Genomic DNA, 55,963 nt, shown 5'->3' on the forward strand with positions numbered 1-55,963 from the left:
TCTGCTTCCAGATCGTCATGCCCTGAGCTGCTTGACTTCACCACACTCTTTCACCATGGTTCTGTCTGACCTTGAGCTGCGAGGAATGGAGTCAGCCATCTATGAACCAAGACCCCTGAAACGGTGAGCCCCCAAATAAATGTGTCTTCTTAAAATTGTTCTTGTAGATATTGTGTGTGTGTGTTTTGTCACTGCAGCAAAAAGCTAAAACAGACTGTCCTCCAACTTGTGATCCTCCTGCCTCAGCCTCCCAAGTAGCCGAGATTACCAGTGTGCACCAGAGCACCTGGCCACAAGGGTTTTGAGTCAAGGACAATAGTGTTCTTTCGTACGTTCTAAAACACAGCCGTTTTGGTGGAGTTGAATTTGAAATGCTGTGACTCATGGAGGTGTTCTCTACTGAAGTTCATCCATCTTTTAGAGTTGAGAATGAGGTCAAGACCAGGGCTGCTGTCACCCACCTTCAGACCTAAGTCACTCTTACCCTCTTCTCTCCGCATCAGCACCTTGGACAGCGGTAGCGGCAGTGGGCAGAGGTGCTGTCCGTGGTACTGAGGTTTTATTTGATTCTTGGCCTGAGGGGAAGTTCAGGGGGAAGCACGGATTTCAAGTGTGTGAGGGGTAAACAGAGCCGTGGTGGGCCAAGCAGGTTGGTCGATGCTGTCTGTCCTCCACCTTCAGCTCACTAGTTCTCCCACTTTATTCCCTGTGGCCAACGACCCATTTCACCATCTCCCCAACCTCTTCTTCCTCTATTTCCAACTCTCCCGCTCCACTCCAGCCCTACAGACCTCTTTGCTGTTCCCCGAACACATCAGGCATGGTCTCCAGCTCAGGAACTTTGCACTTGCTATTTCCGTCACTGGATATTTACATGGTTCCTTTCCTTTCCTCCTTCACATCCCCCTGGCCATGCTCTTTAAATTGTAAGCCAAGTCCCATCCACAGTTCTCACATTTTCCCTAGCTTGGGTTTTCTCCTTGTCCCATATCACTCTCTAATGTATCAGCAGTCCCAATCCCTTACCTAAGTCTTTGATCTCAAGAGTTTGGAATTCAGAACTTTTCCAATTTTTTAAAGGTAATGTGGTGTAAATTCTGTCTTGCATAATACCCCTAGTGGGGCCTAGAGTTATATATAATATACCAAGACCAAACACCTTATCTACAGTAAAACAAGAATATTTGCATCAAGTGAAATAATTAAAAGCTATACTTAACCTCACATCAGTTCAGATCAGGTTTGACACAAGGTAGTTAAGAAAGGATTTTGGGGGCTGGGGATGTGGCTCAAGCGGTAGCGCGCTCGCCTGGCATGCGTGCGGCCTGGGTTTGATCCTCAGCACCACATACCAACAAAGATGTTGTGTCCGCCGAGAACTAAAAAAAATAAATATTAAAAAAAATTCTCTCTCTCACTCTCTCTCCTCTCTCACTCTCTCTTTAAAAAAAAAAGAAAGGATTTTGGTTTTCAAAATGGGCTTGGTACAATCAAAAGAATGAGAAGTTATACTCCATTTATGTATGATGTGTCAAAATGCATTCTATTATCATGTGTAACTAATTAGAACAAATAAAAAGAAAATGGGGCATGCCTTTAATACCAGCTACTCAGGAGGCTGAGGTAGGAGGACCACAACTTTGAAGCCAGCCTGGGCAACTTGGTGAGACCCTCTCTTAAAATAAAATTTTTTTAAAGGCTGGGAAGGTAGCTCAGTGGTAGACCACTTCTTGTCCAGCATGCCTGAAACCCTGAGTAAAATTCCCCTCAAAAATGAAAAAAAATTTTTGTTTTCAATCTTTTATAAAAATTGGGAGTGTGAATCTATCTGTATATAGGTTATTTTCTTTATTGCTTATCAGGTATTAGCTTATGAGTTCCATGAGGGCAGGGATTTGTATCTGTTCTGTTTACTGCTATGGTCCTTGTGCCTGCCCCCCCCCCTCAAATTCCTGTTGAGATTCTAACCTTTAACCTAATGATATTGGGAGGTGGGACTTCTCACAGGTGATTAGGTGCTGAGATTTGTGACCTAATTAAAGAGGCCCCAGAGAGCTCTTTCTTCCTTCTGCCATGTCATAGTAGAATAAGACAGCCATCCAAGAGGGACAGGCCCTCAACAGACACCAAATTTGTTGCTGCCTTGATCTTGGACTTCCCAGACTCCAGATTTTTTTTTTTTTTTTTTTTTTTTTTTTTTTGGTGCTGGGGATTGAACCCAGGGGCACTAACCACTGAGCAACATCCCTGGCCCTTTTTTGTATTTTATTTAGACACAGGGTCTTGCTGAGTCACTCAGCACCTTGCTAAGTTGCTGAGGCTGGTTTTGTACTTCCAGTCCTCCTGCTTCAACCTCCTGAGCTGCTGGGTTTACAGGTGTGTGCCACCACACCTTGCAGCCTCCAGATCTTTGAGAAGTAAATTTCTGTTGTTTATCAGCCATGTAGCCTATGGTATTTTGTTACAGCAGCTTAACACAACCTGACACTTGGTAGGTGTCCCATAGTGTTTGTTGAATGAATGAATGAATGTGGCAAGAAGGGAAGCAGATTCCCCTTTCCTGGTTCCTAAGTATCTCTGGGATCCAAAGGTCCCACAGAGCCACAGTGTCTGGAGCTCCATGTCCTTCTGCCCTCCCTAGTCTCTTCTAAGTTCTTGCGGGTTTGGCACTTGGCACAAGCTCCCAATCAGTCCCTTGCTGCCAGATACTTGGCTTGGAGGTTCCTAGTGTCTCCTAGCATCCTCCTTCCCTCTCACACCCTTGCCCTGTCTCGCGTGCACTCTGCTCCTCTGGCTATTGTCAGAAACAGGCCAGCTATCCGAGGAACACCTTCATGTGAGGCCCCAGTCATGTATTTGTTTGCCCTAGTGGCTTGTGAGGCTTATCTGCATTGGACGGTTGAAGAAACAAGAGCACAGAGAGATTAATTAACTTTCCTGAGGCCACACAACAAAGAAACGCCAAGCCATATTTTGACCCAAATTGCTGGCTCCATGGCCACACAACTGCATCTCCACAGTTATCCTCAGATACACTGTGACAGTACACCCACACCCAGATTCACAGCCATCCAGACCCACAGTCACAGTCCTTCACACCCTACTGCCCGGGGGAGGCAGGCAAGTGGCCAAACTTCTGTTATAAACAGGTTTTTATTAAAGATGAGAAGCCAGATCTTTATTAAAGATGAGAAGGGTGCAGGAAAGGGGGACAGTGTCTCCTCTGCCCACTGCATGTGGCTGCTCAGGGTAGGGGAGCCAGCCCCCTCTGCTCCACCCATGCCCCCCAAGATGGCACATCTGCATGAGGCTGAGGCATGGGGGGCAGTGTGAAGAACAGGGGTGGGTTCCAAGAAAAAAAAGTTCTTTCCCACAGCCCTAATAAATAACAGAAGGGTTGGGTGGTGCGCTGGGCACAGGCAAGGGGAGACACAGCACCCTGAACCCCAAAACATCTGAACTGGGGTAAGCCCTGCTTAAGTAGGGAGTCAGGTGGGACTGGGTGAGAGGGTGCATGTGGGGGAGGGGCTGAGGGAGAAGAGGTACCCCAAGGACCCTGCCATGGGGGAGCCTGCCCCCCACCCTCCAGCTGGTCCCTGTGATTCTGAGGAGAAAGGATCTGGTAGCAAAGGATGAACCCTTCTCCCGCCTCTCCTCTGCGCATACTTAAACCCAGGCGGTCCCCCATTGACTGGAATCATACCCACCCACTCTAAAATTCTGAAAGCCCAGGGCTCCTATTGGCCGTTCCGACACTGAATGCAGGCTGGAGTTGCCCTCCTGCCTGAGGATTCTAAGAAGTGAGAGGGAGGCTCCCACTGGCTAGAGTAAACCCCTTTTGGGTAGAATTCTGAGAACTGGGGGTTCTCATTGGCTGGGCAATGGCCAATTGAGTCAAACTTTAGCCCTTAAAAGAACAATCCTAGGTACAAGGGCCCAACCAGCAGATGTGCCCACTGGAGTGTCCCAGAGGGCAAAAGAGGCAGGGGTTCCCCTCCCCCATATCCTTCCAGCCATCTTCTAATGTCAGGTCCGGCTGGTTTGTGGACAGGAGGCTTTGGCACTCACACGGCACACGCACATACACGTGTGGCAGGGGAGAAAGAGGGACATGGGCAGGTTCTGGGTGGATAGGTGGGCCTCACAGCAGGTGGTCGCGACTGGCAAACAGGTAAGGGCTGAAGTTGTCCCGGTGGAAGGGGGAGGGGTAGAGTCCACTGAGGGTATACAGGTCCCGCAGCAGGGGAGTGGGCAGCAGCAGCTTCCGGCCACGTCCACCACCCCCGCCTGGCCCCCCAGGTCCAGGAGAGGAAGGTAAGGGGCCCTGGCTGGGAGTTGGCGCTGGAAGGGGCAAGGGCAGTGGTAGGGGCGTTGGCTCAGACCTCAGTCGAGGGCGGGGCACACGAGGTGACGAACACATGGCTGGGGCCCTAGAGGACACACAGCTGGGGATCAGGTGGCCACGGCGGGCGCAGTTCTGCGGCTCTAGAGGGCAGGCATCAGAGAGCAGGGCATTAGAGATCTTGGCAGGGGGCCATGAAAGTCTAGGTGAGAGCGCAGTGGCTGCCCACCGGAAGTCCCCCCTTGTTTGTCCCCCCACTGTCCCCACACTCACTGGATGGGGTGAGCCGTGCCGGTGTCGAATGCGGCCTGCAGGTCTCGGATTCCTGAGACAAAGAGGCAGAGGGAAGGGGCTAGAGGACCCCTGGAACCCACCGTCCACAACCAAGAAAGGCTCTTTAGGCAAAGAACCCAGTGGAAAAGACAACCAGAGTCCTCTGGATTAATGGAGTCCCCTCAGGGGGCAGAAGGTGTACACTCCCAGTCTTCAGGGCTGTTCCCTCCCTGAGACCTAGTCCGCAAGTGTGGCCGACCTCTCCACCTCCCCAGGGCCCTGCCATCCCACTTCCTGCCTGTCTTCCTGCTTCCTTGGGCCTTCTCCACCCACCACCCTTCTCCAGCCGGGTACAGCCCCCGGCCCCCCTTACCTGGGCCACACTTAACTTTTCGAGGGGGCTGTCCATGGTGGGGGCCTGGCCCAGGTCCTCCCAGGGGGAGAGCCTTCGGCCAGAGGGAGGCCGGCTCTGGAAATTGTGCACAACACAGGTGACCTGTGACAGAGGGAAAAGGGCCTATTGAGGCCTGAGGCCAATGGCATAGGAGTTACGTTATCCCCATTTTTCAGATCAAGAAACTAAGGCTCAGGTTTCCACAAATAGCTAACATTTTGATGGTATTTACTATGTGCTAAGCACTGCTCTTGCACTTCACTAAGAGTTAGGTACCCACAGGGCTGGGACTAGGGAGAAGCAAGCAAGGCTGACTGTCAAGGGCAGGATTCACCCTGTTTTCATTATAACTCTTGTGGTTTTGGTTGTTTGGTTTGTGGTTTTTGCTTTTTGTTTCTGCGCCGGTGCTGGGTATGGAAGCCAGGGCCTCACCCATGCTAAGCAAGCGCTCTACCACTGAGCTGACCCCCAGCCCCATTTAAAATTTTAATGTTTTGTATGTTGTGATTACTTGGCATGAATTTTGATTTTTAAAAAGATTTCATTAAGCCAGCGCAGTAATCCCAGCGGCTTGGGAGGCTGAGATAGGAGGATCTCAAGTTTAAAGCCAACCAAGGGGCTAAGCAACTCACTGAAAACCTGTCTCCAAATAAATACAAAATAGGGCTGGGGATATGGCTCAGTGGTTGAGTGCCCGAGTTCAATCTAATGAAATCTTTTTTTCTTTTTTCTTTTTTTTTCAATTATTTATCTTGATTGCTGAATGTCTGTCTTCAATTTTGCATCCAAGACAGGGCCTTGCCCTGATTCTGGTCCTGTTACTCCATTTCACAGATGAGAACATACAGGCCTGGGTCAGGTTAAAGGACCTGCCCAAAGTAATGTGGAGCCCAAGGCCAAGGGGCTGATGGGAGGTCTCCCATGGAGATGGGTGGGTTTGGGGCTCACCAGAAAGGTAGCGATGGCTGCTCCAGTCAGGAAGCCCGCCAGCACGTCCGACCAGTGATTGCGGTACTCGGCCACGCGGACCACGCCCACCAGGAAAGCGGGGCACAGCAGGGCCAGGCAGAGGGAGGGTTTAACCAGGCGGGAACCCTTCACGCGGAACACGAGGGTAACATACATCTGTGGGAACCAGACCGATCAGAGGACACACTGAAGTGAAGTCGACCAACCCTCGGGGACACTGTCTTTCAGGCTGAGAAATACGATCAAACTTTGGGGCTGGAGGGCGCCATGCAGGGGTACAGGCACAGAGTAAGGGACTCCAGGGTTCAAGGAGCTCTTGCAGAATAGGGGTGTGACTGAAATGGCAACTAGAGGGATCAGGAGTTGGGTCCTGGAGTCCCACGCACACAGTCTGCTGGGCTAGGGGAATGTGACCAGGGCTCCAAAGAGCAGAGGTCGGGACCTGGGGCCCTTGTACTACCTGGACAAAGTCCCAGACGCTCACTGGGTGCGCATGGGATTAGGACGTGGCCACAGAACAAGAGAGGAGTCAGGGCCAAAGGGGCAGCTCTAAGAGCTTCAGCGGGTAGCATGCCCAGCCCCACAAGGCCACTGCCAGGTTAGAACATCATCCCAGAGACCAGAAAAAGGAACCAAGCAACAGAGGTTGCGACTAGGGAAAAACAGGACAGAGTTAGAGATCCAGGGCAACAAGGGGCGGGCCAAGGCCCAGGGGAAGGGCTGACGCCCACCGTCTAGCCCCCACCTACTCTTCAGGGCCTGTTGCCTTGTGGGAACCTGAGGAGCAGAGTTCCACACTCCCAGGACAGCCTCCTGATCCCACAGTATGGCGGCAAGAGCCTTCTTTGGGCATGGCGTTACCAGGGCAGGAGCCATGGTTAGACACCAAGGGCAGGTCCTGTGGCCAGGACCCAGGGGAGGAGTCAGGGACCCTAAGCATAGACCCCGCCCTAGGACGGGATCCTAGCACCTGGGCGTGGCCTCATGGAGCAGAAGGTGGTGAGAAATCTAAGGCTCCAGGCCTGAAAGCCTCCTGACGGCAGCCCACCTCATGCGCTGTGTTCCCGACCCCTCTGCTCCTCCAGCTGCTCACCGCCGTGTAGGTGACCGCGTAGGCGCAGAGGGCTGCATCCTTGCAGGGAAAGGCGCGGCGCGCAGCAGCCACGAGGCTGGGGCTACCTGCACAGGCACCCTGGTCAGTGACAAAGCGGTCAGGCCCTGGACGGTCAGGTGAGGGTGGTGAGCAGCCCAGGGCAGTGTAGTTGGGGCGGCACACTGACAGGAAGTGTGGCGTGGGGTTGCCAGTCACCACCTGCCCCGCATTGGCGAAGATGGTCGTGGTAAAGAGGCCGAAGGAGTACACGCCTGGTGGGGGAAGGAAAGGGGTTCATGTCCCCAGTCCTGATGCCCAATGGCCCTCCCCCTGAAAGCCCCCAGTCTCCACCAGCTGCTTGTCTCCCCGTTCCTAGGAGCACCTTTAAAGCACACCTGGGACCATATTATACCTGGGCCAAGGTCCCCCTTCTTTGGGGACCACCATGAAGGACCTCAGGGCCTCCTACCCCTGGAACTTTCACTGTAAGAACATGTAGCCTCTGTCCCTCTCAGATTATCCTATGTCAAGAGTGGCCTTGCCTTGGAATCCCATTACAGCAGAGGCTGGACCCTGTAACCAGCATCCCATCAGACTAGGCCCAGGCCTGGGACCGCCTGAGAAAACCCTAAGGATGGCTGGGCCTCCTTATGCCTGCCCCACTTTTGCTGAGTTGATCCCTCTTCCCCTGGGGCCCTAATCAGCCAGAGCTGCATCTCCAGCCCTCTGCCACTGGAGCCATGCTCGGATATACGCTCTACTCCCAGCCCCATGACCAACTGTAACTGGGGCCCCAGGTAATGTGACTGGGAGTCTCATCTGCCTGCTCCGAGGCCCCCACTGTGTTTGGCCACAGGCATGGTGCCTTCTGTGCCCAAGACTCCCCGTGTTCCATTTTTGGGCCCTCTTCCTCCAGGTGCCATTCTAGTTGGGTTAGGCCCCTCCAAGTCCCCCAGAACCTCCATTTTATTTCTAACTGAACCCAAGTCCCTCCTTGCCCCCTGTAGTCTCCATCACGCAAACTGGAAGACTTTTTCCTTCATACCCTGAATTCTCTGATGGCAGAACCAGTCCTTCTCCCTTTGCCTCTGCAACTGCCTGCCTCCCCCTTTCCTATTACTACAGGGCTGACCATGGGCTGAGGCTCTCACCCAGGAAGCGAACCAGCCTCCGCAGCGGGGGGCTGAAGCGGCAGCAGGCCCCTGACACGATGGTGCTCTCCCCGATGACGGGGCTGGCGGAGGGTGGTGCGGGGAAAAAGGCACGTGCCAGCTCCCCCAGCAGGATCTGTGGACAAGACCAAGGTGGGGTCTCCCTGGCCTTCAGGCCCATATTTCCACCAGCCCATGTGGCCTTTCGGCCTCCTGGGAGGTCCTCTCCAGGGTCTGACCAAGGCAACCCACACCATCTCACCGTAAGGGTGGGCCCAGCAGTGACCAAGGCATAGATGAGGGCGGGGGGTGCTCGGCTGGCAGCCTCAGGCCCCGGATAGGGCTTGGCGTAGGTGCTGTCATAGCAGAAGAACCCCTGGGTGTGCACGGGGAAGGTGTCTGTGAACTCCAGGCGGTAAGCAAGCAGAACCACAATGCCCAGCAGCACTGACTGCACCAGCCAGGGCAGGAGAGAGCAGAGAGAGAAGAGAAGGTCAGAGGCTCTGCAGCCAAGGAGTCAGAGAAAGAGAAAGGAGGGAAACAGACATGGAAGATGAAGAGGGACCACGACAAGGAGGGAGGGAAAGAACAGAGGGGAAGGAGGGAAGAGAGAGAGGGACTTGGGAAGAACAGAGAGATGAGGACAGAAGAGAGAGAAGATAGGAGAAGGGGAAAGAAGAGGAAAGAGAAGGGGGGTGGGAGAGAAAAGGGAAGAAGAGGGAATGAGAGAGAGGAGGGAGGGTAGTGATTATGAAGGAAGAGTGAGAACAGGGCCCAGGCTCAAAACAGAAAGGCAGACACACCCAATGGGATTACACCTGAAATTATACTGTGGAGAAGCTTCCCACTAAGCCTTTTTCTGTGAATTGATATATTTTACATTCCTAAGAGCCCTTGGAGAGAGGGACTCTAGTAACTCATTCAAGGATGAGGAAACTGAGGCTCAGGTGCCAACACACTTAAGAGTCCTGAAGTATGGAGGGGCAAGGCAGAGTGGGATTAGAACTCAGAGAAGGACACTTTCTGAGCCCAAGCTTGTAATCACTTCTCAAGAGAAGGGGGTCAGCAATGGAGATCCTGGGGTAACAGGAAGAGATTAGGAAGAGATGGAATAATGGATCCAGGTGGGGACCTGGCAAAAGAAGGGAGACTGAGGTCGGGCAGAGATAGAAGAGACAGGAAGATGGGGTGCCACCTCTGGGAGAGGTTCTGGGGTCCTCACCTCGACAAAGACAAAGCAGGGAATGATGGAGAAACTCCTCTTCGGGTGAGGTCTCCCTCCCGCCATAGTGAAGGCTGGGCCTGCAGAGCGGGGGCAGGGAGTGGGACCGCCAGAGCAACCACTGGGACCCTGGCTTCAGCCCTGTGGCCACAGGGACCACTGGTTCTGCCCCTTGAGCCTTCTGGACAGCTTTGTACAATCCAGGTCCTACTTCATTGGCCCCTGGGATACTCCACTCCAACACCACCTTTAGCCTGTCAGGGACCCCAAAGATTCTACAGTGGTCCCCTTCTACAGCCTTCGGAGCTAGTAACCAGAGGCCTTTTAGGAGGACCCTCCCCACTTGGCCTTTAGAAGGGCTCCTCCATGACACCCACCCCCACCAGGTTTTAGGGGATTCCTCGCTCTTTCCCTGGGGAACTCCATGCTCCATGCCCCCAAAGCCTGCTAGGTCCCTCCGTGAGGCCCTCTTCCCATGGCCTCCTTGGGGGTCCCCTCCTCAGTCCCCATGGGCTGTGGTATCTGGTGTGGGCTGATAGCCAGGCTCGCCTCCTCTCCCAGCTGCTTTCCCTCCTCCCCCACCTCCCAGCCAGCTGCCTCTCCCCTTCCCTCCGCCAACCCTCTAACCTCGGTCCCCAGACTTCAGGGGCCAACAGTCACACCAGCTCACACCCATTCTCCCACCTGAACTCACCTGTGAAAATGCCCTAGGGCTTCTGACAGGCTGCTGCCACAACCACGGACTCACAGCCACTCCTGGTAGCCAGCAGGGCAGGGACAGTCACCCCCATTGTGAAGATGTGGAAACTAAGGCCCAGGTAGGCAAGGGTAGGCACTCTGGGTCCAAAGCTCCATCCACGAGGCTCGTTCTGCCATGTGACATGAAGGATGAGGGTCACCAGAAGCCCCAGATGCCCCCAGAGTCACCCACATTAGCACCCTCAGTGTACAACCCAATCACAGCTTCCAATCACAAATACTGCATCCCCAAGACATTCATTCATCCATCCCAATGAGGACCAGAGCACAATGCTGGGCGCCTGCCTCATGGTGAACAAGACAGGGCGCTCATTCACACAGGTACCCAACACCCACAACCTTCTAACAGCATTCACACACACACACCAGGCACAGCATGCACACGGCCCATCATGGACACCCACACAGATCAAACACGTCCCCCCACACAGTCACATAGTCAGGGAGACCAGGAGACCCTATACATGTCACAGCTACAAGAACAGCCCCACACAAGTCCTCATCCTGTCACAGTCATGGAAGTAGACTCAGGCTGCCAACACACTTAAGAGTCTCAGTATAGAGAACCACCGTACACAATGGGAGTCACAGACCAGGTCACAGAGTTACACCCCCAGTTACAAGGCTTTCAGTGACAGCCACACACATTAACAGTCTCTCACCCATTCTGACAGTCACTGGAGAGACAACGAGTCATCCACAACCACAGCCACATGGTCACACAAGGGCATATCCATGGACCATGACAAAGACTCACATATGGCCACATAAGGCATACAATCAAGACCCAAGCCAGTAAACAGGCACACACTCACATCATCAGAAAGAACACACAACAGCAGCCACACAATAACACACACACAACCATACTGACACCAAGACAGCCACACACAGTAAAAGCAATCACAGTGCCACCAAATAGAAGCCACAACATCAGACACACACACACACACACACACACAATCTGAGTGACACTGACAGCAGCAGCCACATGATAGAGCAGACACACACACACGGACACACCCGAAGTCACACAATCACTGCCATACAACCACACAACGACAATTACACAACCGCACACTGACACACAATGACAACCACACAATCAGTCACCCTCAGCCACCCTCACCACCGTCGCTTGGCTCCTGACGTAGAGTCCTCTACCCATGCTCCCTTCCCCCAGCCCGGTCTGAAGCCCAGCTCGCCGCCTCCCTTCCCCCTCCCGGTGCTGGACCCGATGGGACCCAACCTCGGAAACCGGAGTCCGGGCCTCGACCAGCAGTTGGAAGATGGGAAGCCCCCGGAGGGGATGAGGGGGGAGAGGACGCCCCAGGCCCCCCTCACCCGGTGCAGCCGCCGCCGCCGCCTGAGCCCCCGCTCCGCACAGACGGCCCGGGTGCGGCGGGGCAGACAGACGGACGTCTGGCCGCGGTGACGGACGCGGAGACCGAGACACTGTCGGGCCGGCGGGGCGGGGCGGCGCAGGCTCCGCGGCCGCGGGAGGGGCGGGGCCTCCGGAGCCTCATTTGCATCGCCCAAGGGGCGGGGCCTTGCGGCGCCTCCGGAGCGTGCCGGGGAGGGGCCTCGGTTGCTCCTTGGAGCGGGGCAACTTAACACAGATGAGGGTGGGAACGGAAGGACGGGGGCGGAGGAGGAGGACCCTGGGGTGGGAGGCCTCGAGAACGGGAGGGCGGGGCTTCCCAGAGTGACGCTGAACCCCTCACGCCCTCTCTGAGCCTCAGTTTCCCCATTTGGGCATTTGTAGCAATTTGTAGCAGAGGGCCAGATCCTTAGGACTCCCCAGAAAGAAAAGGCCCTCTGGCCAGTGTGGAAGAGATTGTCTGGTCACTCGTGTCTGGACATACTGACCCCTGACCTTGTCATATACTAAATCTGGTCTCACATTGTCCCCTGACTCTAGCCCGCACATTTCGAACAGTCCCTGGGGTCTCTACACCTTTCCTGACACTGCGAAGTGAATGGTGGAAGTAAATGGAGGGAGGGCACAGGAAGGACAGGAGCAAGCCCTCAGGGGTGGAGGAGGATCTCGGCTAGTTTATTCTCTGTCTGGAGGGGTCTTCAGGAAGAGCAGTCCCGGCTGCTCAATCTGCGGAGAAAGAGGGCGGGGTCAGGGCCTGGCCTGGCCCAGGGCACTCCAGGGCTTCAGGTCAGGGGCAAGATGCCCAAGGAGGGAGCTGGGTTGGTCTTGAGGGTCTATGCTGTCAGAATCAAGGGCAGGCCAGAAGGGAAATGGGTGGGGTGGGGGTCAGGGAGGATCCTCACCGTGTGGAAAGGATCGGCTCTTGCCGAATTGTGGCTTATCAGAGTCTGAATCTGAGTCCCAGGAGGGGAGTGGAGGGCTCAGGCACCGGTGCCCATTGTGGCCTGTGGAAGAGACATTGTGGCCCTTCACACATGAGCTCTGAATGTGACCCTGAATGACCCCTGGATGAAACCTCCCATAACTCCTTAATGTGACTTCAGAACATTACTTAATGTAACCCTAACCGTAACCCTAACTCTAACTATAAAATAAGACCCAACACCTGGGCTTGATGGCACATCCCTATAATCTCAATGACTTAGGAGGCTGAGGCTGGAGGATCACAAGTTTAAGGTTAGCTTCAGCAACTTAGGGAACCCCTGTCTTAAAATGGACCTCTAACTGCTGGGATGTGGCTCAGTGGTTAAGCACCCCTGGGTTCAATGCCCAGTACTAGGGGAAAAAAAAGATCTAAATCTCGAAAGATGTGACTCTCTAATAGAACCTCTGAACATGACCCCATTAAGCAAAGCTGGCTAATGACTCCACCCCCCACTTGTGAGTGATGCTCAGTCTCCTCACCCCTGAGGCTTGAAGCCCGGGGATGGACCCCCGAAGACATAGTAAGGCCATCAATGGAGTTCTGCAGCCCATGAACAGCAGACCTATGGGAGATGGAGAGATGTGGATCCCCCAAGACACTGGACTGCTCCGGGTGGGGACTACAGCAGGGGGAACCCTAGGGGAGGTGAGTCCTGTGGGGAGAGGGAGGTCTGAACTCAGATGGGTTCCAGGTTCCAGTGGTCACTGCCAGATGGAACTGGAGGGAGCTGGTCAGATGAGGCTCAGCAGTTAGAGGTCAGACCGAGGGCTGGGCATCACCATATGTCACTCAGTTCCTTCTGGAGGTCATCCTTCCAGCAGCCATTGCCCCCCAGTGGCACCTCCTCAGTCTCTGGCCAGGCAGATGGATCAAACCCCTGCTGCTTCATCTTGGTCAGGACCTGGGATCCGCAGGGATGAGAGATCAGACACAATGACAATAATGACGATGGTGAAAGGGGACCATTATGAGACTTATTATATGCCAGGATGCATTCAAAGCACTTAACCTTCAGTGAACCCAGCTACAGGATCAGGGAGAGCTATGTCATTATTATACCCATGACACAGAGGAACAAATTGAGGCCCAGAAACACAAAATGACTTACCTGTGCTTGCACAGTGATAAGTGGCAGAGCTGGGATTTGAACCCAGCCTCCAGTCTGATGGCAGAGGCTGGTAGAGACCCCACACTCCCACCTTGCCCAGGGTCCCCCATCTGCTCCACTCACCTTGCGGCATTTCACCTGTGTCTTCTGCATTTTCTGGATGTTCACCAGGTTCTGCGCGATCTCCTCCTCCTGTGCCTCTGTGGGGGGAGGGGGCTCAGGGGGACAATCACAGCAACAGGTCCCCCCTCTTGGCTGTAGGCTCCAGGTACTCACGAAGCTTCTGATAGATGAAGGTCACCTCCTCCCGTACCAGCTCCAGCTCCTCCCACAGGAACTTCTTGCTGAGGGGACAGGGCAGACTAGACCCATACTTGCTACCTTCTCCCAGGTCTCCCTTGCCTCTCAGGTCCCCATCTGTTCCCCCACACACACCTGCCTACCTTCCTCTTACTACTGTCCCTCTACCTCCCACTCCTCTCCTCCTGACCACTCTTCTCAGCCTCTCCACTCTGTTGGCCTCCATCTTCCTGCCTCCTTCCCCCCTCAGCCTCCCATACCACCCCAGCCTCCTCAGTCCCTAGCCTCTTTCCTCATCCCACCTCCAGCTTCCGGTCTCCCCTGCCTTCTGGTCTCCCAGCCTCCCCAGCACCCTCTCCCCAGCCACCAATCTCCCCTGAGCCACTCATCCCTTCCTCTTATCCCCAAGCCTTTCACTAAGCCCTCATCCCCTTACCCAGGCCTCTCCCTGTCCCTCTTCCTGGCCTTCCCTGCTTCTCACAGCCCTCAGGCTGCCCTCCTGTCAACACCCACCTGTCCCTGATTTCTTGGGCCAGCAGCTGCAGGCAGCGAGTGGTGCGGACCCGCTGCACTTCCTCACTGTCACGCAGGGTCTTCTGCAGCCCCCGAAGGCCTTGGGCCAGCGCCCCATAGAGCTCCTGCCGGCCCTGCTCTGTGTCCCACTTCTGCCCCTCCTTCTCTCCCTGGCGGCCCACAGGGCTCAGCACCTCTGCAGAGAGTTTGGGACCTTGACTGAGCCCTGAGGTCAGTTTTAAGCCCAGCTTGCCCTAATCTTGGCCTGACAGGGACCTGGAACTCAGACTGGCTGACCCTGACAGAACTACCCACCAGCCTGACCTTGACTTCCATCCAGTCCTTACCTTCAAGCTGCTGGATTTTGATTTGTTGCAAGCAGCTCTCCTTCTCCAACATGGTCACAGAGTGGTTCAGGAACTCAAAAGCCTGTGAGGGAAGAGGTCAGGCCTGGGGTAGGAAGGAGGGCAAAGTGGGGCAGAGGTTGCTGAGGATGGGGCCAGGGTGGTTTACCTTGGTCTGAGCCTGTAGCTGGCTCTTGAGTGACTCTAGTTCACATCTCAGGAGCTTCTGGGAGTCAGGAATCATCATCGTGGACTTAGCTGTGGGCAGAAGTAAGGGTGAGCTGGGGTGGGGACAGGGGCAGCACATAATCAGCAGAGGCTCAGAGTAGGGCTAGAAGCTGGGGTAGAGTACAGATTGGGGGTCTGCTGAAGCTGGAGCAGGGGTGAGTGGTTAGTGATAATGGTGGTCCTCTGCAGGGCAGAGGGTGGAAGGGGAACAGCCAGGTCTTTCCCACAGTTACATTGGGAAGGAGGGTTCTTACCTTTGACTTTGGAAGAGCTGGTCTCCAAGGGCTTCTAGGGAAGGGGGACAAGAAGGGAGTGGAAATTTGGCCCAATTTGGAAGGTTGGACAAGAGTTGGGTCTTCTGAGATATAGGTGTCCCAAACCACAAGCGCTGGCAAAGCTGCCTCCAGGCACATCTGACTTGCACATGTTCAAAATGCACTGTGTGGCACATCCCACATGTGTGTAGACCTGTAAGTTGCCCCTGATAGCAGATGCCAGCCATGTCCCTGGCTTGGGCCCAGGTGATGGCCCTCCTCCATAGGGGAAAACAGCCTTGACAATGTCTGCAGTGGGCATCAACGGCACTACACACGGTTGCCAACATACAGACACCCAGACATCCAACCTCAGGCACAGCCATGCGTGCTAGGTTGTAAGACCCAGGCATCCATTTGCTCACATTTTGACATACAAGCCAAATCACAGCCAGAGACACAGCAAAACAAAGAAACAAACAAAAACCCCACCAAATACACATGACTGCACATCCCTTCCATCCACTCCTTACATTATGGAGATCCTGATGAGAGGAGGACGCTGTTCTAGGTGCTGAACACGTATAGCTTGAGTACCCTTGAAGGTCCCCCTGCCCCATAACCCCTTCCCTAAGTCCCACAGAAGTATACTGCAGTGTTTTCCTAGACTGAAGGGGTTTCCTGGGTGGGGTGACCTTGGCTGTGTTTTGATGCCTCTTCAGAAGATCCTGGTCATTACAGTGCTCCTGCTGGTCTGGGTTAGAAATGGAGGGAGCCCCATGTGGCTGAGGTCCCGAGCCCCACCCTGGTTTCCAATCTATAATCCTCACTGTGTCCTCAGAGGCAGTAGGTTCCAAGGTCTCTGGTTCTGTGGTCCTGGTCCAATAACTCCTACAGTCCACAGCTTTGTCTGAAGAAGACCCTAGTGGGGAGGACTTCCTTGAGGGACAGGCCAGAGCATGCCTTGCATCCCCAGCCCCTCTCCTCTGCAGCCTGAAGGCAGCCCCTCAACAAACTCACACTTCCCATAAGCAGGCAAACACACGTTGGAGGATGAATGAGAAGGGGAGTGAGGGGGTACAGAGTAGTCCTGGTCCAGGGGTAGGCCAGCCAAAAGAGGGTCACTGTGAAGAGGGGGACAGAAGTTTCTTTGAGACCACCCCTCATATCCCAACACTCCAGACCCTCCCTGACAACCCAGAGAGGCCTCAGCTCTGAATACCCAGCCTCTCAGTTATGGTAGGAGCTGAAGCTGGATGAAAGACGATCCCAGTCCCAGAGGTTAGGTGGGGCAACAAGGAGGACCTAGAAGACTCCAAAGAAATAAGGCCTTGGAAGAGCCCAGAGATGCAAAGGACCTTAATACTGGCCCTTATGGGGAGGCCATTCCTGGAAGGAAATAGCATGTGCAAAGGCTTGGAGATGTAGAACCTCATGTTCTATGTTGGTAAATTCAGGATGGCTGAAGGCAGCATCCAAAAGAAACAGCAAGAAGTCAGTAGAACAGCTCAGCTAAGGCACTGAAGCCAAGCACAGGAGTTTGGGCCTGGCCCTACAGGTGAATAAGACCCGTAGTGGGTGAGCAGGAGAGGCAGGGATATCTATTCAATAAATGTTAGCTCAATTTGAGCCCAGGCCTGTGCCAGCTAAGGCTGGGAACAGGAAATAACTTAGCTCTGGATCTCACATGGCCCCTCCTGTAGAATCAGAGCTGACACAGATGGAAAGACCTGGGGCAGATCTATTTGGAAAAACTTCCAGGTGAAGGGCACCTTGCTCTGGATTACACTCAGCCAGTTCTCCAAACTTTTCTACCTTCCTCTTCTGTTGCCCTTGCTGAACCCTCTGCCTGGTGTCCTTCCTCTGGCCCAGTCTACCTGGAGGCTCCTACAAAACCCTACTCCGCACACCATCGGAAAACCTCTATTATTCCTTTTTTTTAGGCCCATATCTTCTGAGTGTTCACTAAACCTTCACACCAACCCTGTAATGCACAGGTTATTCTGCCTGAAATTTTCTAGGGACCCCTTCAAGAGACACTGATTTAGGGAGATCCTCATCTTCTGAGGCAGGAGAGCATCACGGATAAGAAACGACACCCTCCAGCTGGACGGTCTGGATTCAAATCCCAGCTCTGCTGCTTCCCAACTGTGTGGTGTTGGAGAATTCTTGGGCTTCTCTATGCCTCAGAGTGTCTCCAACCACGAAAATAGGATATCACTGTATCCATTTTAGGGGGTTGGCATGATTCAGTATATTGATCCATGTCAATGCTGGCAGTTTAACATAGTGGTGATGGACCTGAAGACCATGGGGGATCTGAGAGATTTGGAGGGGGAAAGGAAAGCCATATCTGAACCTCAGCTGCAGGTGCCTACCCTTCCCTGCCCACCAAAGTAGATGGATTCTTCCGACATCCTCCCGGGAGAATTCTTTGGGAAGGGGGCGGGGTCAGCAGCCTGGGGGCCCCGCCCCCAGGTCGTGAATCCTGTCCTAGACAAGCTCCGGACTGCCTTCCATCCCTACCTACCGCATACCACCAACCTGTTCATGCTCTCCCATCAGGGACCGCGAAGCCAGTCCCCAGCTGTGACGCTGAAATTTGATCCTATGGGGGCACCATCGTATTTCCTAGGCGCGGAGGCCTAGGAAAGAGTCACAGAGAGGGGTGTGGCCGGCGTTTTAGCTCCGCCCTCCGCCGAGGGATCCGAAGGCCTATTTGGTGCCTTAGTAGCCGCGATGTCATTGGATGAAAGCCTGGAGCGGGGGCGGGATTCCAGGCTGCTTCTCGCTAGCCGATTACTCAATCCCTGGAGGGCGGGACGGGGGCTGCAGAGCTACGATCCGATTGGTTTCGGGCTCAGCTGGAGGCGGGACGAGCTCTTGGTGTGGGCGGGTCCCGACGCGAGGCTGCAGGCTGCCCGGGAGGTCCGCGGTCCGCGCCAGAGCGCGGGAGAGAGGTACGGAGTTCGGACGCTACGGCCCTGGAGACTGGTCCCAGCGCCTGCGGTCTCCGACTCCGGGGGCTCCGGGCAGAGGCCCGGGCTCCCGACAGTGGGGTCGGTGTCCTCGCATGAGGTTTGGGTTTTCCCAGGAGAGACGGGGCCTTCGGGAGAATATGGGAGAGGGTCTTCGTAGGATACGTCGGGTCCTGTTGGAGAGGAGGGGCCTTGGCTGTTAGAACTGGGTCCCCGGAGGGATACTTAGGGTGTCTCTGAAGACCTAGGGCTGCGGGCTTGAGCTGTTGGGACCGACATTTGAGGGTCTCAGAGGTGGCAGGAGTGTTGGGGTAGTCTAGGGAGCCTGGGATCTCGAGTGCTGACATTTGGTGAGTTGGGGTCCGGGTTGTCACGGGACTGCTTTGGGTCTTCCCACCCCCACTCCTGGGCTGCTTTCCCTGGATAGCTGTTGGATCGACTGTGACCCTGAGCCGCCTCCCAGAGTTTAAGGCCACAGGGCAAAGGTAAAACCCTGAATCACTTGGTGCCTGTTCCCAGGGCAACATGATGGAGGAAGGCGGGAACCCAGGAGGACTGATCAAGGTGGTCCATCTACTGGTCTTGTCAGGTGCCTGGGGCATGCAAATGTGGGTGACCTTCGCCTCAGGTAGGGACCCTCTTTGGGGCCATCATGGATACCCAGGGTGGGGATCAAAATGGGAGGGGAACCTGGAAGTGTCCTAATAGGCATGTGGTCCCCTACCTCACAGGCTTCCTGCTTTTCCGAACCCTTCCCCGACATACCTTCGGCCTCGTGCAGAGCAAACTCTTCCCTTTCTACTTTTACATCTCCATGGGCTGTGCCTTTATCAACCTCTGCATCTTGGCTCCACAGCGTGCCTGGGCTCAGCTTACATTCTGGGAGGCCAGCCAGGTACGCAGTCTTGAGTGCCACTATCTTCTGGTGACTAGTTTCCAAGATCCCAATGACCACCTATGATCATCCCTTTGAGGAAGAAAGAAATCATGCCCCTTCTTCCTGATGGAGACAGAGTTGGGCACTGGCTATCCTTGAGCAGTGCACAGTCTACACAACTGTCCCCAGCAGTCCTGTCTGTCCTCCAGTATCTCTCTCTTGGCTGCTGCTCCCTCTCTTCCCCATGGCTGGCCTGTTGCCAAGCTGAGGTGACTCAGCTGTGCTGGGACTCTGACCCCAGCTCATTGTTTAAAAACCAGCCCAACTGGGGATTTAGGGTTCCCTACCCCATTCACACATGTCCCCAGCCATGAGGCAAGGGACCATCTCTGCATCTCAGATTTCTCTACCTTGTTCTCCCTCTGCCCACTATGTTTCTCAGATGTGGGCAGGTTAGGCCTGACAGGTATATCAGAATAATCTAGAGACAGAAGAGGATTATGGGTGACTAGAATTTCACAGATGTTTTAGTCACTTCCTGTGGATCCAAGTTGTGGAGTCTGGGCTGAGGCTAGAGGAGAGATGGGCTCCATGTTTTGGGATAATGAGGAGTCAGTCAGTTCTCTGTCCTAATTTTGGGAAGAGAGATCCTGCCCTTAGATAGCTATAGTTTGAGGGAACACAGAAGATGGGGAGACAAGCCCCTGCCCCAGGGACTTTCAGTCTGGGTGTCAGAGGAGAGAGGCTCAGGGGGAATAGAGGAGATGGAGCCACCCCCACGGCCTTTCCTTAGGGGCCGCCAGCTTCAGGTCCTCTTTCTGGGTTCAGGGAAGCGGGGGGCTGGCTTTGATTCAGTGCTGTCTTGATACCATTCTGGACTGTGAGGATGCAGACGGGCCCTCCCCAGAGCCCCTCCCACCCCCAGGCACCGCTTACCTTCTCTTCCCGCTGCGCTTGCCAGCTCTGCCTGCAGCTCCTGAGCCTCACCCTGGCTACCATCAATGCCCACTGGCTGGAGCCGCACACTACAGCTGCCATGTGGGCCCTGCAGATTGTGGAGAAGGAGCAGGGCCTAGGCGGGGAGGTGCCCGGCAGCCTCCAGGGCCCCGACCCCTACCGCCAGCTGCGGGAGAAGAACCCCAAGTACAGTGCTCTCCGCCGGAACTTCTTCCACTACCATGGCCTGTCCTCTCTTTGCAATCTGGGCTGTCTCCTGAGCAATGGGTTCTGCCTCGCTGGCCTTGCCCTGGGCCTCAGGAGCCTCTAATATGGACCCTGTATGTCAATAAATGCTTCTCTGGAGATGGCTTCTGTCGTTTTCTCGCCCTATGAGAAGCAGGGATGTGTGTGTGCAAGGGTAGCCCTGGTCCTGTTTCCCTATTCACAAGGCATGATTTGGAATGTTAGTTATACAGCCCCTGAGTCTTTCCACTAGTGAGACCCATTTATTGAGCACCAGCTGTATAGCAGGCATGGTGTTGACCATTGAACATACCATGTATTGTTGCAACAATAGCTGGTTCTGATCCCTAAGGGACAATTTCCTATCCCACTGACATTGGGAGTGACTGTGTGACTTGCTTTGGCCAATGGAATGTGAGCAGATGTGGCATGGATCTCTTCCAAGGAGAGGTGTTTCAAGACAGGACATAACATGCTACATTTTCCCTTTACCACTGCAACCATTGTGAGAACCAGTCATTGGCTATTGTGTGTTGTGAAGAGTTTGGTGCTGTTTGTTACTGAGCATATTCAAGCCCTTCCTAACTAATGCACTGCATCTCAATTCACCCATGTAGCACACATAAGAGGAAGCTACTGTTCTCCTGAGTCATGGATGTGCAGAATTTAGCCAGTTGCTTGAATGCCAACAAATCCTGAACTATTGTAACTACCCTCCTTCTGGCTTGAAGAAAACATGGCTCCTTTTTTAGATCTAAATGCCAATTTTATTTATTTATTTTATGTCAGATCTTACTGTGTGGGAGCTGGGGTTGTGGCTCAGTGGTAGAGTGCACGCCTTGCATGTATGAGGCACCGGGTTCAATCCTCAGCACCACATAAAAATAAAGGTATTGTTTCCATCTACAACTAAAAAAGATATTTTAAAAAAAGAAGAAAAAAAGATCTTACTGTGTGGCCTCAGGCAAAGAGCTGCCCCTCTCTGAGCCTTAGTTTCCTCATGGGTAAAAGGTAGTTTTAACTACAAGCGCCCACTTTAGGACCACGCACTGCCCTTTACCAACACTAACTCATCAGAATCCTCACACAACCCTGTGGGAGGGGCCACTTGAAGGATGGAGAAACTGAGGCCCAGAGAGGTTAAGAAGCGTGTCCAAAGTCACAAGACTAGAAAGTGTCGGCGCTCTTAACCGCGGTGCAGAGCCTGGGGACAGTCTACCTCCGTCCGGCTCCGCTCCCGAGGCTCGGGCCGGCCTCCCGCCCCTCCCACGGTGCCTACGAGCCCCGCCCCGGGGCGGCCCTGCCCACCCCGCCGCCTGGGCGGAGTCCGCGCGGGATCCGGGTGGCTGCGGGCGGCGGCGGCGGCGGCGGCGACTGCGGGGGCCCGGGTCGCGGCCGAGGCCCGGCCGCCGCGAGTTCGGAGAGTTCGGAGGCGGAACCCCGCGGGTAGCGCTCCGGGCGCGAGGTGATCCCTTCCCGGGGCGCGCACCCCGCTCCTCCCCTGCGCGTCCGGCAGGTCCGGGAGCCGGGGCTGGGGGGAGGGCAGGGGGCTGGGGGACAAAGGCGGGGCTGCAGGGGACGCCTCGTCTTCCCCCGCGCTCCGCAGGGCTCCTGCGGCAGCCGTAACGGGGCGCGGGCGGGGCCCAGAGCCCAGCTGGGGACTTGCGATGGGACCATATGGTGATGGGGGGAAGCAACGGCGCTCCTCTGCACCGGCTGGGGTGCCTGAAATACAGTGTAAGGGACAGATCCAGGCCCTCCGCTGGTGTCAGGCGTGAGGGAGGGTCGGCAGATGGTCAGGCAGAGGTGGGACCGGTGACCGGTGACCGACAGAGGCGGAGTGGGGCGGGGGCCCTAGGCTGGCAGCCCGGCCCAGCTTGCTCCTCTGCACCTCCTCAAACTCGTTCTCCCGGAACACGGGGTGGGGCCCGGCTTGGTCCGCACTGAAAATGAACCGCAGCCTCCAAGGTGGTTGAGAAATAGCTTAACCCAGGCTCCCCGCGCCTGCGTGCCTCCCATTCATGCAGGCCTTCTTGTGCTGGGGAAACTGAGGCGGGGGAGGGAAGGAGGGTTGCAGGTGCAACCAGGACCTGGAGGACCCGTGGCAGACTGTGGGCCCATCAGGCTGCCTGGAGAGGAAGGAGCAAGGGAGCAGGTGGTGGTCCTGGAGGTAGGGTTTGCTATAATCATGTGGCTGGGATGACTGGGATTGGCGGACTCTCACACCTGCCTGGGTGGATTGGGGCTGAGGCTGGGGTGAGTCAGCCTTGGCCAGAGGCAGACAGGCTCAGCCCCTTTGACAAATAGAAAATGGCAGGTCCCCACTTGGGAGTAGAGCTGGGGCTTTAAATTCCTGATGTGTTCACAGAAAGCCCCCTCACCCCGGGAGTCAGGGAGACAGTGAATTGGGTTTGGGTAGTGAGTAGAACATGCACCCTAGTGGTGGACACCTGCCAAAGTCAACACCCAGGCCCTGCAGTGGGGGGTTGTCTGTCTTGCTGGCAGGCTCCCCCCTCCCAGCTAACACCTGGGCCTCCCAGCTGCTCACTCTGGGGCAAAGTCCACACCTGCAGCTTCTGCCCACGTCCTCAGGGGCCAGAGGAGGCACCCCCCCATGCAGTGCGCGGTGTCTGAACCCTTAGCCAGGCCTAGGGGCCTCAAGACGGGAGCTCCCAAACCCACTGTAACAAAGGCTCAATTTTTTCCTTCGTATGAAGATTAAACAGCAATGGCATTTATTGAGCACCAACTGTATGCTGGGCACTGTTTTATAACCATTGGGTGTCTTAAGAGCCTCCCGCTGCATGTGGCAGCCTCCAGGGCGAGCTTCTCCCTCTTTGTCACAGCTGTGCCCTGGATAACAGGCCTAGTTCTACCCCCAGGCTGGGCAGAGGCCGTCTCAGTAAGTACTAAAGGACTCAAGAAACTCATTTTAGGCTCCTGATACCCACCCTTTCAGATAGGGCTATAACCAAACCCCATTTTTCAGAAAAGGATGATGAGGTGGAGTCAGAGGTGATGCCTCCGGGCTCTGGGCCTCCGACTGCACAGCTGGGCTCCAGCCAAGCCAGGTGGATGCACCGGAGCTGACATTGGTGTCTGATTCCCCTGTAGGACTCGCTTTCCCACCGAGGACTCCAGGCCTGGTCCCCAGCAGGCTCCTGCCAAGATGGCCTCAGCAGGAGACCCCCCGGCGGGCCCTCGGGACGCTGCAGACCAGAACTTTGACTACATGTTCAAGCTGCTGCTCATCGGCAACAGCAGCGTGGGCAAGACGTCCTTCCTGTTCCGGTATGCCGACGACTCCTTCACGCCCGCCTTCGTCAGCACCGTGGGCATCGACTTCAAGGTCAAGACCGTCTACCGCCACGACAAGAGGATCAAGCTGCAGATTTGGGTGAGCCAGGCAGTTCTGTGGGTCTGTGGCAAGGGGGACAGTCCCTTCAACGTTGTTCATTAGAGGGTTCCTCCGGGCAGGGAGAGTGGCCCAGAGTTGGTGAGGGAGGTGGTACCTCTGGGGTGTCGTTGTCAGGGTGAGGCTGGCCTGGGTGGCCTGCGGGGGGCCTGAGAGGGGAGATGGCACTCAGCCGGGCCTGTTTGAAGTGCTGGCGACAGTGAGGAAGTGGTTGGGAGCCCTCTGAGGGTCCAGCCAGGGAACCCTCACTGTCTTCAGAGCCAGGCCCTTGGCTGTTGGTCCAGCTGTTGGTCCAGATCATCGTGGTTTCAAGTGCACTGAGGTGTCCTGTCAGGATGACACCCCCTGACCCGGGTGGCTCTTGGAAATGAGGTCAAAGATGTCCTTAAGTCTATGAGAAGTAGATGACCCCTCAGACTGGGAACCCCTGCAGGGCAGGGCCAGGCATGGCTGAGGATGAGTTCATGTCTCCCCCATGATTGGGACTGTGAGGAGCACTGGGCAGCGTCCCCTTCCAACAGAGTCCTGCAAGGTTTGGGTGGGGACAGGGTGGCTTCTCGCCACCTGACGCTGCTGTTTGCTTAGGACACAGCCGGCCAGGAGCGCTACCGCACGATTACCACTGCCTACTACCGCGGCGCCATGGGTTTCCTGCTCATGTATGACATTTCCAACCAGGAGTCCTTTGCTGCCGTGCAGGACTGGTGAGTGCTGCTGACCGCTGACCCCTTGACCGTTGTCCTTTCCCTGCCATCCCTAAACCCAGCTCATGGCCTACCTCCACAGGGCCACGCAGATCAAGACCTACTCCTGGGACAATGCCCAGGTCATCCTCGTAGGGAACAAGTGTGACTTGGAGGATGAGCGTGTGGTGCCTACTGAGGACGGCCAGAGACTCGCGGATGATCTTGGTTAGTGCTCAGCCTGGGCCTTAGGCCCCGGGACTCCCAGAACCCAACCTTCTTCCCACCCTCAGGTCCCAGATCTAACCACCACCACCAGCCCTTTGAGGATTTGCCCAGAAAATACCCATGGGTGTGCCACATTCTCCATGTAATTTGATTTCTGGAGCAATCCCTAGGAACTTCCATGCCCTGGCAACCCAGTTAATGGAGACTGGGATCCTAAAAAGGCAACTGACTTTTCCGTCTCTTTTGTGTTATATCAGGCATCAAACCCCACCGTCTGCTACCTGTCTTTGTGCCATCTGTGATCTGTGAATAGTTTTTAACTCTTTTTTTCCTTTCTGCTGGAGATGGAACCTAGGGCCTTGTGCATGCTAGGCAAGTGCTCTATGACTGGACTACATTCCCAGCCCCAGTTTTCATATTTTTAAATAGTTGTAACAAAGAGAGAGAGAGAGCAAGAGAGAGCGAGAGAGCTCAATAATATTTCATGACATGGGAAATTTACTATTTTTAGATATCTGTAAGATTTTGTTTTAACCTTTTTTTTAAAATAATTTTTTTAAAGAGAGAGAGAGAGAGAGAGAGAGAGAATTTTAACATTTATTTTTTAGTTATCAGCAGACACAACATCTTTGTTTGTATGTGGTGCTGAGGATCGAACCCGGGCCACATGCATGTCAGGCGAGCACGCTACAGCTTGAGCCACATCCCCAGCCCTGTTTTAACCTTTTAATTGACAAAATAATTATACATAATAATCGTAACACATATTGGGTACAGTGTGATAACAAAGTACGTGGATACAATGTGTAATGATTAAATCAGAATAATTATTGGTTCCAACTCTTACACATTTTTTTTTTTTTAGGGTTTGGAGCCTTTGAACGCCAGTCATCATAAATATATACTGTGAAATATATATGAAATTCAATTGTAATGTTTTAAAAAGTATTTTTAAGTATTTATTTTTTAGTTATAGGTGAACACAATATCTTTATTTCATTTTTATGTGGTGCTGAGGTTCAAACCCAGTGCCTCACGTGTGCTAGGCAAGCACTCTACCACTGAGCCACAATCCCAGGCCTCTCCACTTTTTTTTAATATTTATTTTTTAGTTGTAGTTGGACATAATACCTTTATTTATTTATTTTTATGTGGTGCTGAGGGTCAAATTCAGGGCCTTGCACATGGAAGGCAAGCACTCTACCATTGAGCTACAACCCCAGCCCAAATTGCAATGTTTATAGGGGTTGGAGATGTGGCAAGGCCCAGGGTTTAATGCCCAACACTATTCATACACACAAAAAGGGAAAAGGGAAAGATTAAAGAAAAAAAAAAAAAAACTTGCTTTTATACTTGAAGCTTCCCCAGGACATAGCCATACTCATTCACTTATGTATTTTGTAGCATCTTGTCTTCTACAATGAATAGAGCTGTGTAATTGAGACAGAGTACATGGCCCAGTCAGCCTAAAATCTTTACTTTCTAGTCTTTTATCTCTCAACTATAATAGTCCTCTTTCCGTTTTCATTTTTTTTTTTTCTTTTGGTAGCAGGGATTGGATTTAAGGGCATTCAGCCAGTGAGCCACATCCCAGCCCTATTTTGCGTTTTATTTAGAGACAGGTTCTCACTGAATTGCTTAATGCTCACTTTTGCTGAGACTGGCTTTGAACTTGCGATCCTCCTGCCTTAGCCTCCGGAGCCGTGCGTCACCACGCCTGTTGAATTTGTTTTTAGTTCCTGGGGATCAAACCCAGGACTACACATAGATGACACCAGGCCCCTACCACTGAGCCACACCCTGAACCCTGAGCCAGTACTCAGGGACAGTTTGCTGAACAACAAAGCAGTGAATGGTGGAAGGAGGGTGTGAATGGAAGGAGGGTGTGAACTCTCTTACTCTGTGCCTCTTGATAGTCCAGCCACCACACTGTCCTCCTGGGCAAATGTGGTCTTTCTTACCCATGTGTGCCTCTGCCTCATACAATCTGCATTTTTTACATCTCTGAATATATTCACTACAGAAATTTACTAGAGAAACTAGAAATCACAAGAAAGTATCAAGACAGAACTAAAATTCATTTGCAGTCACATCACTTGAAAATCATTACTAATAGCATTTCTGATATTTAGCTTTGTGGTCTTTTTTCTATAGAAATACTCAAATGTTGGGATTGGGTTTGTGGGGAGCAGATATGTGCATGCCTTTTATCCCACAAAATTGGAATCAAGTTCTGTCCTCTACTTTGTATTCTAATATTTTAACCTAATGACAGGGCGTGGGCATCTCCCCTTGGCCCTAGTCTCCAGGTGATTTCTGCAAGCAGAAAAGTAATACCTGCAAGTACTCCACTCCCTGGGGGGGCATACCCAATTTCACCATTTCCAAGCAAGTGGGGCTCCAAGGCCCAGCCCCACAAAACAAAGACAGTTTCTCTGATAAATCAATGTAAAAATGACAAGGAAAGCTGGGCGCAGTGGCGCACCTGTAATCCTAGCGGCTCGGGAGACAGAGACAAGAAAATCGTGAGTTCAAAGCCAGCCTCAACAATGGCAAGGCGCTGGGGCTGGAGATGTGGCTCAAGCGGTAGCGCGCTCGCCTGGCATGCGTGTGGCCCGGGTTCGATCCTCAGCACCACATACCAACAAAGATGTTGTGTCCGCTGAGAACTAAACAATAAATATTGAAGAATTCTCTCTCTTTCTCTCACTCTCTCTCACTCTTTCTTTAGGAAAAAAAAAAAAAAAAACAACAATGGCAAGGCGCTAAGTAACTCAGTGAGACCCCGTCTCTAAACAAAATACAAAATAGGGTTGGGTTGCTCAGTGGTCAAGTGCCCCTGAGTTCAATTCCTGGTACCCCCCAAAAAAGGGGGGTGCTGGAATGGATCTCAGTGGTAGAGCTCCCCTGGTTCAGTCCCCAGTACCACCACAAAAAAAATAGTGTGTTTGCTGGGGGTTGGATGTAGGGCTTTACACAGGCTGAGCTTTACCACTGAGCTGCACCCCTGACCCCCTCTTTTTTTTTTATAGTGCAGCTTGACACAGGGATTGAGGCCTCTCACCTGTGCTGTGTGTAATGTGATGGTAGGAACATTTTAATTTTGGGCCCACCATGACTAGTGGCAATTGGGGATACGTTGGAGGACCATTCAGGAACAGCTGCATGCAGGCAGTACCCTACAATGGCCTTCAAGACTTGCAGAGTTTTCAGGTTCATGGGTCACTTTTTTTTTGGGGGGGTACCTGGGGTTGAACTCAGGGGCCTCAACCACTGAGCCACATCCCCAACCCTATTTTGTATTTTATTTAGAGGCAGGGTCTCAACTGAGTTGCTTAGCGCCTCACCATTGCTGAGGCTGATTTCTTTTCTTTCTTTCTTTTTTTTTTTTAATATTTATTTTTTAGTTTTTTCAGCGGACACAACATCTTTGTTGGTATGTGGTGCTGAGGATCGAACCCGGGCTGCACGCATGCCAGGCTAGCGAACTACCGCTTGAGCCACATCCCCAGCCCACTGAGGCTGATTTCAAACTTGAGATCCTCCTGCCTCAGCCTCCTGAACTGCTGGGATTACAGGCATATGCCACTGTGCCTGGCTTTTGTTTGTTTGTTTTGAGGTCAGGTTGCACTGTGTTGCCCAGGCTGGTCTTGAATTCCTAGGCACAAAGAATTCTCCCATCTCAGCCTCCAAGTAGCTGGGACTGCATATACACCAGTGCGCTCAGTGTTGGTGAGGTACTTTTTGCAGTTGGGCATGTCCCCAGAGCATGTATGCTACCCTGCACCTTTGGGAAGACAAACTTTTCTTTCTTTCTTTTGTTTGTGGGAATTGAACCCAGGGCCTCACCCACGCTAGGCAAGTTCTCAATCACTGAGCTACATCCCCAGCCTTTTTTATTTTATTTTGAGACAGAGAGGTACTAGGTTGCCCAGTGTGGACTTGAACTTGAAATCCTGCTTTAGCTTCCCAAGTGGCTGGGATTACAGGCATCCAGCTCTTGGCTCCATTTTCAAATAAATATGTGGCTTGGCAGGCCTCTTCGGGCAGCAGAAATTGAGTTGAAGCTGAGCTGTAGCCACCTGTGGACACCCCATGGCTACTGGACATTATTTTCTGGACTGTTGCAGCCACTGCCTTGTGACAAAGAGATTCTTAGGATTGTCCAATTCAGGGCTGCTGCTGCAGAGTTTTATTATCATTACCAGTAGCAGCAGCAGTAGCAACATCATTTTTTTCGTTTTACAAATGATCAAACATAGTGTCAGAGAGGCTAAGACACTCAGCCAAGGTCCCACAGCAGAATAAAGGGCAGAACTGGGCTTAGAGCCCAGGCATGCGGGATGCCACAGCCCAGTCCTGCTCCTGGGAGTCTCACGGGTGTCTCCACCTTATATCCATCCAGGTTTCGAGTTCTTTGAGGCCAGTGCCAAGGAGAACATCAATGTGAAGCAGGTCTTCGAGCGCCTGGTGGATGTCATCTGTGAGAAGATGAACGAGTCCCTGGAACCCAGCTCCAGCCCAGGCAGCAATGGCAAAGGCCCCACCGTGGGGGACACCCCAGCTCCCCAGCCCAGCAGCTGCAGCTGTTAGGGATGGCTCTTGACCCCCTCCTGCCCCCTCCTGCCTCTGCAGGGGCTGTGACTGAGGCACGAGCCACAAGGGCTGTCTCCAAGCTCAGGGCACCCCCATCCCTGCATGGCTCAGTCCCTTTCCATGTCACCATGGTTAGGCAGCCCCTGTCAGAGGCCGCACACCCCAGGGGCTCAGCTCCACATTTCAGGCAGGGGCTTGGGGACATTGCCGCGCACTTGTTGGCTGCTTTCCCAGACATTTTGACAGGGGGCTGTGGGCGGGCAGCATGTCCCGCATGCCTGGGGGAGGGGCATCCACAGTGCCTTCGACCGTGGACCCGTGCCCCCGTGCCACCCTGTGCTGGCATGGCCTGGTGCTTACAGGCTGGAGGAAGATGTCTTGCGGCATGGGTTCTCCAAGTTAATCCTGGGAGGTGTTGGGGGAGACCCTCTTTCTCAGGTCCCCCAGCTTGGCTTTGAGCCTATCCCATGAATCTTCTAGATGCCAAGGTTCCAAGATGGGGCAGCGATTTGGCCCCTGTACACTTCTCCCTCTGGCTTGCAGACCGTCCCCTGGTGAAAACAGTGTGAAGGCCCACAGAAGAGACAGTGGGTCAGACCCCTCACCCCCGAGGGACTCTTAAAGTGCTTTCTGAGCTTCCCTGGGACCCATGTCACTCTTGACCCGGTCACTGTCTTGACTGATCCACTTCATCTCTGATCCTGAATTGAATTCTAGAACATTCTAGCTACACTGGGTAGGGCCAAGAATTGCCCAACTCTTAACATTCCTGCTTGGGGCTTTCTGCCAGGAATTAACCTCAGAGCCAGGAGACTGGGCCCTCCCTCTGGGGCCCCATCCGCCTGGTTGTATTTTCAGCAAGATCTTTCCAAATCTTACATCCTGCTAGAAAAGGAAATTGGGCAATGATCCCACAGCCTGCGCTTGCCGGTGACTTCCTGATGTCAGGTTTGGGCGTCTCCAACTTTTGAAGACCCAGTGTCTTGTTCCCAAGCCATGTCCTCAGGGTCCCAGTGACATGACATTTGTGCCAGTGGAGGAGTCCTGGGTAAAGGGTGCTTTGGGGTCAGGAAGGAGAATTGGGAAGTTGGGTTGTACCAGCTTCTGTCATTGCCTCCACTTGTGGACACAGCTGGGGACTGGCAGGTCCTCATGTTGGTGGGGGGATGTGCTGTGATCAGTGTCAGGGAGCCCACAAAGCCAGGACCCCTCCTTGGAGGGTGGATGCCAATCGAGGATCTATCTTGATCCTGGAGCCCAGAGGCTCTTGCTACCCACTGGGGTCCACGCTTGCCTGGCATGGCACCCCTCGCCGCTCCAAACCCCCACTGTCCGCAGCCCGCACCGACACTGTGAGGAAGCCTAAGTGGATTCTTGGGGTCCCCATCACCCTGGTTCCATGTCAAGGCTGTGTCCACTGCCCAAGCCCATGTAGCCAGAATGATTTCCTGTAGTTTTAATAAGCTCTACCTCCGCCCTGGGTATATGTGTGGGAAAACCTGGTTCAAGTTCAAATTAAATGACCAAATAGAAATGGACAAATCTTACCAACCCACAAAGGAGGGTATCTGAATGTTGGAGGTGGGAGTCCACTTTTTCTCGCTGCTTGAATACCAAAGTCGAAGCATCTCAGAAAGCTCTGAAGATGCTCCAGGCTCATCAGGATTTTGCTGGCCGGTCCATTCTTCTTAAGCTGCTGCCCCAAAATGATGGACCAGTGGACCATTGGTCGAGGACCGAGTTTCTCATCACCCACGTGATAAAGCAGCTGTGGCCGCATCTTGAACTTGACCTGAAATTTTCTGTTTACGTTGGATTTTTCAAAAGTTCAGTTTCAAGTAGCAACAGAGAGGGCTGCCTCGGGGTTCTCTCAAAACTCGGGGAATAATGTAGGAAACATTTTTTGGTTTCTCCTAAAACTGGGACGGATTTTAAGTTTTATGACAGCAGGGAGGTTTAGCTCCAAATGATCACAAGGGAACTGAGACCAATGTCCTCCTGGTCACTGAGTGGGAAAGAGGTCTGTTGGGTTTATAAACAGAAATTAAACCAAAGGCCGTGGGAAAACCACATCTCAACTCCAGAGGACTGAGGTCAGAGAGCTCCCCACCAGTGCCTTGCTATTCCCTATTGGTAGTGTGTCTTTCCACGGGCAGTTTCCGTGGGAGGTTCTATTTTTCTTTTCCTTTTGCTTCTCCAGGGATCACCTTCTTGCATATTCCTTAACTCCTCCGCCTAGACTCATACAGGGTGAAACTTGATCTCAGTATTAAAGCGATAATTCTGCTACCGGCTCCTCCCTGACAGCTCTGAAACACTACTGAATGAACTCTTGGCAGGTCGTTTGTATCCTGAATGTGGTTCTGTGTAAGTGATTCCTTGGTGTCCAACTGGGAAATATATGCACTTTTCTCCACATGAAATAAAGTAGTTGTGCCTGAATGCATTTGTGCTTTTGCTTCTATTAGTGAAATGCAACTTCCAGGAAAGGGTCGTTGGTGATGCAGCAGAGCCCTCAGCAGGCCTGGGGCTGCCTCTTGTGATGCCCTATAACGAACAATTTGGTTCTAGAAAGTTCCACCTTGTGGAAAGCAGGAAGGGTGATATTTCTCCACTTAATCCTACTAAGTCTGTCCTTCCCACAGTAGCCGCAGGTGACTCTGAACATTTGAGTCAGAGTATGTCCATCCTCTGCTCAGAACTATCTATGGCTCCTATCTTATTTGGGGAAAATGCCAAAGCCCTCCCCCTGTGGTCCACAAGGCCCTGCATGATCTGACTCATGATCCCACTTACTTCCCTGTAGTTGCCCCCATGGCAGCCATGTTGGCCTATTTGTTTTTATTCAAATATACTGGGCCCATACCTCAGGGCCTTTGCACTGGCTCTTCTGTCTTCCTGGTCCACTCTCATCCTAGATTGTCTTACATGATTCCCCTCCTCTCCTCCTTTAGTTCTTTGTACAAGTCCCACTTTCTCATTAACACCTCTGTTTAGTCCTACAGCCTCTCTCCAGCGTCTCCCCCCACTTTCTCCTTGAACTTAACACCTTGATCAGGCTAAGTACATGCTCTACCCCTGAGCTCCATCCCGAGTCCCTCCCCGGTATTTCTGATGTCCCTTCCTCTGTACTTGATATCCCTCCAGAACCCCTAAAACCTGAACTACTATACGATTTACTAGTTTAAATGCCTCCCTCACAGCTCAGTTTTGTCCTTTTCCCTGCCACGTTTCACTCTGTTTCTGACTGTGATAAAGTAAAAAATAAATATTTGATCTTTGTCTCCACTGGTTCCTACAAACGCTTCTAAAACCCTTAGAAACTCTGGAGAGAGAAGAATATCTTTTGCACACCAAGGAAGCGACTGGTGAGGGGGGACCCCAGGAAGCTGCAGGGTGGGGCTGGGTTTTGAGAAAGACCAAGGCAGATTTAAGGGGTTACTCGTGGTCCCACCCTTCAGCTCCTGGCTCACCTTGGGGGAGGGCAGAGAAGCTGAAAGTTGAGTTGGTCACCAATGGCCAACACCAGCCCCTAAAGGATGGGGTCCCCAGGGTTGGGGGTTAGCGAACACACTGAGACGGGGAGCCCAGCACACCACCCACCGCATCCCTGACTCGGTCTGATCCTTCACCAGTGGCCAGTAAAGAAGGTAAAGCACCTGGTCATTTACTTAGGGAACCAGTGAGTCATTGCAGCAAATTATTGACCTTAAAGAGGGAAGATTGCAGAAACCCTCAGGCTTTATAGCCAAGGATGATGGCCACGTGGGTAACCAGGGCTGGGTGTGTCCCCCAGAATACACGTGTAAGAAACTTCATCCAAAGGCATTTGTTAGCGGTACTGGGAGGATCTGGGGTGGTCATGAGGGTTAGATGAGGTCCCCTGAGAGTAGGGACACCCCTAACGACATTGTGGCTTTATTAAATGAGGAAGAAGGCCCGAACTAGCACGAGTGCCATCTCACCTTGTGATGCCCTGTGTCACTTTAGAACTCCGCACCAGAGTGCCCGCCTGCAGGAAGGACTCACTGGATGTGGCACTGGATCTTGACCTTCCTAGCATTCAGAATCATGAGTTGAATTGAACTTTTTTTTTTTTTTTCTACCAGGGATTGAACCCAGGGGCACTTTGCCACCAAGCCACATCCCCAGCTCCTGCTCCCCTTTTTAAATTTTTTTTTCAGTTGTAGATGGACACAATATCTTTATTTTATTTATCTTTATGTGGTGCTGAGGATCGAACCCAGTGCCTCACACCTGCCAGACAAGCACTCTACCACTGAGCCGCAACCCCAGCCCCTCCCAGCCCTCTTTTACACATTTTATTTACAGACAGGGTCTCATTGAGTTATTAGGGCCTCACTAAGTTGCTGAGGCTGGCTTTGAACTCACAATCCTCCTGCCTCAGCCTCCCAAGTGGTAGGGATGACAGGTGCGCACTGTGCCCAGCCTATTTATTTATTTATTTTTTAAATTTGGAAATAGGGTCTCGCTGAGTTGCTGAGGGTCTTGCAAAGTTGCTGAGGCTGGCCTTGATCCTCCTGCCTCAGCCTCCTGAGTGGCTGGGATTACAGGCATGTGCCACCCTGCCTGGCTCCCAATAAACTTTCCTTTTGTATATAAAACTCCTCCGTCTGTGACATTGTTACAACAATAACAACAAAAATGGAAAAGGAGACCCCGGAATTCAAGCGAGGGCAGTTTTGTGGGACTGAGCCCTTAAAGTGAAAGGACCCCTTTTGAAATTAAAAGCAACTTCCTGATAAATGGTTTTATTTCTTGAGCTAAGAGCAGGCGCCAAGGAAATCAAGACCGACATTTCTCCAGCTAAGCACAGCCGAGTTAGATCCGCGCATCACATGCCCTGCCTTTGCAGCATTGGTGCCTCCTCTTCTCTTATAAAAGCTTCTGTCCCCTGAGTCCCCAGAGATAGAGATTTAAGACAGGAGGATCTCTATCTCCCTCAACTCCGACTTTGAATAAACCGATTTTCCCCATCAGCCTGGCTCTGTGTTTCTGTGGAGTGTGACAGGAGGCAAAGCCAGATGCCCCCAAGCGCAAAACTGCACAGTCTCACACTAACTCCAGGTAATGTGGGTCAGGACCAAATTGAACGGCAGGACACCCGGATGGTGTCCGTGGAGAACTGGAGAAGTGCTCTGTGTGGGGAACCCCCATGTGTGTTCTGAGTGTTGGGAGGGGGCTGGGTCGTGGCTCAGTGGTTAAGCGCTTGCCAAGCAGGTGGGAGGCACTGGGTTTGGTCCTCAGCACCACGTAAAAGTGAATAAAGTAAAGGAACTGTATCCATATTATATATACATTTGTGTGTGTGTGTGTGTGTAAGAAGATAAATACAAATTTTATATATACATACATATATTTATTTATGTACTCAAAAAAGGAGTGTTGTGAGTGAGGTTTCTGACATAGAGCAGGACACTCGATGATGTTGGTTGAGTGGGGGGCATGACTGCAGACCCCAAAAGAGAGACTAGGCCAGGAGCTCCACAGCCTGTCGCAGGATTCTCTGCTCTCTGTGCCTTTCCTCTGCATCCCTGACTCCCACCAAGTGGTGCCCTTGAACAAGGGGCAGTTGCCCAAAGCCCCCCCCCCCCTAGGCCTGAACCAATGACTGTGCTGGGAGGTGGAATGAGCTGATTGGCTGGCGGGGTCACATGCCAGCCCCTGGCTCAGGCACCGACAGTCTGAGACCAGCGGCTTCAAAGAAAAATAGATGTGTACTTGGCCGAAGTGGGAGGTTGATTGCCACGGTAGCAAATGTGACCCGCCCATTCTACCTTCCTCTGATCCTTCCAAAATAAAGACGGGAGCCTAGCAATGGCACACACCTGTAATCCCTGCAACTCAAGAGGCTGAGACAGAAGGGTTATGAGGTCAAAGCCAGCCTCAGCAATTTAGCAAGGCTCTAAGCAACTCAGTGAGACCCTGTGTCTCAATAAAATATAAAAAGGGCTGGGCAGGGGCTGGGGTGGCAGCTCAGTGTTCGAGCACCTGCCTCACACATGCGGGGCACTGGGTTCAATCCTTAGGACCACATAAAAATAAAATAAAGATTACTTCCATCTACAACTAAAATAATATTTAAAAGGGGGTGGGGGTGGGGATGTGGCTCAGTGGTTGAGCGCCCATGGATTCAATCCCTTCAGAATTTGCTAAGTCTCCATTGTGCAATCCCTAACGAATAATTCAGTCTCCTGTGGTCACTGGATGACACCTTTGGGTTCATTGATTCTCAGCAGTGACCATGGGCGCCTTAACATCTCCTGGGTACCCCATGACCAGGCCACATCCCTGTCCAATTGAATGAGAAGAGGCTGGGGGTGGTGCTCAGTGGTACAGCACCTGCCAAGCATGTGCAAGGCCCTAGGTTCGATCCTCAGCAGGGCAAAAAGAGAGGAGGAGGGAAGAGGAGGAGGAAGAGGAGGAACCTAGAGCAGAGGTTCTCAAACTGGTTTTTTCCAGACCAGTAGTGTCCTGTGAAGAACTTTCTAGAAATGCAGATTCTTGGCCCTCTCCCAGATCCCCTGAGTCAGAAGGTACCCAGCTTTTACAAGCCATCCAGAAGAGTCTAATGCATGCCCCAATTTGAGGATTGCTGGGCTAGAACAAAAGGGACCCCAGAGACGTGACAATCAAACCGACATGTGGAGCTTGTTTGGATCTTGATTCAAAGACACTCAGTATAAAAAGACATTTTTAAGCTAATCAGGAAAATTCGATGATGGCCCAGGTATTAAGTGATTCCAAGGAATTGTCGTAGGTGTGATAATGGCATTCTGGTTGTGAACACAAATGAATATATTTTTAGAGGTATCTACTGAAGGATGAAGGGGAAAATGACATTGCCTGGGATTTGTTTTAAAATAACCCATCAAAACGTCTCACCACAAAAATAGAGTTTGTAAGCGAGGTGGCGGGATATGACTTAATCATTCCACATCGTATACACGTTACTGAGCCCAAGTTCCGAGGCTCCTCCCAAGAACAACCAGCGTCCAGGAGAGGAGAGCTGGGGACAAAGAAAGGCCTTATTCAGTGGCCACACCATGAAGAAGAGGGGGCTTTGCTCTCCACCCTGAAGGGCCCGGGGGTCCAGATCAGGGAAAGGAAGAGGAGGGAGAGGGACAGGCTAATGAGGGGGAGGAATATTCGTGTCTCTTCTGGGAAGGGGCAGAGATCTTCCAGGAACTCGGGTGCCACCTCTTTTCACTCCTTTTATGGTCTGGTATTTCCGGAAGTGGCCCTTGAGTTTGATGGATGCCTTTACCTGCAGGGTTGGGGCAGGGAGACAGACTGGCAAGTCAAGGTCAAGTTAACCCTGTGTTATGGTTATGGATGAAGCAGTGTGAACTCAAAGGTTCAGTGTGTCTACCTGCAGAGGGAGGACATCTAACTCAAAAGTTAAGGCAACAGGGAGGAGGGGTGATGGAGGAAAAGAAAAAAAAAAAAAGTTTATGGCACAAAGGATTCGGGACATGCCTTTTCGTCTTATTCCAGTCACCCACCCACGGGATACCTTCGGGCCCAAATGAAGGGTAAATGTTTTCAGCCAAATTGATCTTCAGATCCCAGAAGAGAAACCTAGGCAACTTTCATCTTGGTCGCTCACACTCAGAGGCCTCATCTACAGCAGAGCTGGTGGGAGACCAACAATGTATTGCCCAGCTGTGGGACCACCAAAATTAGTGGGGCTCTTTGTTTTGTTTTTGGTACCCAGGATGGAACCCAGAGGGGCTTTATCACTAGGTCACATCCCTATCCCTTTTTATTTTTTAAAATTTTGAGACGAGGTTTCACTAAGTTGGTGAGGGTTGTGCAAATTTGCTGAGGCTGGTCTTGAACTTGTGATCCTCTGGCCTCAGTGTCTGCAGCAGCTGGGATTACAGGCATGTGCCACCACACCCAGCTAAAATTAGTGATTTCTAAATTAATTAAGAGCAAGTATAACTAGAAGGTTTAAGCCGGGTGCCGTGGCACATGCCTGTAACCTCAGCGGCTTGGGAGACTGAGGCAGGAAGAACGCAAGTTCATAACCAGCCTCAGCAACGGGGAGGCACTAATCAACTGAGACCCTGTCTCTAAATACAAAATAGGGCTGGGAATGTGGCTCAGTGTTTGAGTGCCCCTGAGTTCAATCTCCAGTACCTGCCCCCCAAGAAACTAAGTTTATTTATTTTTTTCCTCAATAAGATATATATATCAAGGGCTGGGCCTGGGGCCCAATGGTGGAGCACTTGCCTAACATGTGAGAGGCCCTGGGATCAGTCCCCAGCACCACATCAATAAATAAAATAAATAAAGGTACTGTGTCCATCTACAACTAAGAGAGCTGGGAATGTGGCTCAGTATTTAAGCATCCCTGGATTCAATCTGTTACAAAAAAAAAAGGATCTACATATCAAAATATTACATTGTAAATATATAATTTACATAAATATATAAATTATGATTTATATATGAATGAAGTCCTGAAGGTGTAGTTCATTAGTAGAGTGCCCAGGGTTCTATCCCCAGCACTGCAAATAATAATGACAACGATGCAACGCCAGGTGTGGTGGCTTACACCTGTAATCCCAGCAACTCTGGAGGCTAAGGCAGGAGGATCACAAGTTTGAAGCCAGCTTGAGCTACTTAGTGAGACCCTGCCTCATGATAAAAAGTAAAAAGGAACGGGCATGCAGTTCAGCGGCAGAACACTTGTAGGAGGCCCTTGGGTTCAATCCTCAGCACTACAAAAAATAAAAATAGATGAGCCAGGTGCAGTGGCACTTGCCTGTGTTCCCAGTAACTCAGAAGGCCAAGGCAGGAAGTTAGAGGACACTCTGGGCAACATAGCAAGACCCTGTCTCAAAAGATAAAAAGGGCTAAGGATGTAGCACAGTGGTAGATTGTCCCTGGGTTCAATCCCTAGTACCACAAAAATAAATAATAAACATAAAAATAAATTAAAGAAAAAAAGGATAAATAAAACAAATATGTTAAAACTGTTATGACATTGATTCTTTGGGGGTTTCTTTGGACTGAGTCTCTTGACTACTATGAATGTTCCAGATTTTTTCACAGAGTAAACAGGAAAATTGTGGGAGAAAGGAGGACGTGACATCTGCTATAGTTTGAATGTGGTTTGTGCTCCAAAGGCTCCTACGCCAGGAGCTGTGTCAACAGGGTGGTGCTTTGAGCAGTGTGATGCTTTGAGCAGTGTGATGGTCCTTTAAGAGGTGGGGCCTAGTGGGAGATCTCAAGCCTGGCTCCACCCCTTTAACCTGGCTTCCTGTCCGTCTACATAATCTTTCCCTCGTTTATTCAGCTCCTAGCACTGTGGTTCCATCTGTCCTAAGGTAATAAAGCCAAGGAAACCCTCACCAGAGCTGGCACTAGGCTGTTTGGACTTTCTGGCTCCCAGACGAAGCTAAATAGAATTCTCTTCTTTAAAGTACCCACCTCGGGCTTTTCACTATGGTAACAATAAAAGGACTCTTACCCCATCCGGTTCGGGTTATTTCAAGCTAAAGTCATCGTTAGCTGGTGTGAGAATCGGCCCTGAGGAGAAGAGTCGGGATGGATGGGGTTTTCTGAATTCTTTATTATCAATCTTGCTCCCGAAAGCAGTGAGGGCCACAGAGAAATAAAAATGAGTCCCAATCTCCAGAAGCCAGGCGGGCCCACGTTTCCCGTCTTCTCCAGGGTTGTGTGTCAGCCCAGCTTGATGAAGAGCAGCAGGGTGGCGAGGATTCCCGGCAACTGGAATGGAGAGCAGAGAAACACTGGGGTCCGGCTGGGGACCCGAAACCGGCCCCAACTGGAGTCAGGGAGCAGGGGGAACCTCCCGAGGCGGAAGTTTACCGGGGCCCGCAGGCCTGTCTGGGCCCAGTTAAAGCCGCCTTGGTCCCGTTGACACCGGGACCCAGCAGCGGGTACAGGGCGCAGGCCTTGTCATGGTGCCTGGGAGTCACGGAGCCTTTACTTGGCTCAGATCTTATGTGTGCTCTTCGGATTCCCGATTTCCAGGCTCTTCGGCCTCTGACTTCCTGAAGGTTTGGCCATTAGAAGCCCAGGCAGGAGAGAGGGGAGGGCAGGAGAGGTGGGGCTGGGCGTTTCTTTGACCCCCTGTCTTCTGCCCATCCTGAGCCTCCTACATACACTCTGTGGACAGACGGCCCCTCCTGGTTTCTTGTGGATCTTCTTCCTAGTTGTTCTACCCATCATTAAAAGTGTGGCATAAAAATCTCCAACCTCCCCCATCAGTTCCACCAGTTTTTGCGTCATTTATTTTGGAGTTCCATTTTGAGGTGCATGTGTGTTTATATTAATGTCTTTTTTTGTTTGTTTTACACTTGTGTGTGTGTGTGTGTGTGTATATATATATATATATATATATATATATATATAATGTTTGTATTTATAATGACTTTCATAAGCATTGACCCTTTTATCATTATGAAATGTCCCTTTTTGTCTCTAGTAACTTTTTGGGGTCTGATATTAGTGTAGCCATGCAGCTCTATGTTATATATAGGGTACTGTTGACATGGTACATCTTTTTCCCACCCTTTTACTTTCAAAACATTTGTGACTTTGAATCTCAAGTGTTTCTTGTACACTGAATATAGATGGATCAGGTTTTTAAATCCATCCTTCCCATCTCTTGTCTTTGATCAGAATGTTTAGTCCTTTTACATTTAATGGAATTGCTGATAAAGTAGGATATCTATCTGCTACTTTATAATTTGTTTTCATGTGCCCTGTGGTTTGGCTTTCTAGTCTTTCATCATGAACTTCTTTTACATTAGATATATTCTAATGTACTATTTTAATTCCCTCACTTATTTTACAATATTTTAAAATTATTTCTTAGTGGTTGCCTTAGGGATTACAGTTAAAATCTTAATTTTTGCAATGTAGTTTGGATTTGTGACAAACTAATAACATACAAAATACATGCTCCTTTGTAGCCTTATTCTATCTTCTTTTATAGTATTATTTTTATACAAATGGACTATTTATATACAAGTATATTAGCATAATTTAAAAAAGACACAGTTGTCTTTTTTAAAATTTTTTATTGCAGATGGACATAATACCTTTATTTATTTTTATGTGGTGCTGAGGATCGAACCCAGTGCTTCATATGGGCAAGGCAAGTGCTCAACCACTGAGCCACAACTCCAGTCCCCACAATTGTCTTTTTAATTAATTGATTGATTAATTAAATTTTTGACAGAAGGTGTTGTTATATTGCCAAGTCTGTCCCTGAATTCCTGGGCACAAGTGATCCTCCTACTTTAGCCTCCTGATTAATTGGACTATAGGTGCCCACCACCATGCTCAGCTGCAGTTGTCTTTTAAATTAAGTACAAGTAGACAACATTGAGTAAAAAATACTTTTACATTGTTTTTCTAATTTTTATTCTGGGGAGAGGATTCATATTAACCTATTTGGTTTCATTGTTCAAGATATGGAACACGTACAAAATTTTAAATATAATATGTCATTATGGATATATAATTATATAACATAGAGTAATATAATTATAATGATATAATTGACATAATAATATACACAAGTATGAGGTTGTTATTTCCCACCTCTTTTAATGAACTTGTGTCAATGTCTTTGAAATAGTCACAGAATCACAACTTGGGACTTAACAGATCAGTATCTTTTGTCCTTCATTTTGGACTTGGGGATACCCTTTAGGATTTCTATGGGGCGGGTCTGCTGTGACTGTTTTCCTTGGTTTTGGTTGACCTAGGACTGTCTTAAGTTCTCCATCATTTGTGAAGGGTAATTTTGCTGGTTATTGAATTCTTAGTTGACAGAATTTCTTTTAGCATTTAAATATGCAGTCCATAGTTTCTCATGACAAATGAGTTGTGACCCTCTTTCTTTCTTTGGTTTTGCTTGGATTTTTGTTTGTGTTCTGTTTTGGACACTCAGGGTTGAACCCAGGGCTTCACTCATGCTAAGCACACGCTCTACCCCTGAGGTGCGCCTCCCATCCTGCCTTCTTACTGCAGTGTGTAGGTGTGGATCTCTGGGAGCCTGTTCTACTTGGAGTTCATCCAACTTCTTGGATCATAGATTCTTAATGTGGAGACTGTCTGGTTGCCACCTTTTTCTTCTCCCCTTCGGGGACTCCTGGTGCACATATGTTGGCCTTTTTGATGGTGTCCCATAGGCCCTGAGGCTCTGTTAATTTTCTTTCTGTTCCTCAGACTAAATAATTTCAGTTGATCCAGCTTCAAGTTCACTGATACTTTCTGCTGCCAAATTAAATTTGTTACTGAATCCCTATAGTGAAATTTTCATTTTAATTGTATTTGTTGATTCCAAAATTTCTATTTACTTCTTTTAAAAAAATCATACCTGGGCTGGGGGTGTCCCTCAGGATTACAGCACATGCTCAGAATGTGAATGGCTCTGGATTTGATCCCCAGTAACAAACGCCCCCACCACACACACACACACACACACACACACACACACACACACACGACTTGGCGAAATCAGATTTCTACTTCTTCTCAGTTAATACAATTTTTTTAAGCGGGGAGTACTGGGGATTGAATCCAGGGGGTTTAACCACTGAGCCACATCCCCAGCTCTTTTTATTTTTTTATTTTGAGACAGGGTCTCGTTAAGTTCCTGAGGCTGGCCTTGAACTTACCACCCTCCTGCCTCATCCTCCCCTGGCCACTGGAATCAGAGGCATGCTCCACTGCACCAGGGGAGGGCCCACACATTGACGGTCATCATCTCCCAGTAATAGCACAGACTGGTACCAATCCTTTACCACAAGGGCCTCTGGGGGACATTCCAGATCCAAACCCTAATATCCAGCCTTAAGGATTCTTAGCTAGCAATAGAAAACAGACGAGGACGATTGTCCATGTCAAAGAGCTCTGCAGACAGGGCTCAGGAGTGAGAACAGCCCTTGTACACAGTGTCTCCACGGTGAGCGGCCTTCAGGCCTCTCCAGTGAAGTGTGGTGTATACATCCCCTTACAGCCACTGCCTTGTGACACACAGGACAAGGTCTCTCTAGAACTGAGAGGAGAACCTTCTGGAATCAGTTCATGCAGGGCATCATGCAAAGCCTTTGAATTTCACCTCATCGGTGCCTCCCAACCCATGAGAGGAGGCCACGGCCTCATACAGCTAGTGAGTGGTGCACCCAGGGCCAAGTCCAGGGTCTCCGCTCTTGACCCCATGAGACGCCCACCAGGAAAGAGGTCAAGAAGACACGTCCCAGAATGAGCTAGTGTTCTTCCTCTCCCACATCAGGGGGGAGGCCCCAGCGCTCCCATGACGTCCCCCTTAGAGTGAATTTTCTTTTTCTTTCTTGCCTTTTGTCTTGTTTTTGCAGTGCTGGGGATGGAACCCCGGGTCCGCACACGCTAAACAAGATCTACCACTGCGCTATGTCCCAGCCTGCAGCCAGTATCCAACAGAAATAGTCATGTGACCGTCAGCTCCACCTGGGAGAGATTTTCGTCCTTTGTTCCCTACTACGGCCCCTCCCACCCTTGATGAGAACAGTGTTCAGCCACCTTAGGGGCTTGATGTGGTCCCTCATGATGGCGCACGCCTGGAATCCCAGCAACATGGGAGGCTGAGGCAGGGAGATCACAAGTTCAAAGTCAACCTCAGCAACTGAGCAAGGCCCTGAGCAATTTAGTGAAGCCCCTCTCAAAATAAATAAAAAGGGCTGGGATGTGGCTTTGTGGTAAAGCATCCCTGAGTTCAACCCTCAGTACGGGGCGGGGAGGGTGGGGAGGGACCTCCAGAGAGGTCGGGTCTTACCTGTATCACTGCTGCCCCCAGGGAGAACCCACTCAGGGTAAAGCTCTGGGTCTGGGTTATCTTCAGGAGCTTGTGGAAACAGCCCTGGGGGTGCAAATACCAAAGCAGGGAGGAGCCGGTTAGGGACCCGGACTCTGGGCCTCCATCCCACCACTCCTCGGTGGCTCACATGCCTCTTGAGAGGAGAGGGGGACAGATCCTTAGCGCCTTGGCTCCTTCCCCCTCTGATGTCCCCCTCCAGCCCAGCATCTTCCCTGGCCTCCTGTGTGGGCTTCACCGTGTTCAACTGCTGTGATTACCTGTGGCCACTTGTCCTAGAATAGAGCTGTGTGACCTTGGAGAGGTCATTCCACCTCTTTGTGCCTCTGCTATCCCATCAATAAACGGCACTGACAGATTCTGCCTTGAGAGATTTTTTTGTGGGGAGTAAAACAAAGAATCTACATGAAAGCAAAGAACCAACTTTCCTTCCTTCCTTCCTTCTTTCCATCCTTCCTTCTTTCCTTCCTTCCTTCTTTGCCTTTCCTTTTGATTTTTCTCTTCTTTTTTTTCTTCTTCATGGTGCCAAAGATTGCACCCTGAGTCTCATTGAGCTATGCCTCCAGCTCCTGTTAGTTATTTCTGAGTGCTCTTTACATAAGAACAGAAGGGCTTTATTACCTATGTATTCAGCACCTTCTCAGCCCTTTATATGTATCTTCTCATTCATCTCTCACATAACCTCGAGAGGTGGGTGCTCTCATTTTATGAGGCTCAGAGGGGTCAGGAGAACACAGTAGGGGGCAGGGCAGGTCACCCAGAGGTGGAGGAGGGGTTTACCCTTCCTTCTCTGCTGTCACTAGCGCTCCCTTTCAAGGCCCCTGGAATGTCTTGCCTTTGGAGGACTGAGCTTCCTTGAGCTTGCAGTTGTCCCTGCCCAGCACCCCATCTTTCAATAGTAGGTATTTATTAAGTGCCTACTGTGTGCCAGGAACTGACCTGGACACTGACAACACAGCGGTATACAAAAGACATAAAATTCCTGCGTTCGTGGGGCTGACATTTCAACAGGGGTGACAAGCAACTTGATGATGCTGTCCAGTGGCTACAAATGCCAGGAGGCCACTGAAGCAGGGCATGGGGACAGTGTGATGGTTGGGAGGGGGATCCTTTTAATATAGAGGTCGGGAACAGCCTCACCTGGAAGGGGCGTTTGAACACAGAGTGGAAAGAGATGACAGAGGAAGATATCTGGGGGGACAGCATTCCAGGCAGAAGGAACAGCATGTACAAAGGCCCTGAGGCAGGACAGTGCCTGATGTTTTTTGAGCAGGAGTGAGAACACCACTGTGGCTGCAGTGGGGTGAGGAGGGAAGAAAATGGGAGGAGAGGATGTGAGAGGCAGGTGGCTCAGAGTCCAGTGGCCAGCGTGTGGCCCCAAGTCTACCTCTGAGGCCCCAGCCTGGCAGTCAGCCCAGCTGATTCTCCTGGCTCATAGCAGGAGCCATTGGTGTGGATGGGTGGTTGGATGGATGGATGGATGGATGGATGATTCTTATTTCCTCCCTTAAAGAAGGGCCCCATGTTTGTCCCCCTGTGGCAAAAGTTAGGGGGGATCTGAGGGTGGGGTTTGAAATCCAGGTGCACCACCCCTGACTACTGGTCCCTCTGTACCTCAGTTTCCTTAATCCACAAAACAAAAAAGGGTGTGATCTTCAGCTGGAGAGGTGATGTGATTAGGCTGGGGTGTGGCCCAGGGGTTGAGTGCTCACCTAACAGGTGCGAGGCCCCCCACTTTGTCTGGTCTCCTAACCTCTCTGAGCCTCAGTTTCCTCATCTATAAAACAAAACAACAAAAAACTATCATACTCACATCTCATGAGGTTATTGTGAGAGATGAGTGAGAAAATCCATGTGAAGGGCTGAGAAGGTGCTGATTACATATGTAACAAAGCCCTTCCATTCATATGTAAAGTGCACTCAGAAATAACTAACAGTGCCAAGATATATATATATATATGCCTCAGTGAGGGCTTGGTCACATGGCTGGCCAATACTATCACTAGGATTATCATATTTTTATCATGACTCTGCAGCTTCAGCTTTCTGTAGAGCAGGCAAAATGCCCCAGACTTGAGATGATGTGGATTCAGATCCCAACTTTGTCAAAGCCATGTGGCCTTGAACTGGTCACATTCCCTTCCTGGACCTCAATCTCCCCTATGAAGTGGAAAAGGTAACTTGAACCTCCTGCTATAGTTTGGATCTAGAACATTCTTCAAAACCCATGTGTTATAGTCTTGCTCCCATGTGGCACTATTGGAAGATGATGGAACCATTAAGAGGCGGGGCCTAATGGGAGTCTTTAGGTCATGGGGGGCGGGCTTCCTTGAAGGGGACTGTGGGACCTGATCTTTTCCTCTCTCTTTTTCATCCATCCACGAGGTGAACAGGCCTTCTCTGCCACACATTCTCGCCATGGTGTGTGCTCCCTTGCTACAGGCCAAAAAATAATGGGGCCAATTGACCAAGACTGAAACCTCTGAAAGTGTGAGCCAGAATAAACCATTCCTCTTTTTAAACTGATTATCTCAGATATTTTGTTACAGCAACGAAAACTGAGTAATATGCTCCTCCAGATTCTTCTATTAAAAGGAGTTGAACCTGACACGGTGGAGCACGCCCGGTGGTTCAGGAGCCTAAGGAAGGAGGATCTCAAGTTCAAAGCCAGCCTCAGCAACTCAGTGAGACCCTGTGTCTAAATAAAAAGGGCTGGGGATGTTATTCAGAGGTTAAGTACCCCTGGGTTCAATCCCTGGCACCAAAAAGAAAAGGGGGGGGGACCGAACACTCAATGAATGTTGATTCTCTCTCCCTCATCCCCTTTGCTAGGGTCCCCACAAATAAGCAATTTTTAGAAAGTCAACAGCCAGCAGCCTGGGAAATGTGACACACCCCTGTGATCCCAACTACTCAGGAGGCTGAGGCAGGAGGACCACAAGTTTGAGGCCAGCCTGGGCAAGTAATTTAGTGAAACCCTGTCTCAAAATACAATCAGAAGGACCGGGGGTGTGTTCCAGTGGTAGCACTCCCTTGGGTTCCACCCCCAGTACCACCGGAGAGAAAAGTCACCAGCCCTTTGGGCCTGTGGAAGCAACACAATTGAAACTTGAGTTACCTTCTGGTGGATGACATCTTTGGACACTGTGTGCCCGTCACAGGCTGCAGCTCCTATGGATACGCAGCAGCCCCTTGGGTAGGTGTGACCAGTTGACATTTCAAAGGAAGAGCCAGAAAAATCCGTGTAGTTATTCACCCCACAGCACTTTAACTGCACAGAGAGCAGAAGAGGAGATACTGAAGACTCTCCTTCAAATAATAAAACAATAACAACAGTAGACATCGCGGTCACCACCACAAATCACAGTCCAGGGCAATCTGCTGAATGCCGCGACACCACCGGTGGCAGCTCGGAGCCTTCCCTGTCTCTGAGGCCGAGGCCCTGCACAGCCCGCCTCCTCACCACCTCCCCTTTACTCACTGGGCTCCAGCCATTCTGATTTCTTCACTGTTCCTCAAAGACTCCTAGCGAGCCCCAGCCTCCAGGGCTTGCATAGGCTGTTCCCCCCTTTTTTTTTTTTTGGAATGCTCTTCCTTCAAATATCTGCTAGTTCCCTCCTTTACTTCATTCAGGTCTCTGTTCAAAGGTCCCTTCTCAGGAAAGCTTGTCCTGACCACCCTTTCTAACCTGGATCAGTCAGGCTGGGCTCAGTTATGTGGCTATAACAAAGAGCCCCTCCATCTCTCAGTAGAGTCGTCCCTTGGTATCTCTAGGAGAGAGGTGGTTCCCGCCACCCCACCCCACTGAGAGGTACTAAGATCCACAGATGCTCAAGTACCTTATATACAATAGGGCAGTTTACATAGAACCTACACACATCCTCCTGTATAATTTAAATCATCTCCAGATAACGAGAATGACTAAATGTATTGTGTCTTACTTTATTGTGCTTAACAGACACTGTTTGTTTGTTTGTTAAACAAATTGAAGGTTTGCAGCAACCTTGCATCAAGTCTGTTGGTGCCACTGATCCAAACCTTGGATGAATGTTAGCACTTTTTTTTTTAAATATATATTTTAAGTTGTTGATAGACCTTTATTTATTTATTTATATATGGGGCTGAGAATTGAACCCAGTGCCTTACACATGCCAGGCAGGTGCTCTACCACTGAGCTACAATCCATTTCCTTCCTCGCTTTTTTAAATGCAACTTATCACCCTTGATACTGTTTCTTATTGTTTTCTTGTCCATCTCCCCATTCAAGTATCATGAACAGAACAGGATTTTTAAAATGACTTATTGTGTACCCAGAGCCCCAGTCAGTGCCTGGCACATAATAGATCCTCATTGAATATTAGTCCAAGGATTGGATGAATGGACTAGAGGCATCTTCCACCATCTCAAGTTTGAAAAGCCAAAGCTGGGAGGTGGACAAGCCCATTCCACACCTGCTCCACAGCCTGACCTTGACTGTCAGCTCCTGCACTTGACTTAGATGTAAAATGCAACCTGAGGGCTGGGGATATAGCTCAGTTGGTAGAGCCTCGAAGGCAAGGCCCTGGGTTCAATCCCCAGCACCACCAAAAAAATAAAATAAAATAAAGTGCCACCTGAAACAGGTGATGGCTTTTCCCTTCCAGAGACTTTCCTCAGCCACCTGGCCCAAGAACTTAGATGACAGGCCTGTCTGCTCCTTAAATACCAAGGGACAAGATGGGAGTCTCACCACCTCATGCCTATTGGGATCATGATCATATATTCATTAAAAACAACAACAACAACAACTTAGAATATGTTGCCCAGCAAGTGTTGGCAAGGATGCCCAGAAATTGGATTCCATGTGTGTTGCTGGTAGGAATGAAAACGCGTGGCTGCTGTGGCGGAGTCTGGTAATTCCTCAAGAAATTAGCCACAGTGCCAGGCACAGCACCTAGAATCCCAGCACCTCGGAAGGCTAAGGCAGGAGGATTGCAAGTTCAAGGCCAGCCTCAGCCACTTAGCAAACTTCTGTGTCAAAATAAAAAATAAAAAGAGCTGGGGGTTTGGCACTTGTCTAGCATGCACAATGCCCCTGGTGGAAAAATAAATTAATTAATGAAACAAAGAATTGCCATATGATCCAGCAACTCCATTTCTAGGTAAAAGCAGGGACTTGGACAGATACCTGTACCACTGTGTCGGTGATGGCCTTTATTCCTGGCAGCCAGAAGGCAGGAGTGGCCTGAGTGTCCACTGATAGATGAATGGATAAACAAATTGATTTGGCCTTGAAAAGGAAATTCTGACACAGTTATGAATGAACTTTAAAATTATGTTCCGAAAAATAAGCCAGTCACAGAAGGTGAGAACCCTGCATGGTGCCACTCCCAGGAAGTCCCCAGAATCACCAGAAAGCAGAAAGTAGAATGGGGGGTGGGGAGGGTGCTGGTGGGGAGGGAGAATGGGGAGTCTGTGTTTAACGAGGACTGAGTTTCAGCTTGGGAAGATGGAAAGTTCTGGAGAGGGACGGAATTGAATGGACTTTCATGCCACTGACCTAGATGCTCAAAAATGGTGAATTTTATGTAGCCTACATTTTACCACAATTTTTTTTTTTTTTAAAGAGAACCTCACCTTCTCCATGACCAAGTTCCACTGTTCAGAATAGTCATCTGGCTCGTTGTAACCTCTGTAATTCTTCCTCAGAGTCATGAAGGTGTGCTCCAAGGCCACTTCTCGAACCTTGCAGATGAGACCAGAGACAATTAGCACACAAATAGAGCAAGGGTGGCCCGTGAGGGGGCTTGTTCTTGTGGGTAGAGAGGAGAGGGGGGGGTCTGCTCTTTTCTTACCCTTGGTTCGTGGGTCTGTGCTAGAGGGGGACACATTCAGGCTGTCACGGTGCCCGTTGGGCAGGGGGACACACGGCAGAGCGTGGGTCTGCAGCCACGCGCATCTGGTTGTACCCATCACTAATGAACTTGAATCATCTGCTCTTTCCAATCGCCCACAAGCTGCTACGCCCACAGCTTGGCTCTAACTTGATTCAAGAAGCGAGTCTCATCCTCACCAACCAAATCCCTCTCGGCACATGTGAGGGGAGAAACTTAATTTTTTGATGATTTAAATAAAGGTTTACTTTTTTTTTTCTTTTCCCCCCAAAAGAGGCGATCCAGTCCCGTCTTCAAAACTGACAAAGCCCAGAAGGGGAGATCATGAAAAGTGTCTACCTCCCACCTCTTTCTCCCAGCCAGAGTTCCTCCCACTTCATGTCGATGACTATTCCTGTTTCCTGTGTCCCCAAAGAGATATTGGATGTGTGTCAAAGCCGAGGATATTTTCATTATTTTTCTCCTGGTTTGAAACTGCTGTCACTGTTCTGCATCTGGCTGCTCTAACAAGAGTAGCAGGTGTTCTCGGTGCCCTGTCATTTCTGGGCACACTGGTCAGGCCTCCAACTGTCAGCAAGGGCGGGTTCTTGGTGGCCTCTTTGACTAGGCTCCCTGTGAGCCGCCTGCCCAGCACCAGCGGCTGAATGGAGCTGGTGGATCAATACTCCGGCTCCCTCGCCCCTGGAGTGAAATAACTTAGATGCAGGTTCTACCTTGTGTCCCAGACATCCCTAGCAGGACCAAGCCCAGGGGCCCACAGTGTCATTTTTATGGGCTGTTTTTCCTTTCCCACTTTACTTCTCCTGTCTCCTGTAAGTGCTTCCTGGTATCGCCTCTCAATAAACCACATGCCTTTGAGTCTTCCTGGGGGACTGCTAATGAAGACAGTGTTCTGTCCTAGAGAACCTCCCATCTCGGGCACAGACAGCGGCCTCCCTTCCTTGTTTCTGGGAGCACCGGACTTCAGTATGTGGATGTCTTGTAACTCACCTAAGCCCCTGGGCTGTTTGCAATCTCGCTGTGTGTTCAGTCTCCAGTGTCACAAGCCCTGGTGTGGTACTGGCTAAATTGTCCAGACTGGTCTCGAGTTTGCAATGCTTCTGCATCAGCCTGAGAGCAGCTACGATTACAGGCCCGCACCCCTGCGCCTAGCTGTTGGCAATCTTTTGCACACCCCGGTATGACATATGTCACTCTGCGCCTAAGCAAATAAATCCTTGGGCAATTTCCAGAAACAAGACTGTGGGGTGCACGTGCCCAAGCTTTTGTTATTTTGAGGAGTTTTGCAAAATAATCCTCTGTTCTGAACATTTTTTCAAAACCCATCAAGGAGTGCTTTATTCCCATCTCCCTCTTTCCCTGCACCAAACACAGGAGACCTGGTCTGAAATGATCTTGGCAGTTTCTTGTGACCTTTAGGAAGGGAAATTTTTGACTTTGCGCCTCATCTCTGGAGGCACGTCCCGTCCAAGGGACCCACAAATCCCTCCATCAGCGGATCTCTGCCAGCTAGGGGCCGGTACCCAGTGTGGGTGCCCCAGGAGGCGGGGCTTCTCTCCTTTTCTGTTCCATTCAGAAATGGAGCAGGAGAAGCCACTCGGGACTCACCATGCGGAAGAGAGCGAGGACCACCGCAGCCGCCGTGATTTCCAGGATGAGGATGATAATCATGAGCAGGAAACACTGGAAGGCAGACGGGGACAACGTGGGGCTGGGAGCCTCTTCTGCCACATCCGGGGGGCTGTGTGCCCCCACCCACCTCCCATCCCAGACCTCTCTCACGCTCCGGTTTGGAAGAATTCACACGTGGGTGGGGGATGGGAGGCTGGTGGGATGCTAGCAGTGGGGCATTTGGGGGAGCTGCTAGCTGGACCCCCTTTTGGGAAGGCTGAAGAGGAGAACTTAAAGCGGGCTGCGCAGAGGGCAAGCTCAGGGGAGAGGCAGGGGCGCAAGGAAAGGATCCGCCGGGCACCTTGGCTCGCGTCTGTAAACCCATCTACTTGGAAGCTGAGGCAGGAGAACCGTAAGTTCGAGGCCCGCCTGAGCAACTGAGTGCAGATCCTGTCTCAAAACAATGTCGTGGGCGCTGGGGTTGTGGCTCAGCGCTAGAGCTCTTGCCTCCCCCGTGTGAAGCACTGGGTTCCATCCTCAGCACCACATAAAAATAGATAAACAAAATAAAGGTATTGTGTTCATCTACAACTAAAAATATAGGTGTAAAGGTTAAAAAATAAAAAAACTTGAAGAGGCCGGGGGGCCAGGTAACTCATGGTAGAGTGCTTGCCTGGCACGTGGGAGGCCCTGGGTTCCATCCCCAGCACTGGAGGGGGGTGCAAGGGTGACAAATTTTAGACCAGGACTCAGGGAAGTTGCTGATGCCAGGTCAGTTGGAGCCCCGGGGAAGTAACATTTGCTGAATTAACTTTCTGATAAAATTCACAGGCCTGGTAGAGAGCCATGGGAAATGCCTGCTGTCCCTCATCTCAGAGAACCCCCTTTCTCCTTTGGGCTTTGCGTTTCCCTATTGGTACAAGTGGCAGTGGGGCCAGCTCAGGGGGCTTCACTGGGGTCTGTAACCCACCTTGAGGACACCCGGGGGTCAAGTAAGCTCAGCTCCTGGCTTCCCACCCATCTATTCCCATCGGTACCCACTGTTATTATTGCTGCTATGATTAAACATCTATTTGATAACCCATGCTTTGAGTCGCCGGACTGGCCACAGGCAGGGCTTCTCTGGCCTTGACAAGGAGAGGCAGGAAAGCACAGTGGACACGAGTCCTGGTTTCCACAGTCCATGAAGCCTACACAGGTGCAGGACTTAGCAGCTGCAGGAGCCCTGCTAAATGACACAAGTACCAGCTGGTAACAACGAATAATGTGTCTGCCTCTGGGTGGCGGAGGCGTCCAGATGACAGACACTGGGGGTCTCCAAGTCCTCCTGGCTCCACCTTTGGAACCCGCCCTTCGTCCGTCCCCGCGGCAGGGTCTAGCCTCCTCGCCCCCACACGCTGTTCCGCCCTCGGCCACCAGAGGGCGCGTTGGAGCCTTGGCGTTGAGGCCATCCGACGCCACCCCAAAGTGAAGTCTCGGGAGGCTTTCGAAGGACAGGGACATATCCTGTGGGTAAAGCTAATGGAATTTACGGATAGGTTAGTGGGGGTGGAAAACAGAGGAGCTGGAATGCTTTCAAGTCAAACAAAGGCTAAAACAGTGCCTGCCTCTTCACTATGGAGCGAAAATGAAATTTTGCAGGCGCGGAGCCTGTTGATTTGTGGAATGAGGTCATTGAGAGGAAACGGGGAGCTGGGAGTGTGGCTCAGTGGTAGAGCTAGCATGCAGGGAGGACCTGGGTTCAAATCCCAGCACTGGAAGAAGGAAGAAGGAAGGAGGGAGGGAGGGAGGGAGGGGAGAAGATAAGGAAAGAAGGAAGGAAGGAATTGAGAGGCCCATCTTAGCGAGGCCCAGGGGTGCTTCTAACAGTTATCTGTGCTCTGAGAAGCGACTAGACCAAGCATCTCCCTGAAAATTCCCAAAACAAAATAACCAGTGTTTTGCAGTCATGCAGTGGAAGAAGGAGAGCAATATGCTAGCGACAGATTAAACCTAGGGGGGACAATCTGCTCAGATGGACTTCTAGGGGCGCATCCGAGATGAAGTGGGAATGGGAAAGCTGAGAGCCGGCATCTGGAGAGATGCTAAGTCAAGGCTGGCTGTGCGAAGGAGTGGCATGCCGTCTGCACAATCAAACCTGGAATGTCCCTACGCCATAAACTTGTACAGGTGTGGGGATTACAATGGCGCTCTGTCAGCAAAAGACAGGCACACGGACCAACAGAACACAGCAGAACGGATCCAAGTGTGTCAGGGAAGACTGCCTGGGCCACTCAATGCATGGGACAGTATCTCACTGGGGTGTGTGTGTGTGAAATCAGATCCCTACCTCACACCACACATACAAACTCTAAATAACTAAAAATGAGAAAGCAAGATTTTTTTTTAAGAAAAATAAAATTTACAGCCTTGGAGATGGGAGGAATTCAGGACAAGGTACATCCTAAAGGGAAAGATGGGTGCCTCTGTGGCCATGAAGCAAGACATCCCAAACACAGTTGAAATCGGGGACACTGAGCAACGGCGTTTGTCAGACAGGCAATGAAGGATTTGTACATGGCACCGGCCATTTGGGGTCTGTGTGCCGCCGATCCAACTTACAAAAAAGAGAGTGCTTCTGCTTTCTTTCGTAGCTCCATACCACCCCGCGAGGCCAAGCAGGACCGTGATGCAGCCTATGACCAGGCACAGGTAACCAAAGTGAAAGAGGTACACAGATGACAATCCAAGCACCCTCGTCAGGGTGGCCTCTCCATACTTGACATTGAGGCCCAGGCCAATGAGGATGATGCCAGACACCTTTAGAACAGAAATAAGAACGGTGGGGGGAGTGGTCCTTGAGGTGCATACAGATAAAACTTTTCCTCAGATTGGATAGAAGGAAACACAGGCCAATAAAAGCAGCAAACATGTTTTTAAAAATGACAATACTCAGAGCTGGTGATGATGTAGAAAGATTTTCATGAGTTGTCACCAGGCAACACACTTTGTGGTTGGGGAGAGAGGTAGAAAGAAACTCTGTAATTCATACTTACAACCTTAAATTTTTTATCTTTTTTTAAAAATATTCTTTGAGTTATCAGTGGACTTTTATTTTATTTATTGATACGTAGTGCTGAGAATCGAACCTAGTGCCTCACACATGCTAGGCAAGTGCTCTTCCACTAAGCCACAACCCAGCCCTAAAATTTTTACCTTTTAAGGCTTTATCTAGAAATTCCATTCCTAGATACCCAGCATAAGGAAAATAGTCATAGATGTGTCTCAAGAGACACAGAGATATTTGTTACAGTGTTTTTAATGGAAATAGAAAATTAAAATAACTGAAGCAACCAGCACCTCAGATGGGGTGAGTGAATCATGGTGGAATCGTGCTTTGGGATCCTGGATCGTTATGTTGTAGGACAGGGATGGGCAATTTGTTTCTGAGAACCCACAGATATGATGGCCCTGGCAGGTCTTAATATGTCTTTTAAAACTACTCAGTTCTGCTCATGTCATTTGAAAGGAGCAATCTGCACACAATCTACAAGGTAAGCAGTATGGCTGTGCCCCAAAAGCACTTTATAGGAGGCCAGGGTGTGGCTTACTGACCCTGTTGTATGAGCATATTGACTGACACAGAAAGCTGTTTTAATATATTTATACCAGGGATTGAACATGGGGGCGCTTACCCACTGAGTCACGTCCCTAGCCCCCCCTTTTTTTTTGGTGGTGCTGGGGATTGAACCCAGGGCCTTGTGCATGTGAGGCAAGAACTCTACCAATGAGCTATATCCCCAGCCCCCTAGTCCTTTTAAATATTTTATTTAGATACAGGCCTCACTAAGTTGCTGAGGCTGGCTTTGAACTTGCAATCCTCTTGCCTCAGCCTCCTGAACCACTGGAGTGTGCCACACTGGCGTGTGCTTTCAGGTGTTTTCTTTTTGTCTGCCTTGCTCATTCTAGGGAGGTGCTCTACCAATGAGCTACATCTCCAACCCCTTAATATGCCGTTTTTTGTTTGTTTTTGTTGATGTTTTAAGGTGGATTGTAAAGCAATGTTACATGTTTGTCTACTGTTTTTTTTAAAGGTATATGGAAAAGCCTGGAAGGATTTAAAGATGATGATGGTATTTCTAGAATGACAACTCCCTGACAGGCTAAGCCTTTCAAATGCATTGATGCATTGAATTCCCATCAAAATATTACAATACCGTTGTCAAGATGAGATGTGATATCTAATTTGCTTCTCCTTCTTGGCAACTTTTCTTTACCCTATTTTACAATGAACACAATTACTTTTCTAACAATGCACACTTTGGGTTATTTTACAGTAAGAAAAAATGTTTTGAAAAAATTGAAAGATCAAGAAAATAAGGGGCTCGGGTGTAGCTCAGTGGTCGTGTGTGCTTAGCATGCATGAGGTCCTGGCTTCAATCCCCAGCACCAAAAAAGGAGAGAATGAAAAGAAATTAATCATTCCCTCCTGGTCTTCCCCCCTCCAAAAAAAAAAATGTATTTTCTGCAGGATTGGGTTCAGAGCTGAGCCCTTTCATCACAGATTGCGGTCCCCAAGATCACGTGCATCTGTGCTAATTTCACCAGCTCCGAGTCGATCCAAGGCTTCACCTGTTTCCAACGTGCCAGCTCCCCAACAGCCTGCCCTACATCTCTCCTGCTTCCCCGGGGATCACAGATCCGAATGCCAATTTGGATCAACTTATTTCTGTCTTTCAGGGACCTGGACATGGAGGAAGGGCTGAAAAGTCCCAGGGCCTGAGTTGTGACATACTTACAGTCACGAAGCCATTCAGTAAAGATAACGTTTTCTTCAAGGAAGAATATGGAGTGTGTATTTCAGCCATGTTGGCCAGACTGGGGTGCCCGGGACATTTAAGTCAGCATCTTCCTACACCCCTGGGCTACTGTTTCCCAAGATGTCAGAGGACTGGGGTAGGGGCACGGAGTTCACTTACTCTGCCCCTCTGTTTCCTGGCTGCCCCATCATCTCCCAGGGCTGCCTGGCAGCTGCCCCGCCTCAGTCATAAGCCTTTGTCACATCACAATCAGAAGCTGGAGCAAGGCTCACAGTATCAGGGAAACAGGTTCCCCATGCTGTCCCTTGTTGGCTTCTCATTCTCCAAACAGCCACACTGGGATTGGACAAAAAGCCATGCTGTTCCTCTTTGGCACCCCCCACCCATCGGATGCCACCAGGGTCCTCTGGGTAAAGTGCTCAACACAGACCATTGTGTCATTGACATCCGCAGTAGACTGGGGTCTCCAGAAGAACAGGCATCTGGATGTCCTATTCACAACTGTGTCCCCAAAGCCTGGTTCAGTAGGTACTCAAGAAAC

General features: G+C 51.0%; 5 protein-coding genes across 10 annotated transcripts; 2 read left to right on the top strand and 3 right to left on the bottom strand.

Annotated features, from left to right (window-relative positions):
• Positions 1 to 3,175: 3,175 nt before the first annotated feature.
• Plppr2 (phospholipid phosphatase related 2) lies at positions 3,176 to 11,628 on the bottom strand. Its single transcript, XM_026399780.2, has 10 exons — positions 11,453 to 11,628; positions 10,139 to 10,313; positions 9,445 to 9,524; positions 8,485 to 8,673; positions 8,223 to 8,358; positions 7,072 to 7,343; positions 5,958 to 6,134; positions 4,989 to 5,111; positions 4,616 to 4,667; positions 3,176 to 4,485 (listed from the first exon to the last, which is right to left on the bottom strand). Exons 3-10 carry the CDS (start codon positions 9,508 to 9,510, stop codon positions 4,142 to 4,144), a joined length of 1,359 nt encoding a protein of 452 aa, XP_026255565.2. The 5' UTR covers positions 9,511 to 9,524; positions 10,139 to 10,313; positions 11,453 to 11,628; the 3' UTR covers positions 3,176 to 4,141.
• A 317-nt stretch (positions 11,629 to 11,945) lies between these two features.
• Positions 11,946 to 17,948, bottom strand: Ccdc159 (coiled-coil domain containing 159). Its single transcript, XM_026399809.2, has 13 exons — positions 17,861 to 17,948; positions 16,337 to 16,440; positions 16,012 to 16,238; positions 15,317 to 15,350; positions 15,004 to 15,092; positions 14,838 to 14,919; positions 14,491 to 14,686; positions 13,954 to 14,021; positions 13,801 to 13,877; positions 13,349 to 13,470; positions 13,049 to 13,131; positions 12,487 to 12,588; positions 11,946 to 12,310 (listed from the first exon to the last, which is right to left on the bottom strand). Exons 1-13 carry the CDS (start codon positions 17,866 to 17,868, stop codon positions 12,306 to 12,308), a joined length of 1,197 nt encoding a protein of 398 aa, XP_026255594.1. The 5' UTR covers positions 17,869 to 17,948; the 3' UTR covers positions 11,946 to 12,305.
• Positions 17,949 to 18,169: 221 nt separating this feature from the next.
• On the top strand, positions 18,170 to 20,473 carry Tmem205 (transmembrane protein 205). Of its 4 annotated transcripts, none has more exons than XM_026399714.2 (4): positions 18,170 to 18,276; positions 18,814 to 18,922; positions 19,026 to 19,189; positions 20,133 to 20,473. In XM_026399714.2, the coding sequence occupies exons 2-4, from the start codon at positions 18,820 to 18,822 to the stop codon at positions 20,436 to 20,438; spliced, it is 573 nt and encodes a 190-aa protein (XP_026255499.2). In that variant the 5' UTR covers positions 18,170 to 18,276; positions 18,814 to 18,819; the 3' UTR covers positions 20,439 to 20,473. The 4 variants fall into 4 exon arrangements, with proteins under 4 accessions (XP_026255499.2, XP_026255502.2, XP_026255503.2 ...); XM_026399717.2 differs by having other exon boundaries at positions 18,244 to 18,394; XM_026399718.2 differs by having other exon boundaries at positions 18,244 to 18,375.
• A 1,260-nt stretch (positions 20,474 to 21,733) lies between these two features.
• On the top strand, positions 21,734 to 31,705 carry Rab3d (RAB3D, member RAS oncogene family). Of its 2 annotated transcripts, none has more exons than XM_026399680.2 (5): positions 21,734 to 21,818; positions 23,468 to 23,750; positions 24,354 to 24,472; positions 24,555 to 24,679; positions 29,085 to 31,705. In XM_026399680.2, the coding sequence occupies exons 2-5, from the start codon at positions 23,523 to 23,525 to the stop codon at positions 29,270 to 29,272; spliced, it is 660 nt and encodes a 219-aa protein (XP_026255465.1). In that variant the 5' UTR covers positions 21,734 to 21,818; positions 23,468 to 23,522; the 3' UTR covers positions 29,273 to 31,705. The 2 variants fall into 2 exon arrangements, with proteins under 2 accessions (XP_026255465.1, XP_026255464.1); XM_026399679.2 differs by having other exon boundaries at positions 21,743 to 21,869.
• A 7,284-nt stretch (positions 31,706 to 38,989) lies between these two features.
• On the bottom strand, positions 38,990 to 55,470 carry Tspan16 (tetraspanin 16). Of its 2 annotated transcripts, XM_026399855.2 has the most exons (7): positions 55,402 to 55,470; positions 53,225 to 53,422; positions 50,621 to 50,695; positions 48,756 to 48,863; positions 46,258 to 46,410; positions 43,101 to 43,184; positions 38,990 to 39,037 (listed from the first exon to the last, which is right to left on the bottom strand). In XM_026399855.2, the coding sequence occupies exons 1-7, from the start codon at positions 55,468 to 55,470 to the stop codon at positions 38,990 to 38,992; spliced, it is 735 nt and encodes a 244-aa protein (XP_026255640.1). The 2 variants fall into 2 exon arrangements, with proteins under 2 accessions (XP_026255640.1, XP_026255641.1); XM_026399856.2 differs by lacking the exon at positions 50,621 to 50,695.
• Positions 55,471 to 55,963: the final 493 nt, after the last annotated feature.

This window comes from Urocitellus parryii, chromosome 3 (assembly GCF_045843805.1).
Source record: "Urocitellus parryii isolate mUroPar1 chromosome 3, mUroPar1.hap1, whole genome shotgun sequence".
Lineage (NCBI taxonomy): Eukaryota > Metazoa > Chordata > Mammalia > Rodentia > Sciuridae > Urocitellus > Urocitellus parryii.

Coding starts and splice junctions, on each gene's coding strand:
- Rab3d (XM_026399680.2), top strand. CDS start 23,523: ATGGCCTCAGCAGGAGACCCCCCGGCGGGCCCTCGGGACGCTGCAGAC. Junction 24,473..24,554: donor TTTGCTGCCGTGCAGGACTG/GTGAGTGCTGCT, acceptor CTACCTCCACAG/GGCCACGCAGATCAAGACCT. Junction 24,680..29,084: donor GAGACTCGCGGATGATCTTG/GTTAGTGCTCAG, acceptor ATATCCATCCAG/GTTTCGAGTTCTTTGAGGCC.
- Plppr2 (XM_026399780.2), bottom strand. CDS start 9,510: ATGGCGGGAGGGAGACCTCACCCGAAGAGGAGTTTCTCCATCATTCCC. Junction 8,674..9,444: donor CCTGCTTTGTCTTTGTCGAG/GTGAGGACCCCA, acceptor TGGCTGGTGCAG/TCAGTGCTGCTGGGCATTGT. Junction 6,135..7,071: donor ACGCGGTCACCTACACGGCG/GTGAGCAGCTGG, acceptor TGGTTCCCACAG/ATGTATGTTACCCTCGTGTT.
- Ccdc159 (XM_026399809.2), bottom strand. Junction 13,878..13,953: donor CTTCATCTATCAGAAGCTTC/GTGAGTACCTGG, acceptor CTCCCCCCACAG/AGGCACAGGAGGAGGAGATC. Junction 13,132..13,348: donor AAGGAACTGAGTGACATATG/GTGATGCCCAGC, acceptor CATCTCCCATAG/GTCTGCTGTTCATGGGCTGC.
- Tspan16 (XM_026399855.2), bottom strand. CDS start 55,470: ATGGCTGAAATACACACTCCATATTCTTCCTTGAAGAAAACGTTATCT. Junction 53,423..55,401: donor TACTGAATGGCTTCGTGACT/GTAAGTATGTCA, acceptor TCTGTTCTAAAG/GTGTCTGGCATCATCCTCAT. Junction 43,185..46,257: donor AAGATGTCATCCACCAGAAG/GTAACTCAAGTT, acceptor TTGCACCCCCAG/GGCTGTTTCCACAAGCTCCT.
- Tmem205 (XM_026399714.2), top strand. CDS start 18,820: ATGATGGAGGAAGGCGGGAACCCAGGAGGACTGATCAAGGTGGTCCAT. Junction 18,923..19,025: donor GTGGGTGACCTTCGCCTCAG/GTAGGGACCCTC, acceptor CCTACCTCACAG/GCTTCCTGCTTTTCCGAACC. Junction 19,190..20,132: donor CATTCTGGGAGGCCAGCCAG/GTACGCAGTCTT, acceptor TGCGCTTGCCAG/CTCTGCCTGCAGCTCCTGAG.